At 65.0% G+C, this 57,925-nt stretch overlaps 4 protein-coding genes across 4 annotated transcripts; 3 read left to right on the forward strand and 1 right to left on the reverse strand.

Annotated features, from left to right (window-relative positions):
* Window positions 1–1,100: 1,100 nt before the first annotated feature.
* On the forward strand, window positions 1,101–5,365 carry TOP6BL (TOP6B like initiator of meiotic double strand breaks; the record flags this gene model as incomplete). The annotated part of the gene is made up of 6 exons (XM_065658119.1): window positions 1,101–1,201; window positions 1,635–1,718; window positions 2,651–2,706; window positions 3,031–3,093; window positions 3,779–3,968; window positions 5,207–5,365. Coding segments are annotated over 6 exons (653 nt in total), but the record flags the coding sequence as incomplete, so codon positions are not given.
* Window positions 5,366–12,626: 7,261 nt separating this feature from the next.
* Window positions 12,627–31,029, forward strand: RCE1 (Ras converting CAAX endopeptidase 1). The gene is made up of 8 exons (XM_065658122.1): window positions 12,627–12,842; window positions 14,578–14,680; window positions 14,756–14,839; window positions 18,881–18,959; window positions 26,487–26,654; window positions 28,182–28,253; window positions 29,868–29,930; window positions 30,742–31,029. Exons 1-8 carry the CDS (start codon window positions 12,649–12,651, stop codon window positions 30,954–30,956), a joined length of 978 nt encoding a protein of 325 aa, XP_065514194.1. The 5' UTR covers window positions 12,627–12,648; the 3' UTR covers window positions 30,957–31,029.
* Window positions 31,030–33,683: 2,654 nt separating this feature from the next.
* On the reverse strand, window positions 33,684–37,131 carry ZBTB3 (zinc finger and BTB domain containing 3). Its single transcript, XM_065658121.1, has 2 exons — window positions 37,094–37,131; window positions 33,684–34,962 (listed from the first exon to the last, which is right to left on the reverse strand). The coding sequence occupies exon 2, from the start codon at window positions 34,943–34,945 to the stop codon at window positions 33,761–33,763; it is 1,185 nt and encodes a 394-aa protein (XP_065514193.1). The 5' UTR covers window positions 34,946–34,962; window positions 37,094–37,131; the 3' UTR covers window positions 33,684–33,760.
* A 513-nt stretch (window positions 37,132–37,644) lies between these two features.
* Window positions 37,645–56,560, forward strand: GANAB (glucosidase II alpha subunit). Its single transcript, XM_065658120.1, has 25 exons — window positions 37,645–37,706; window positions 37,822–37,926; window positions 39,683–39,791; window positions 39,879–40,006; window positions 40,516–40,701; window positions 42,166–42,231; window positions 42,480–42,564; window positions 42,695–42,767; window positions 42,843–42,939; window positions 44,282–44,462; window positions 44,540–44,693; window positions 47,610–47,845; window positions 51,175–51,301; window positions 51,375–51,454; window positions 52,850–52,993; window positions 53,086–53,182; window positions 53,275–53,380; window positions 53,483–53,725; window positions 54,935–54,999; window positions 55,099–55,175; window positions 55,322–55,396; window positions 55,492–55,605; window positions 55,698–55,810; window positions 55,900–56,000; window positions 56,104–56,560. The coding sequence occupies exons 1-25, from the start codon at window positions 37,693–37,695 to the stop codon at window positions 56,205–56,207; spliced, it is 2,880 nt and encodes a 959-aa protein (XP_065514192.1). The 5' UTR covers window positions 37,645–37,692; the 3' UTR covers window positions 56,208–56,560.
* The last annotated feature ends 1,365 nt before the right edge of the window (window positions 56,561–57,925 follow it).

Consider the following 57,925-nt stretch of genomic DNA (forward strand, 5'->3'; position numbering starts at 1 on the left):
CCCAAACCCCCCTGGGGGTCCCCACTGTGCCCCCCCCAACCCCCATATCCCCCCCAAACCCCCCTGGGGGTCCCCACTGTGCCCCCCCCACCCCCATATCCCCCCCATACTCCCCTGGGCGTCCCCGCTGTGCCCCCCCCCAGCCCCTAAACCCTCCTGGGGGTCCCCACTGTGCCCCCCCCAACCCCCATATCCCCCCTAAACCCCCCTGGGGGTCCCCACTGTGCCCCCCCCAACCCCCATATCCCCCCCAAACCCCCCTGGGGGTCCCCACTGTGCCCCCCCCACCCCCATATCCCCCCCATACTCCCCTGGGCGTCCCCGCTGTGCCCCCCCCCAGCCCCTAAACCCTCCTGGGGGTCCCCACTGTGCCCCCCCAACCCCCATATCCCCCCAAACCCCCCTGGGGGGCCCCGCTGTGCCCCCCCCAACCCCCATATCCCCCCCAAACCCTCCTGGGGGTCCCCACTGTGCCCCCCCCCAACCCCCATATCCCCCCCAAACCCCCCTGGGGGTCCCCACTGTGCCCCCCCCACCCCCATATCCCCCCCATACTCCCCTGGGCGTCCCCGCTGTGCCCCCCCCCAGCCCCTAAACCCTCCTGGGGGTCCCCACTGTGCCCCCCCCAACCCCCATATCCCCCTAAACCCCCCTGGGGGTCCCCACTGTGCCCCCCCCAACCCCCATATCCCCCCCAAACCCTCCTGGGGGTCCCCACTGTGCCCCCCCCAACCCCCATATCCCCCCCAAACCCTCCTGGGGGTCCCCACTGTGCCCCCCCCAACCCCCATATCCCCCCCAAACCCCCCTGGGGGTCCCCACTGTGCCCCCCCCAACCCCCATACCCCCCCCAAACCCTCCTGGGGGTCCCCACTGTGCCCCCTCCCAACCCCCATATCCCCCCCAAACCCCTCCTGGGGGTCCCCACTGTGCCCCCCCCAACCCCCATATCCCCCCCAAACCCCCCTGGGGGTCCTCACTGTGCCCCCCCCCAACCCCCATATCCCCCCCAAACCCCCCTGGGGGTCCCCACTGTGCCCCCCCCAACCCCCATATCCCCCCCAAACCCCCCTGGGGGTCCCCGCTGTGCCCCCCCCCAGCCGCCCCGGGGGTGCAGGAGCTGCCGGGGGTCCCGTGTCCCCCCCCCGGCCGGTGCTGCCACCAGATCCTGAACCGCGCGCGGCTGCGCTGGAGCTGCCAGGTGAGGATGGGGGGGCCCCCTTGTCCCCCTCCTTTGTCCCCCCATTGTCCCCCCCTTGTGTGTGTGTCCCCCCCCATTGTCCCCCCCGTCCTCCTTCCCCACGGTGACCTTGGGGGGGGTGCAATTTGGGCCGGGGGCCCCAGGAGCCGCAGCCCCCAGCACAAGTAGGGCAGGTGGATAAAAATAACCGGGGCGGCCTCATTTCGGGGAGGGGGGGGGGCATGAAAATGGGGTCACTGAGGGGGGGGGGGGCTCCCCAAACCCCAGCGCACAGCTGGGGGGGACCCAAACTGGTCGCAGTCCCTCGGCAGGGCTGGGTTTGTGCCCCAAATCGGTGTCACCGAGCAGGACCCCCCGCCCTTGCTGGGGGGGGGGGGGCAGGTTTTGGGGGGGGGGGTCTGGGTGGCCCCCCCAGTGCTACCCCGCCCCCCAGCTCAGCCCCCCGCCCGGGACGGTGTCACCCGACTGTGTCACCCTGCGGCGGTTCCTGCACAGGACCTGCCTGGTGCACCCCGAGGTGCGGGGGACGTGGGGGCACAGGGGACATGGGGACATGGGGACATGAGGGGGACATGGGGGGACATGGGGGGACATGGGGGGACAGCGGACATGGGGACATGGGGGGGACGTGGGGGGGACGTGGGGGGACAGGGGACATGGGGACATGGGGGGGACATGGGGGGACAGGGGACATGGGGACATGGGGGGGACATGGGGACATGGGGACATGAGGGGGACATGGGGGCACAGGGGACATGGGGAGATGAGGGGGACATGGGGGGGACATGGGGGGGACATGGGACATGGGGAGATGAGGGGGACATGGCGGGGACATGGGGGGACAGGGGACATGGGGACATGGGGGGGACATGGGACATGGGGACATGGGGGGGACATGGGGGGACAGGGGACATGGGGACATGAGGGGGACATGGGGGGGACATGGGGGGACAGGGGACATGGGGACATGAGGGGGACATGGGGGGGACATGGGGGGACAGGGGACATGGGGACATGGGGGGGACATGGGGGCACAGGGGACATGGAGACATGGGGGGGACGTGGGGGGACAGGGGACATGGGGACATGGGGGGGACATGGGGGCACAGGGGACATGGGGACATGGGGGGGACATGGGGGGACATGGGGGGACAGGGGACATGGGGACATGGGGGGGACATGGGGACATGAGGGGGACATGGCGGGGACATGGGGGGACAGGGGACATGGGGACATGAGGGGACATAGGGGGGACACTGGGGGACAGGGGACATGGGGACATGGGGGGACAGGGGACATGGGTACATGGGGGGGACATGGCGGGGACAGGGGACATGGGGGCACAGGGGATGTGGCAGGGCAGGGAGACATGGGGACATCAGGTGACACGGAGGGGACATGGAGGGACAAGGGGACACCGGGGGGGTCCCCACACCGTTCCCCCCCCAGGTGGAATTTCATTTCTGCGTCAGCGTGGACGGGACCGTCACCTCCCGCACCTACGGGTGAGTCCCCGGGGACACCCGCTGTGGGGACACCCCCGGGGACACCCCCGGGGACACCCCCGGGGACACCCTCGGTCTGGGGACACCTGGGGACACCCCCCGGGGACACCCTCGGTCTGGGGACACCCCCACCCCGGGGACACCCCACGCCTGGTGGTTCATCCCTTGGGGACATGGGACAGGGTCACCGTGTCCTCGGTGCCAGCCCTGTCCCCGCCCCTGTCCCTGTCCCCATCCCTGTCCCCATCCCTGTCCCCACCGCATCCCCATCCCTGTCCCTGTCCCCATCCCTGCCCCTGTCCCCGTCCCTGTCCCCGTCCCCAGCCCGGAGGGTCCCGGGGCGCTGGCTGGAGCGCGGCTGCGGGTCCGGAGCTGCCACTTCACACCGTACGGATGGGATGGGGACAGGAGGGGACAGGAGGGGACAGGAGGGGACAGGGATGGGGACAGGGACAGGGACAGGGACGGGATGGGGACAGGGATGGGATGGGGACAGGGATGGGGACAGGGACAGGGACAGGGACGGGATGGGGACAGGGACGGGATGGGCTGGGGACAGGGATGGGGACAGGGACAGGGATGGCGTGGGGACAGGGATTGGGACAGGGACAGGGATGGGATGGGGACAGGGATGGGGACAGGGATGGGACAGGAGGGGGACAGGGATGGGATGGGGACAGGGATGGGGACAGGGATGGGATGGGGACAGGGATGGGGACAGGGATGGGGACAGGGACAGGGACAGGGACGGGATGGGGACAGGGATGGGATGGGGACAGGGATGGGGACAGGGATGGGATGGGGACAGGGATGGGGACAGGGACGGGGACAGGGACGGGATGGGGACAGGGATGGGGACAGGGACAGGGATGGGCTGGGGACAGGGACGGGGACAGGGACGGGATGGGGACAGGGATGGGGATGGGGACAGGGATGGGCTGGGGACAGGGACAGGGACAGGGATGGGCTGGGGACAGGGATGGGGACAGGGATGGCGTGGGGACAGGGCCGGGGCCATGGTGCTGGACCCCCCAGGGTGGGCACAGCCCCGTGTCCCCCCGTGTCCCCGCAGGCCCCCGTCCCCCGGGGGTGTCCCCTCCCCGTGCCCCAGGATCCACCCGCTGCCCGGGTCCCCCATCCCGCTGCGGGTGCCCCCCCCGGCGGCGGCCGCGGGGCTGGGGGGCGACCTGAGCGTCCTGCCCGTCACCGCCCTGTGTCCTTGTCACCGGGCTGTCCCCAACCTGCCCACCCGCCTGGCCGAGGTCGCCATATCCTGGGGGACGTGGGGGGGACACCGGTGTCCCTGTCACCTTATCCTGGGGGGGGACATGGGGGGACACCTGTGTCCTTGTGACCATACCCTGGGGGGACATGGGGAGACACCGGTGTCCCTGTCACCATGTCCTGGGGGGGGACATGGGGGGACACCGGTGTCCTTGTCACCATGTCCTGGGGGGGGACATGGGGGGACACCGGTGTCCTGTCACCTTATCCTGGGGGGACACGTGGGGACACTGGTGTTCCTGTCACCATGTTCTGGGGGGGACATGGGGAGACACCGGTGTCCCTGTCACCTTATCCTGGGGGGACACGTGGGGGATACCTGTGTCCTTGTGACCATATCCTGGGGGGACATGGGGGGACACTGGTGTCCCTGTCACCTTATCCTGGGGGGGGACACAGGGGGGCGCCAGTGTCCCTGTCACCATGTTCTGGGGGACATGGGGGGACACCGGTGTCCCTGTCACGTTATCCTGGGGGGACATGTCCTTGTGACCATATCCTGGGGGACATGGGGGGGACACCGGTGTCCCTGTCACCTTATCCTGGGGGGACATGGGGGGACACCTGTGTCCTTGTCACCATGTCCTGGGGGGACATGGGGGACACCTGTGTCCTTGTCACCATATTCTGGGGGGACATGGGGAGACACCAGTGTCCCTGTCACCATGTCCTGGGGGGACACCGGTGTCCTTGTCGCCATGTCCTGGGGGACATGGGGGGACACCTGTGTCCTTGTGACCATATTTTGGGGGGACATGGGGGGACACCGGTGTCCTTGTCACCATGTCCTGGGGGGGGGACATGGGGGGACACCGGTGTCCCTGTCACCATGTCCTGGGGGACGTGGGGGGACACCGGTGTCCCTGTCACCTTATCCTGGGGGACATGGGGGGACACCGGTGTCCCTGTCACCATGTCCTGGGGAGACACCAGTGTCCTTGTCGCCATGTCCTTGGGGACATGGGGGGACACCTGTGTCCTTGTGACCATATTTTGGGGGACATGGGGGGGACACTGGTGTTCCTGTCACCTTATCCTGGGGGGGGACATGGGGGGACACCTGTGTCCTTGTGACCATATCCTGGGGGACGTGGGGGGACACTGGTGTCCTTGTCACCATGTCCTGGGGGGGGACATGGGGGGACACCGGTGTCCCTGTCACCATATCCCGGGGGGGACATGGGGGGACACCGGTGTCCCTGTCACCATATCCCAGGGTGGGGACACCTGTGCTGTGTCCCCGTCCCCAACGTGTCCCCCCACCTCCCCACTGTCACTATATCCCCGGGGTGGGGGGGGCACTCGTGTCCCCATCCCCGTCCCCGCGTCCCGGGGTGGGGTGGGGGGGGGTCACACATCCCGCCGTTGTCCTTGACGCGTCTCACGTGTTCCTGTACGACCCGGGGGGGCTCCCGTGTCCCCGCGTCCCCCCCCAGCTGCTGGGGGACCCGTCGTGCGTGGCCGAGTGGCCGCGATTCGGCCTCTTCGCGTCCCCCCGCGTGGGACCCCGGGACGAGGAAGGTGAGCGGGGGGGTCCCAGGGAGGGGGGTCCTGCCATTGGGACCCCCGTCGGTGTCACCTCATGTGTCCGTCCCCCCCCGCCCTGCAGAGCTGGCGGCCCCCGATGTCACCTACGCGGTGCGGCCGGCGGGGGGGGACCCCGACCGGGACTGTCACCCCCAGACCTTGCTCCTCTTCCTCTTCCTCCGCCACCACGACCCCTTCCAGGCCTATGGACAGCGGTGAGGGGGGGGGCCCCATGGGCTGGGGGGGGGGGGGTCCCGGGGAGGGGATCCCCAAGGGCTGGGGGGTCCCCATGGGCTGGGGGGGTCCCAAGAGGTGTCCCCATGGGATGGGGGGGTCCCTGGGGGGGTCCCCATGGGCTGGGGGGGGTCCCTGGGGGGGGATCACCAAGGGCTGGGGGGGTCCCCATGGGCTGGGGGGGGTCCCTGGGGGGGGATCCCCAAGGGCTGAGGGGGTATCCAGGGGTGTCCCAAATGTCAGGGGGTGTCCCCAGGAGTGTCCCCAAGGTCAGGGGGTGTCCCCAAGTCTGGGGGTGTCCCTATGGGTTGAGGGTGTCCCCAAGGTCAGGGGGTGTCTCCAGGGGTGTCCCCAAGGTCAGGGGGTGTCCCTCTGAGTTGGGGGTTCCCCATGGTCAGGGTGTGTCCCCAAGGTCAGGGGTGTCTCCAGGGGTGTCCCCAAGGTCTGGGGGTGTCCCCAAGGTCAGGGGTGTTTCCAGGGGTGTCCCCAAGGTCTGGGGGTGTCCCTATGGTTTGGGGGTGTCCCCAAGGTCAGGGGGTGTCCCTATGAATTGGGGATTTCCTATGGTCAGGGGGTGTCTCCGGGAGTGTCCCCAAGGTCAGGGGGTGTCCCCAAGGTCGGGGGGTGTCTCCAGGGGTGTCCCCAAGGTCTGGGGGTGTCCCTATGGTTTGGGGGTGTCCCCAAGGTCAGGGGGTGTCCCTATGGTTTGGGGATTTCCTATGGTCAGGGGTGTCTCCGGGAGTGTCCCCAAGCTCAGGGGGTGTCTCCAGGGGTGTCCCCAAGGTCAGGGGGTGTCCCTATGAGTTGGGGGGTCCCCATGGTCAGGGGGTGTCCCCACGGTCAGGGGGTGTCCCCAAGGTCAGGGGGTGTCTCCAGGGGTGTTCCCAAGGTCTGGGTGTGTCCCCAAGGTCAGGGGTGTCTCCAGGGGTGTCCCCAAGGTCTGGGGGTGTCCCCAAGGTCAGGGGGTGTGCCTATGAGTTGGGGGTTCCCCATGGTCAGGGGGTGTCTCCAGGGGTGTCCCCAAGGTCTGGGGGTGTCCCCAACCTCAGGGGGTGTCTCCAGGGGGTGTTCCCAAGCTCAGGGGTTGTCTCCAAGGGTGTCCCCAAGGTCTGGGGGTGTCCCCAAGGTCAGGGGTGTTTCCAGGGGTGTCCCCAAGGTCTGGGGGTGTCCCCAAGGTCAGGGGTGTTTCCAGGGGTGTCCCCAAGGTCTGGGGGTGTCCCTATGGTTTGGGGGTGTCCCCAAGGTCAGGGGGTGTCCCTATGGTTTGGGGATTTCCTATGGTCAGGGGGTGTCTCCGGGAGTGTCCCCAAGGTCAGGGGGTGTCTCCAGGGGTGTCCCCAAGGTCAGGGGGTGTCCCTATGAGTTGGGGGGTCCCCATGGTCAGGGGGTGTCCCCACGGTCAGGGGGTGTCCCCAAGGTCGGGGGGTGTCTCCAGGGGTGTCCCCAAGGTCAGGGGGTGTCCCCAAGCTCAGGAGGTGTCTCCGGGAGTGTCCCCAAGGTCAGGGGGTGTCCCCAAGCTCCGGGCTGTCCCTGCACCCTGGGGTGTCCCCCCCCAGCCCGGGCTGTCCCCCCCTGTCCCCAGGCACCCGCCGGCTGCTGCTGCGGCACCTGGAGCCGACGCTGCGCGGCGGCCGCCCGGCGCTGGCGCGGGGGCTGCGCGGCCTCGTGCAGCCCGTGCTGGAGCAGCTGCGGCGCCGCCAGCGGGTGCGTCACGCCGGCCGGGGGGCACGGCACGGGAGCTCCCGGGACCCCGTTAACCCGGGAGCCCCGTTAACCCCGGGACCCCCCGTTAACCCCGTGACCCCGCATTAACCCCGTGACCCCCGTTAACCCGTGACCCCCGTTAACCCGGGACCCCCGTTAACCCGAGACCCCCCGTTAACCCGGGACCCCCCGTTAACCCGAGACCCCTCGTTAACCCCGGGACCCCCGTTAACCCCGAGACCCCCCGTTAACCCGGGACCCCCGTTAACCCGGGAGCCCCGTTAACCCCGGGACCCCCGTTAACCCCGGGACCCCCCGTTAACCCGGGACCCCCGTTAACCCGGGAGCCCCGTTAACCCCGGGACCCCCCGTTAACCCCGTGACCCCGCATTAACCCCGTGACCCCCGTTAACCCGAGACCCCCCGTTAACCCCGAGACCCCCCGTTAACCCATGACCCCCATTAATCTGTGACCCCCGTTAACCCATGACCCCCATTAACCCCTGACCCCCGTTAACCCGTGACGCCCGTTAACTCGTGACCCCCGTTAACCCCCATGACCCCTATTAACCCCCTGACCCCCGTTAACCCCGTGACCCCCTGTTAACCCGTGACCCCCGTTAACCCCGAGACCCCCGTTAACCCCATGACCCCCCGTTAACCCCGAGACCCCCGTTAACCCATGACCCCCATTAACCCCATGACCCCCATTAACCCTGTGCCACCCATTAAGCCGTGCCCCCCGTTAACCCCTGACCCCCGTTAAGCCCATGCCCCCTGTTGTCCCATGACCCCCATTAACCCATGCTCCCCGTTAACCCCCATGCCCCCCGTTAACCCGTGACCCCCATTAACTCCACGACCCCCATTAACCCCGTGACCCCCATTAACCCATGACCCCCATTAACCCCATGACCCCCATTAACCCGTGACCCCCATTAACCTCATGACCCCCATTAAGCCGTGCCCCCCGTTAACCCCTGACCCCCATTAACCCCATGCCCCCTGTTATCCCATGCCCCCCATTAACCCCTGACCCCCGTTATCCCGTGCCCCCCGTTATCCCATGACCCCCATTAACCCATGACCCCCATTAACCCTGTGCCCCCCATTAACCCGTGCCCCCCGTTAACCCCTGACCCCCGTTATCCCGTGCCCCCCGTTAACCCCTGACCCCCGTTAAGCCCATGCCCCCCGTTATCCCATGCCCCCCGTTATCCCATGACCCCCATTAACCCTGTGCCCCCCATTAACCCTGTGCCCCCCATTATCCCATGCCCCCCATTAACCTGTGCCCCCCGTTAACCCCATGCCCCCCGTTAACCCCATGCCCCCCGTTATCCCATGACCCCCGTTAACCCATGACCCCCATTAACTCCACGACCCCCATTAACCCCGTGACCCCCATTAACCCATTACCCCCATTAACCCGTGACCCCCATTAACCCCTGACCCCCATTAACCTCATGACCCCCATTAACCCGTGACCCCCATTAACCCCGTGACCCCCATTTACCCATGCCCCCCATTAACCCATGCCCCCCGTTAACCCGTGCCTCCCATTATCCCGTGCCCCCCGTTAACCCCATGCCCCCCGTTAACCCTGTGCCCCCCATTAACCCGTGCCCCCCGTTAACCCATGACCCCCGTTAACCCGTGCCCCCCGTTAACCCATGACCCCCATTAACCCACATGACCCCCATTAACCCGTGACCCCCATTAACCCCATGACCCCTGTTAATCCCGTGATCCCCCATTAACCCGTGCTCCCCGTTAACCCCATGCCCCCCGTTATCCCGTGCCCCCCGTTATCCCGTGCCCCCCGCAGGCCCAGCAGCGCCTGGCGCGATCGCTGCCCGTGGCGGCGGCCGCGCTCTCGGCCGTGGTGAGCGGCAGCACCAGCGCCCGCTTCCGCCGCACGTGTCTGGCCGCCATGCAGGTCTGCGGGGCCGGGGCTGGGGGGGGGGACACACACGACAACGGCGACACAGGGACCCCCGGTAGGGTTTGGGGGGGGGTCTCAACCCCCACCCCCCCACCCTGTTCGCCGCCTTCCCGCAGGTGCAGGACGCGGCGGCGCTGGCGGCGGCCGCGCGCCGGAGCTTGGCCCAGGTCTCGCGGCGGCGCCGGCTGCACCGCGGCTGCTGCGACACCCCCGGGGGCAGCGGGAGGGGTGAGGGACGGGGGATGGGGGACGGGGTGGGGGGGGGTCACACGGCCCCCCCCCCCGGGCCCTCACCCCCACCCCCACCCTGTGTGTCCCCCCCAGGGTCCCCAGCCCAGCGTCCCCGCGAGCGGAGGGGCCGGCGGGGGGAGGACGAGGAGGGGACGTGTCCCCAGGTGGGTCGTGACTGTCGGGGGGGGTTTCCCAGGGGTGACCCCCCCCCCATGACCTCCTCGTTAACACTCGTGACCCCCCCCCATTAACCCCCATGACCCCCCCATTAACCGCCATGGCCCCCCCATTAACCCCATGACCCCCATTAACCCCCATGACCCCCCCATTAACCCCCGTGACCCCCCCATTAACCCCCATGACCCCCCCGTTAACCCCTGTGACCCCCCCCATTAATCCCCTTGACCCCCCATTAATCCCCGTGACCCCCCCATTAACCCCCATGACCCCCCCATTAACCCCTGTGACCCCCATTAACCCCATGACTCCCCATTAACCCCTGTGACCCCCATTAACCCCCGTGACCCCCATTAACCCCATGACCCCCATTAACCCCTGTGACCCCCATTAACCCCCGTGACCCCCATTAACCCCATGACTCCCCATTAACCCCCGTGACCCCCATTAACCCCTGTGACCCCCATTAACCCCCGTGACCCCCATTAACCCCTGTGACCCCCATTAACCCCATGACCCCCATTAACCCACATGACCCCCATTAACCCCCGTGACCCCCATTAACCCCCATGACCCCCATTAACCCCTATGACCCCCATTAACCCCTGTGACCCCCATTAACCCCCATGACCCCCATTAACCCCTATGACCCCCATTAACCCCCGTGACCCCCCCATTAACCCCATCACCCCCCCCCATTCCACAGGCCTGAGGGACGGAGCCCCCCAGTTCTCCCAGTTCTCCCAGTTCTCCCAGTTCACCTCGTCCTGGCAGACCCCAGGAATGGCAGCCCCACCCCAGTTGCTCCCAGTCGGTCCCAGTTTGTCCCAGTTGCTCCCAGTTTCCCTCATTGGACCCAGTTCCCCCAGTTGATCCCAGTCCCCCACTTTGGCCCCAGTTCCACCAGTTCGTCCCAGTTCCACCAATTTGTCCCAGTTCCCAGTTTCCCTCATTGGACCCAGTTCCCCCAGTTGGTCCCAGTTTGACCAGTTGGACCCGGTTCCCGCAGAAGGTCCCAGTTCCACCAGTTCATCCCAGTTCCACCAATTTGTCCCAGTTCCCAGTTTCCCTCATCGGACCCAGTTCCCCCGGTTGGTCCCAGTTTGACCAGTTGCACCCAGTTCCTCCAGTTGATCCCAGTCCCCCCCTTTGGCCCCAGTTCCACCAGTTCGTCCCAGTTTGTCCCAGTTGATCCCAGTTTCCCTCATCGGACCCAGTTCCCCCGGTTGGTCCCAGTTTGACCAGTTGGCCCCAGTTCCACCAGTTTGTCCCAGTCACACCAGTTCATCCCAGTCCCTCCACTTGCTCCCAGTTTGTCCCAGTTGCTCCCAGTTTCCCTCATTGGACCCAGTTCCCCCAGTTGGTCCCAGTTTGACCAGTTGGACCCGGTTCCCGCAGAAGGTCCCGGTTCCACCAGTTCATCCCAGTTCCACCAATTTGTCCCAGTTCCCAGTTTCCCTCATTGGACCCAGTTCCCCCAGTTGGTCCCAGTTTGACCAGTTGCACCCAGTTCCCCCAGTTGATCCCAGTCCCCCCCCTTTGGCCCCAGTTCCACCAGTTCGTCCCAGTTTGTCCCAGTTGATCCCAGTTTCCCTCATCGGACCCAGTTCCCCCGGTTGGTCCCAGTTTGACCAGTTGGCCCCAGTTCCACCAGTTTGTCCCAGTTCCACCAGTTCATCCCAGTCCCTCCACTTGCTCCCAGTTTGTCCCAGTTGCTCCCAGTTTCCCTCATCGGACCCAGTTCCCCCAGTTGGTCCCAGTTTGACCAGTTGGACCCGGTTCCCGCAGAAGGTCCCAGTTCCACCAGTTCATCCCAGTTCCACCAATTTGTCCCAGTTCCCCGAGTTGGTCCCAGTTTGTCCCAGTTGCTCCCAGTTTCCCTCATCGGACCCAGGTCCCCCCTTTGGCCCCCGTTCCACCAGTTCGTCCCAGTTCCACCAGTTCATCCCAGCCCCTCCTCTTGCTCCCAGTTTGTCCCCGTTCCTCCCCGCTCCCCCAGTCCATCCCAGTTCCCCCACTTCACCCCAGTCCCCAAATCCCACTTCCCCCCCCTTCCCACCTCCTCTCCCTGGCCCCGCCCCTTGACACGCCCACCTCGGCGCCTGGCCACGCCCCTCCCCTCGTGGCCACGCCCCCTCATGGCCACGCCCCCATGCAACGGCCACGCCCCGCCGCGGCAGGCCACGCCCCTCGCTCCGCCCCCCAGGCGCTGTCCTCGCCCCCCGCCCCTGTCTCCGCCCCCCAGGCGTTGACTCCGCCCCCCAGGCGCTGTCTCCGCCCCCCCAGGCGCTGTCTCCGCCCCCCCGGCGCTGTCTCCGCCCCCCCAGGCGCTGTCTCCGCCCCCCAGGCGCTGTCTCCGCCCCCCCAGGCGCTGTCTCCGCCCCCCAGGCGCTGTCTCCGCCCCCCCGGCGCTGTCTCCGCCCCCCAGGCGCTGTCTCCGCCCCCCCGCCCCTGTCTCCGCCCCCCGCCCCTGTCTCCGCCCTCCCCGGCGCTGTCTCCGCCCCCCAGGCGCTGTCTCCGCCCCCCAGGCGCTGTCTCCGCCCCCCCCGGCGCTGTCTCCGCCCCCCAGGCGCTGTCTCCGCCCCCCCGCCCCTGTCTCCGCCCTCCCCGGCGCTGTCTCCGCCCCCCAGGCGCTGTCTCCGCCCCCCCGCCCCTGTCTCCGCCCTCCCCGGCGCTGTCTCCGCCCCCCAGGCGCTGTCTCCGCCCCCCCGCCCCTGTCTCCGCCCCCCCAGGCGCTGTCTCCGCCCCCGGCCCCGCCCCCTCGCTGGCCCCGCCCCCGGCTCCGCCCCCTCGCTGGCCCCGCCCCGGCTCCGCCCCCCGCTGGCCCCGCCCCCGGCGCCATGGCGGTGTCGGAAGCCGCGGGCCGGGCCTGGGCCGGGGCCTGGGCCTGGGCCTGGGCCGGGTCGGGGCCGGGGCCGGTACCGGGAGCCCCGGGTTGTGGCCCCGGGCCCTGCTGGGCCGCCGTGCTGGCCTGTCTGAGCCTGGCCTGCTCCTACGTGGGCAGCCTCTACGTGTGGGGCAGCCCCCTGCCGCGGTACGGGGCGGGTTGGGGGGAATGGGGGGCCTGTAGGGCCCTTGGGAGCGGGGTCTGGGGGGGTTCTGGGGGGATCTGGGGGGTATCTGGGGGATCTATGGGGTCTGGGGGGGTTCTGGGGGGGTTCTGGGGGGTCTATGGGGGATCTATGGGGTCTGGGGGGTGTCTGGGGGGGGTTCTGGGGGGATCTATGGGGTCTGGGGGGTGTCTGGGGGGGGTTCTGGGGTATCTGGGGGATCTATGGGGTCTGGGGGTGGGGTCTGGGGGGTCTGTGGGGTATCTGGGGGATCTATGGGGTCTGGGGGGTGTCTGGGGGGGATTCTGGGGGGATCTATGGGGTCTGGGGGGTGTCTGGGGGGGGTTCTGGGGGGATCTATGGGGTCTGGGGGGTGTCTGGGGGGGGTTCTGGGGGATCTGGGGGGTTCTGGGGGGATCTATGGGGTCTGGGGAGTGTCTGGGGGGGGATCTGGGGGCTATCGGGGGGATCTATGGGGTCTGGGGGGGTTCTGTGGGGTACCTGGGGGGTCTATGGGGGATCTATGGGGTCTGTGGGGTGGCTGAGGCGGTACCTGGGGGGTCTGGGGGGTACCTGGGGGGTCTCTGTGGTATCTGGGGAATCTGGGGGGTTTGTGGGGTCTGGGGGGTACCTGGGGGGCCTATGGGGGATCTATGGGGTCTGGGGGGTACCTGGGGGGTCTATGGGGTATCTGGGGGGTTTGTGGGGTCTGGGGGGTACCTGGAGGGCCTATGGGGGATCTATGGGGTCTGGGGGCTACCTGGGGGGTCTATGGCGTATCTAGGGGATCTATGGGGTCTGAGAGGTGTTTGGGGGGGGTTCTGGGGGGCCTGGGGGGTATCGGGGGGATCTATGGGGTCTGGGGGGTATCTGGGGGGGTTCTGGGGAGTCTATGGGGTCTCTGGGGTACCTGGGGGGATCTGTGGGGTCTGGGGGGTGGCTGAGGGGTCTGTGGGGTACGTGGGGGTCTGTGTGGTACCTGGGGGGTGTGGGGAGAATCTGGGGGGTCAATGGGGAATCTGGGGGATCTATGGGGTCTGGGGGGTACCTGGGGGGGTTCTGGGGGGTCTGGGGGGTACCTGGGGGTCTATGGGGTATCTGGGGGATCTATGGGGTCTGGGGAGTTCCTGGGGGGGTTCTGGGGCATCTGTGGGGTACCTGGGGGTCTGGGGGGTACCTGGGGGTCTGGGGGGTACCTGGGGGGTCTGTGGGGTACGTGGGGGTCTGTGTGGTACCTGGGGGGTGTGGGGAGAATCTGGGGGGTGAATGGGGAATCTGGGGGATCTATGGGGCCTGGAGGGGGGGTCTGTGGGGTCTGTGGGGTATCTGGGGGATCTATGGGATCTGGGGGGTACCTGGGGGTCTATGGGGTACGTGGGGGTCTGTGTGGTACTTGGGGGGTGTGGGGAGAATCTGGGGGGTCAATGGGGAATCTGGGGGATCTATGGGGTCTGGGGGGGGTCTGGGGGGGTTCTGGGGGGTCTGGGGGGTACCTGGGGGTCTATGGGGTATCTGGGGGATCTATGGGGTCTGGGGAGTTCCTGGGGGGGTTCTGGGGCATCTGTGGGGTACCTGGGGGTCTGGGGGGTACCTGGGGGGTCTGTGGGGTACGTGGGGGTCTCTGTGGTGCGTGGGGGGGGTGGAGGCCGCTGCGGTTTGTGGGGCCCGTGGGGTTTGGGGGTCCCGTGCCCATGGGCGCTGGCGCCTCTGCCCCCGCAGGGACCACCCGGCCGTCATCAAGCGCCGCTTCACCAGCGTGCTGGTGGTGTCGGGGCTGGCGCCCGCGCTCGTCTGGCTCTGGAAGGAGCTCACGGGGGTCAAGGTGAGCGCGGCGGGGGGGGGGACACGCGCCCCGGGGACCCCCCCCGGGCGGCGCCGACCCCCCAACTCCCCGCAGGCGGACACGGCGCTGCCGGCGCTGCTGGGGCTGCGGCTGGACGGGCTGCTGCCCGCGACCCTGCTGCCGCTGCTGCTCACCATGGTAGGGGTACGGCCCTGAGCCCCAAATCCTGAGCCCCCAAACCCTGAACCTCCTGAGCCCCCGAACCCCCAAACCCTGAACCTCCTGAGCCCCCAAACCGTGAACCCTCTGAGCCCCGAAACCCCGAACCCCCAAACTCTGAACCTCCCGAGCCCCCGAACCCTGAACCCCAAAACCCTGAACCTCCCGAGCCCCCGAACCCTGAACCCCAAAACCCTCAGCCCCCTGAGCCCCCAAACCCTGAACCCCTGAGCCCCCGAACCCTGAGCCCCCAAACCCTGAACCCCCTGAGCCCCCAAACCCTGAACCCTCTGAGCCCCCAAACCCCAAACCCCCAAACCCTGAACCCCCTGAGCCCCCAAACCCTGAACCCCTGAGCCCCCGAACCCTGAACCCCGAAACCCTCAGCCCCCTGAGCCCCCAAACCCTGAACCCCGAAACCCTCAGCCCCCTGAGCCCCCAAACCCTGAACCCCTGAGCCCCCGAACCCTGAACCTCCTGAGCCCCCGAACCCTGAACCCCTGAGCCCCCTGAGCCTCCAAACCCTGAACCCTCTGAGCCCCCAAACCCCAAACCCCCAAACCCTGAACCCCCTGAGCCCCCAAACCCTGAGTCCCCTGAGCCCCCAAACCCTGAACCCCCTGAGCCCCCAAACCCTGAGTCCCCTGAGCCCCCAAACCCTGAACCCCTGAGCTCCTGAACCCCCAAACCCTGAACCTCCTGAGCCCCCAAACCCTGAACCCTCTGAGCCCCCAAACCCCCAAACCCTGAACCCCCTGAGCCCCCAAACCCTGAGCCCCCTGAGCCCCCAAACCCCCAAACCCTGAACCCCCTGAGCCCCCAAACCCTGAACCCCTGAGCCCCCGAACCCCCAAACCCTGAACCCCCTGAGCCCCCAAACCCTGAACCCCTGAGCCCCCAAACCCTGAGCCCCCAAACTCTGAATCCCCTGAGCCCCCAAATCCTGAGTCCCCAAACCCTGAGCCCCCTGAGCCCCCAAACCCTGAGCCCCTGAACCCCTGAGCCCCCGAACCCCCAAACCCTGAACCCCCTGAGCCCCCAAACCCTGAACCCCTGAACCCCCTGAGCCCCCAAACCCTGAGTCCCCAAACCCTGAGTCCCCTGAGCCCCCAAACCCTGAGTCCCCAAACCCTGAGCCCCCTGAGCTCCCAAACCCTGAGCCCCCAAACCCTGAACCCCCTGAGCCCCCAAACCCTGAATCCCCCAGCGACCCTGCTGCCGCTGTTGCTCACCATGGTAGGGGTACGGCCCTGAGCCCCAAATCCTGAGCCCCCAAACCCTGAGCCCCCAAACCCTGAGCCCCTTGAGCCCCCAAACCCTGAGCCCCCAAACCCTGAACCCCCAAACCCTGAACCCCCTGAGCCCCCAAACCCCGAAAACCCAAACCCTGAACCTCCTGAGCCCCCGAACCCCCAAACCCTGAACCTCCTGAGCCCCCAAACCCCGAACCCCCAAACTCTGAGCCCCCTGAGCCCCCAAACCCTGAACCCCCAAACCCTGAACCCCCTGAGCCCCGAAACCCTGAACCCCCTGAGCCCCCAAATCCTGAACCCCCAAACCCTGAACCCCCTGAGCCCCCAAACCCCAAACCCCCAAACTCTGAGCCCCCTGAGCCCCCAAACCCCGAACCCCTGAGCCCCCAAACCCTGAGCCCCCAAACCCTGAACCCCCTGAGCCCCCAAACCCCGAAAACCCAAACCCTGAACCTCCTGAGCCCCCGAACCCCCAAACCCTGAACCTCCTGAGCCCCCAAACCCCGAACCCCCAAACTCTGAGCCCCCTGAGCCCCCAAACCCTGAACCCCCAAACCCTGAACCCCCTGAGCCCCGAAACCCTGAACCCCCTGAGCCCCCAAATCCTGAACCCCCAAACCCTGAACCCCCTGAGCCCCCAAACCCCAAACCCCCAAACTCTGAGCCCCCAAACCCCGAACCCCTGAGCCCCCAAACCCTGAGCCCCCAAACCCTGAACCCCCTGAGCCCCCAAACCCTGAACCCCCAAACCCTGAACCCCCTGAGCCCCCAAACCCCGAAAACCCAAACCCTGAACCTCCTGAGCCCCTAAACCCCGGACCCCCAAACCCTGAACCTCCTGAGCCCCCAAACCCCGAACCCCCAAACTCTGAGCCCCCTGAGCCCCCTGAGCCCCCAAACCCCGAACCCCCAAACCCTGAACCCCCTGAGCCCCGAAACCCTGAACCCCCTGAGCCCCCAAATCCTGAACCCCCAAACCCTGAACCCCCTGAGCCCCCAAACCCCGAACCCCCAAACTCTGAGCCCCCAAACCCCGAACCCCTGAGCCCCCTGAGCCCCCAAACCCTGAACCCCCTGAGCCCCCAAACCCTGAACCCCCAAACCCTGAATCCCCTGAGCCCCCAAACCCCGAAAACCCAAACCCTGAACCTCCTGAGCCCCCGAACCCCCAAACCCTGAACCTCCTGAGCCCCCAAACCCCGAACCCCCAAACTCTGAGCCCCCTGAGCCCCCAAACCCCGAACCCCCAAACCCTGAACCCCCTGAGCCCCGAAACCCTGAACCCCCTGAGCCCCCAAATCCTGAACCCCCAAACCCTGAACCCCCTGAGCCCCCAAACCCCGAACCCCCAAACTCTGAGCCCCCTGAGCCCCCAAACCCCGAACCCCTGAGCCCCCTGAGCCCCCAAACCCTGAACCCCCAAACCCTGAACCCCCTGAGCCCCCAAACCCCCAAACCCTGAACCCCCCAGCGACCCTGCTGCCGCTGCTGCTCACCATGGTAGGCGTACGGCCCTGACCCCCAAATTCTGAACCCCTTGAGCCCCTAAACCCTGAACCCCGAAACCCTGAATCCCCTGAGTCCCCAAACTCTGAACCCCCAAACCCTGAACCCCACAGCGAGCCGCTGCCGCTGCTGCTCACCACGGTAGGGGCACGGCCCTGACACCCCAAACCCCCTGACCCCCCTGAGCCCCCAAAACCCCCCCGACCCCCCCAAGCCTCATCAAACCCCCCTGAACCCCCAAACCCTCCTGACGCCCCCCCAACACCACTGAGCCCCCCCAAAGCCTCCTGAGCCCCCCATAACCCCCAAACCCCCCTGACCCCCCAGATCCTGTTCCTGAGCCCCCCTGACCCCCCCAAACCCCCCTGACCCCCCAGATCCTGTTCCTGGGCCCCCCTGAACCCCCAAACCCCCCTGACCCCCCAGATCCTGTTCCTGGGCCCCCCTGAACCCCCAAACCCCCCTGACCCCTCAGATCCTGTTCCTGGGCCCCCCTGAACCCCCAAACCCCCCTGACCCCCCAGATCCTGTTCCTGGGCCCCCCTGAACCCTCAAACCCCCCTGACCCCCCAGATCCTGTTCCTGGGCCCCCCTGAACCCCCCAACCCCCCTGACCCCCCAGATCCTGTTCCTGGGCCCCCCTGAACCCCCAAACCCCCCTGACCCCCCAGATCCTGTTCCTGGGCTCCCCTGAACCCCCAAACCCCCCTGACCCCCCAGATCCTGTTCCTGAGCCCCCCTGAACCCCCCAAACCCCCCTGACCCCCCAGATCCTGTTCCTGGGCCCCCCTGAACCCCCAAACCCCCCTGACCCCCCAGATCCTGTTCCTGGGCCCCCCTGAACCCCCCAACCCCCCTGACCCCCCAGATCCTGTTCCTGAGCCCCCCTGAACCCCCAAACCCCCCTGACCCCCCAGATCCTGTTCCTGAGCCCCCCTGAACCCCCAAACCCCCCTGACCCCCCAGATCCTGTTCCTGAGCCCCCCCTGAACCCCCAAATCCTCCTGACCCCCCAGATCCTGTTCCTGGGCCCCCCTGAACCCCCAAACCCCTCTGACCCCCCAGATCCTGTTCCTGAGCCCCCCTGAACCCCCCAACCCCCCTGACCCCCCAGATCCTGTTCCTGGGCCCCCCTGAACCCCCAAACCCCCCTGACCCCCCAGATCCTGTTCCTGAGCCCCCCTGAACCCCCAAACCCCCCTGACCCCCCAGATCCTGTTCCTGGGCCCCCCTGAACCCCCAAACCCCCCTGACCCCCCAGATCCTGTTCCTGGGCCCCCTGATCCAGCTCTCCATGGACTGTTCCTGGCGCTGGCTCGACGGCCTCAAGGCGGCTTTTGGTAAGGGGGGGTTTGGGGGGGTCAGTGGGTTTGGGGGTCACCAGTGGGTTTGGGGGGGGGTCAGTAGTGGCTTTGGGGTGCCCCAGCAGGTTTGGGGGGCCGTTACCCCCAGGCAGCTCCCCAGAGCGCTCACACTTAGCGCCACATGCTTGGGGTGTCCCCCCCGTCCCTGGGGTGACCGTGTTGGTTTGGGGGTGCCCCCCCCATCCCCAGGATGACTGTCTCAGTTTGGGGGTGTCCCCAGGGCCCCAGTGCTGGCTGTGGGTCCTGGGGGTCCTTGGAGTCCTTGTTTCAGTTTGGGGGTCCCTGTCTCAGTTTTGGGGTGTCCCCAGGGCCCCAATGCTGGCTGTGGGTGCTGGGGGTCCCTGGGGGTCCCTGGAGTCCCTGTCTCAGTTTGGGGGTCCCTGTCTCAGTTTGGGGGTGTCCCCAGGGCCCCAGTGCTGGCTGTGGGTGCTGGGGGTCTCTGGAGTCCCTGTCTCAGTTTGGGGGTCCCTGTCTCAGTTTGGGGGTGTCCCCAGGGCCCCAGTGCTGGCTGTGGGTGCTGGGGGTCCCTGGAGTCCCTGTCTCAGTTTGGGGGTCCCTGTCTCAGTTTGGGGGTGTCCCCAGGGCCCCAACGCTGGCTGTGGGTGCTGGGGGTCTCTGGAGTCCCTGTCTCAGTTTGGGGGTCCCTGTCTCAGTTTGGGGGTGTCCCCAGGCCCCCGGTGCTGGTTGCGGGTGCTGGGGGTCCCTGTCTCAGTTTTGGGGTCTCTCGGTTTTGGGGTCCCCAATGCCCCAGCGCTGGCTGTGGGTGCTGGGGGTCCCTGGGGATCCGTGTCTCAGTTTCGGGGTCTCACTGCCCGTTTCGGGGTCCGTGTCCCAGTTCTGGGGTCTCACTGCCCGTTTTGGGGTCCCTGTCCCAGTTTCGGGGTCTCATTCCCAGTTTCGGGGTCTCACTGCCGGTTTCGGGGTCCCTGTCTCAGTTTCGGGGTCCGTGTCCCACTTTGGGGGTCTCACTGCCGGTTTGGGGGTCTCACTTCCAGTTTGGGGGTCTCATTCCCAGTTTTGGGGTCTCATTCCCAGTGTCGGGGTCCCTGTCTCAGTTCTGGGGTCTCACTCCCAGTTTCAGGGTCTCACTCCCAGTTTTGGGGTCCCTGTCTCAGTTTTGGGGTCTCACTCCCAGTTTCGGGGTCTAACTGCCCATTTCGGGGTCCCTGTCCCAGTTTCGGGGTCTCACTCCCAGTTTCGGGGTCTCACTGCCAGTTTCGGGGTCCCTGTCCCAGTTTCGGGGTCTCACTCCCAGGTCTGGGGTCTCACTGCCAGTTTCGGGGTCCCTGTCTCAGTTTCGGGGTCCGTGTCCCAGTTTGGGGGTCTCACTGCCCATTTTGGGGTCTCACTGCCGGTTTCGGGGCCCCTGTCCCAGTTTGGGGGTCTCACTCCCAGTTTCGGGGTTTCACTCCCAGTTTCGGGGTCCGTGTCCCACTTTGGGGGTCTCACTGCCGGTTTGGGGGTCTCACTTCCAGTTTGGGGGTCTCATTCCCAGTTTTGGGGTCTCATTCCCAGTGTCGGGGTCCCTGTCTCAGTTCTGGGGTCTCACTCCCAGTTTCAGGGTCTCACTCCCAGTTTTGGGGTCCCTGTCTCAGTTTTGGGGTCTCACTCCCAGTTTCGGGGTCTAACTGCCCATTTCGGGGTCCTTGTCCCAGTTTCGGGGTCTCACTCCCAGTTTCGGGGTCTCACTGCCAGTTTCGGGGTTCGTGTCCCAGTTCTGGGGTCTCACTGCCAGTTTCGGGGTCCCTGTCTCAGTTTCGGGGTCCCTGTCCCAGTTTGGGGGTCTCACTGCCCATTTTGGGGTCTCACTGCCGGTTTCGGGGCCCCTGTCCCAGTTTGGGGGTCTCACTCCCAGTTTCGGGGTTTCACTCCCAGTTTCGGGGTCCCTGTCCCAGTCCTGGGGTCTCACTGCCCGTTTCGGGGTCCGTGTCCCAGTTCTGGGGTCTCACTGCCCGTTTTGGGGTCCCTGTCCCAGTTTCAGGGTCTCATTCCCAGTTTCGGGGTCTCACTGCCGGTTTCGGGGTCCCTGTCTCAGTTTCGGGGTCCGTGTCCCACTTTGGGGGTCTCACTGCCGGTTTGGGGGTCTCACTGCCAGTTTGGGGGTCTCATTCCCAGTTTTGGGGTCTCATTCCCAGTGTCGGGGTCCCTGTCTCAGTTCTGGGGTCTCACTCCCAGTTTCGGGGTCTAACTGCCCATTTCGGGGTCCCTGTCCCAGTTTCGGGGTCTCACTCCCAGTTTCGGGGTCTCACTGCCAGTTTCGGGGTCCGTGTCCCAGTTTTGGGGTCTCACTCCCAGTTTCAGGGTCTGTGTCCCAGTTCTGGGGTCTCACTGCCCGTTTCGGGGTCCCTGTCCCAGTTTCGGGGTCTCATTCCCAGTTTCGGGGTCTCACTGCCGGTTTCGGGGTCCCTGTCTCAGTTTTGGGGTGTCCCCGGAGCCCCAATGCTGGCTGTGGGTGCTGGGGGTCTCTGGAGTCCCTGGAGTCCCTGTCTCAGTTTGGGGGTCCCTGTCTCAGTTTGGGGGTGTCCCCAGGGCCCCAATGCTGGCTGTGGGTGCTGGGGGTCTCTGGAGTCCCTGTCTCAGTTTGGGGGTCCCTGTCTCAGTTTGGGGGTGTCCCCAGGCCCCCGGTGCTGGTTGCGGGTGCTGGGAGTCCCTGTCTCAGTTTTGGGGTCTCTCGGTTTTGGGGTCCCCAATGCCCCAGCGCTGGCTGTGGGTGCTGGGGGTCCCTGGGGATCCGTGTCTCAGTTTCGGGGTCTCACTGCCCGTTTCGGGGTCCGTGTCCCAGTTCTGGGGTCTCACTGCCCGTTTTGGGGTCCCTGTCCCAGTTTCGGGGTCTCATTCCCAGTTTCGGGGTCTCACTGCCGGTTTCGGGGTCCCTGTCTCAGTTTCGGGGTCCGTGTCCCACTTTGGGGGTCTCACTGCCGGTTTGGGGGTCTCACTTCCAGTTTGGGGGTCTCATTCCCAGTTTTGGGGTCTCATTCCCAGTGTCGGGGTCCCTGTCTCAGTTCTGGGGTCTCACTCCCAGTTTCAGGGTCTCACTCCCAGTTTTGGGGTCCCTGTCTCAGTTTTGGGGTCTCACTCCCAGTTTCGGGGTCTAACTGCCCATTTCGGGGTCCCTGTCCCAGTTTCGGGGTCTCACTCCCAGTTTCGGGGTCTCACTGCCAGTTTCGGGGTCCCTGTCCCAGTTTCGGGGTCTCACTCCCAGGTCTGGGGTCTCACTGCCAGTTTCGGGGTCCCTGTCTCAGTTTCGGGGTCCGTGTCCCAGTTTGGGGGTCTCACTGCCCATTTTGGGGTCTCACTGCCGGTTTCGGGGCCCCTGTCCCAGTTTGGGGGTCTCACTCCCAGTTTCGGGGTTTCACTCCCAGTTTCGGGGTCCGTGTCCCACTTTGGGGGTCTCACTGCCGGTTTGGGGGTCTCACTTCCAGTTTGGGGGTCTCATTCCCAGTTTTGGGGTCTCATTCCCAGTGTCGGGGTCCCTGTCTCAGTTCTGGGGTCTCACTCCCAGTTTCAGGGTCTCACTCCCAGTTTTGGGGTCCCTGTCTCAGTTTTGGGGTCTCACTCCCAGTTTCGGGGTCTAACTGCCCATTTCGGGGTCCTTGTCCCAGTTTCGGGGTCTCACTCCCAGTTTCGGGGTCTCACTGCCAGTTTCGGGGTTCGTGTCCCAGTTCTGGGGTCTCACTGCCAGTTTCGGGGTCCCTGTCTCAGTTTCGGGGTCCCTGTCCCAGTTTGGGGGTCTCACTGCCCATTTTGGGGTCTCACTGCCGGTTTCGGGGCCCCTGTCCCAGTTTGGGGGTCTCACTCCCAGTTTCGGGGTTTCACTCCCAGTTTCGGGGTCCCTGTCCCAGTCCTGGGGTCTCACTGCCCGTTTCGGGGTCCGTGTCCCAGTTCTGGGGTCTCACTGCCCGTTTCGGGGTCCCTGTCCCAGTTTCGGGGTCTCATTCCCAGTTTCGGGGTCTCACTGCCGGTTTCGGGGTCCCTGTCTCAGTTTCGGGGTCCGTGTCCCACTTTGGGGGTCTCACTGCCGGTTTGGGGGTCTCACTGCCAGTTTGGGGGTCTCATTCCCAGTTTTGGGGTCTCATTCCCAGTGTCGGGGTCCCTGTCTCAGTTCTGGGGTCTCACTCCCAGTTTTGGGGTCCTTGTCTCAGTTTTGGGGTCTCACTCCCAGTTTCGGGGTCTAACTGCCCATTTCGGGGTCCCTGTCCCAGTTTCGGGGTCTCACTCCCAGTTTCGGGGTCTCACTGCCAGTTTCGGGGTTCGTGTCCCAGTTCTGGGGTCTCACTGCCGGTTTTGGGGTCCCTGTCTCAGTTTCGGGGTCCCTGTCCCAGTTCTGGGGTCTCACTGCCGGTTTCGGGGCCCCTGTCCCAGTTTGGGGGTCTCACTCCCAGTTTCGGGGTTTCACTCCCAGTTTTGGGGTCCCTGTCCCAGTCCTGGGGTCTCACTGCCGGTTTTGGGGTCCCTGTCCCGGTTTGGGGGTCCCTGTCCTGTTCCGGGGTCTCACTGCCGGTTTTGGGGTCCCTGTCCCGGTTTGGGGGTCCCTGTCCCGTTCCGGGGTCTCACTGCCGGTTTTGGGGTCTCACTGCCGGTTTTGGGGTCCCTGTTCCGGTTTGGGAGTCCCTGTCCCGTTCCGGGGTCTCACTGCTGGTTTTGGGGTCCCTGTCCCGGTTGGGGTCTCACTGCCGGTTTGGGGTCTCACTGCTGGTTTTGGGGTCTCACTGCCGGTTTTGGGGTCCCTGTCCCGGTTGGGGTCTCACTGCCGGTTTGGGGTCTCACTGCCGGTTTGGGGTCCCAGGCCCGTGGCGCTGGCTGCGGGTGCTGGGGGTCCCTGTCCCGGTTCGGGGTCTCACTGCCCGTTTTGGGGTCCCTGTCCCGTTCCGGGGTCTCACTGCCGGTTTTGGGGTCTCACTGCCAGTTTTGGGGTCCCTGTCCTGGTTTCGGGGTCCCTGTCCCGGTTTTGGGGTCCCTGTCCCGTTCCGGGGTCTCACTGCTGGTTTTGGGGTCCCTGTCCCGGTTGGGGTCTCACTGCCGGTTTTGGGGTCCCTGTCCCGGTTTTGGGGTCCCTGTCCCGGTTGGGGTCTCACTGCCGGTTTTGGGGTCCCTGTCCCGGTTGGGGTCTCACTGCCGGTTTTGGGGTCCCTGTCCCGGTTTTGGGGTCCCTGTCCCGGTTTGGGGTCTCACTGCCGGTTTTGGGGTCCGTGTCCCAGTTTGGGGGTCTCACTGCTGGTTCGGGGTCTCACTGCTGGTTTGGGGTCTCACTGCCGGTTTGGGGTCCCAGGCCCGCGGCGCTGGCTGCGGGCACTGGGGGTCTCTGTCCCGGTTTGGGGTCTCACTGCCGGTTTTGGGGTCCCTGTCCCGGTTGGGGTCTCACTGCTGGTTTGGGGGTCCCTGTCCTGGTTTGGGGGTCCCTGTCCCGGTTGGGGTCTCACTGCCGGTTTTGGGGTCCCTGTCCCGGTTTGGGGGTCCCTGTCCCGGTTGGGGTCTCACTGCTGGTTTGGGGGTCCCTGTCCTGGTTCGGGGGTCCCTGTCCCAGTTTGGGGGTCCCTGTCCCGGTTTGGGGGTCCCTGTCCCGGTTGGGGTCTCACTGCCGGTTCGGGTCCCAGGCCCGCGGTGCTGGCTGCGGGTGCTGGGGGTCCCTGTCCCGTTCTGGGGTCTCACTGCCGGTTTTGGGGTCCCTGTCCCGGTTTCGGGGTCTCACTGCCGGTTTTGGGGTCCCTGTCCCGGTTTTGGGGTCCCTGTCCCGGTTTGGGGTCTCACTGCCGGTTTTGGGGTCCGTGTCCCAGTTTGGGGGTCTCACTGCTGGTTCGGGGTCTCACTGCTGGTTTGGGGTCTCACTGCCGGTTTGGGGTCCCAGGCCCGCGGCGCTGGCTGCGGGCACTGGGGGTCTCTGTCCCGGTTTGGGGTCTCACTGCCGGTTTTGGGGTCCCTGTCCCGGTTGGGGTCTCACTGCTGGTTTGGGGGTCCCTGTCCTGGTTTGGGGGTCCCTGTCCCGGTTGGGGTCTCACTGCCGGTTTTGGGGTCCCTGTCCCGGTTTGGGGGTCCCTGTCCCGGTTGGGGTCTCACTGCTGGTTTGGGGGTCCCTGTCCTGGTTCGGGGGTCCCTGTCCCAGTTTGGGGGTCCCTGTCCCGGTTTGGGGGTCCCTGTCCCGGTTGGGGTCTCACTGCCGGTTCGGGTCCCAGGCCCGCGGTGCTGGCTGCGGGTGCTGGGGGTCCCTGTCCCGTTCTGGGGTCTCACTGCCGGTTTTGGGGTCCCTGTCCCGGTTTCGGGGTCTCACTGCCGGTTTTGGGGTCCCTGTCCCGGTTTTGGGGTCCCTGTCCCGGTTTGGGGTCTCACTGCCGGTTTTGGGGTCCGTGTCCCAGTTTGGGGGTCTCACTGCTGGTTCGGGGTCTCACTGCTGGTTTGGGGTCTCACTGCCGGTTTGGGGTCCCAGGCCCGCGGCGCTGGCTGCGGGCACTGGGGGTCTCTGTCCCGGTTTGGGGTCTCACTGCCGGTTTTGGGGTCCCTGTCCCGGTTGGGGTCTCACTGCTGGTTTGGGGGTCCCTGTCCTGGTTTGGGGGTCCCTGTCCCGGTTGGGGTCTCACTGCCGGTTTTGGGGTCCCTGTCCCGGTTTGGGGGTCCCTGTCCCGGTTGGGGTCTCACTGCTGGTTTGGGGGTCCCTGTCCTGGTTCGGGGGTCCCTGTCCCAGTTTGGGGGTCCCTGTCCCGGTTTGGGGGTCCCTGTCCCGGTTGGGGTCTCACTGCCGGTTCGGGTCCCAGGCCCGCGGTGCTGGCTGCGGGTGCTGGGGGTCCCTGTCCCGTTCTGGGGTCTCACTGCCGGTTTTGGGGTCCCTGTCCCGGTTTCGGGGTCTCACTGCCGGTTTTGGGGTCCCTGTCCCATTCCGGGGTCTCACTGCTGGTTTGGGGTCTCATTGCCGGTTTTGGGGTCCCAGGCCCGCGGCGCTGGCTGCGGGCGCTGCGGGACGTGCGCTGGCTGTGGGTGCTGGGGGTCCCTGTCCCGGTTCGGGGGTCCCTGTCCCGGTTTTGGGGTCCCTGTCCTGGTTCAGGGGTCCCTGTCCCGGTTGGGGTCTCACTGCCGGTTTGGGGGTCCCTGTCCTGGTTTTGGGGTCCCTGTCCCGGTTGGGGTCTCACTGCCGGTTTTGGGGTCCCAGGCCTGCGGTGCTGGCTGCGGGTGCTGGGGGTCCCTGTCCCGGTTTGGGGTCCCTGTCCCGGTTTGGGGTCCCTGTCCCGGTTTGGGGTCCCTGTCCCGGTTTTGGGGTCCCTGTCCCGTTCCGGGGTCTCACTGCCGGTTTGGGGTCTCACTGCCGGTTTTGGGGTCTCACTGCCGGTTCGGGTCCCAGGCCCGCGGCGCTGGCTGCGGGCGCTGCGCGACGTGCGCTGGCTGCGGGTGCTGGGGGTCCCTGTCCCGGTTTGGGGGTCCCTGTCCCGGTTTGGGGGTCCTGTCCCGGTTGGGGTCTCACTGCCGGTTTGGGGTCTCACTGCCGGTTCGGGGTCTCACTGCCGGTTTTGCTCCCAGGCCCGCGCCGCTGGCTGCGGGCGCTGCGCGACGTGCGCTGGCTGCGGAACCAGGTGGTGGCCCCGCTGACGGAGGAGCTGGTGTTCCGCGCCTGCATGCTGCCCATGCTGCTGCCCTGCGCCGGGCCGCGGCGCGCCCTGCTCGCCTGCCCGCTCTTCTTCGCGCTGGGTGAGCCGCCCCGGACCCCCCCGGCCCACCCGGACCCCCCTGATCCACCCGGACCCCCCCTGATCCACCCAGACACCCCCAGACCCCCCAGACACCCCCCGATCCACCCGGACCCCCCAGACACCCCCGGCCCACCCGGACCCCCCTGATCCACCCAGACACCCCAGACCCCCCGGACACCCCCCGATCCACCCCGACACCCCCAGATCCACCCAGACCCCCCCTGATCCACCCGGACCCCCCAGACACCCCCTGATCCACCCGGACCCCCCCTGATCCACCCAGACACCCCCAGACACCCCCGGCCCACCCGGACCCCCCCTGATCCACCCGGACCCCCCAGACCCCCCCTGATCCACCCGGACCCCCCCTGATCCACCCAGACCCCCCAGACACCCCCCGATCCACCCGGACACCCCCAGATCCACCCGGACCCCCCAGACACCCCCCGATCCACCCGGACACCCCCAGATCCACCCGGACCCCCCAGACACCCCCCGATCCACCCGGACACCCCCAGACCCCCCCTGATCCACCCCGACACCCCCCGATCCACCCAGACACCCCCAGACACCCCCCAGACACCCCCAGACCCCCCAGATCCATCCAGACACCCCCTGACACCCCCCAATCAATCCAGACACCCCCAGATCCACCTGGACACCCCAGACACCCCCAGACCCCCCAGACACCCCCTGATCCACCCCGATCCCCCAGACCCCCCAGATCCATCCAGACACCCCCCGAGCCACCCGGACACCCCCAGACCCCGCAGACACCCCCAGACACCCCCCAACCCACCCAGACCCCCCGGACACCCACCGATCCATCCAGACACCCCCTGACACCCCCCAATCAATCCAGACACCCCCAGACCCCCCCTAGACCCAGGGACACCCCCTGACCCCCCCCGGACCCCTGGATTTGGGGGACCCCCCTAACCCCCCCCCAGACCCATGGGCACCCCCAGAAGCCCCTGCCCCCCCAGACCCAGGGACACCCCCTGGCCCCCTGGATTTGGGGGACACCCCTGACCCCCCCCCAGACCCAGGGCCCCCCCCGACCCCCCCAGACCCAGGACATCCCTGACCCCCTGGACCTGGGGGACACCCCCTGACCCCCCCTGACCCAGACCCAGGGGACACCCCCTGACCCCCCCTGACCCCCTGGATTTGGGGGACCCCCCTGACCCCCCCCCCAGACCCATGGGCCCCCCCAGACCCCCCTGTCCCCCCAGACCCAGGGACACCCCCTGACCCCCTGGACCTGGGGGACACCCCCTGACCCCCCCAGACCCAGACCCAGGGGACACCCCCTGACCCCCCCCGACCCCCTGGATTTGGGGGACACCCCTAACCCCCCCCCAGACCCCCCTGCCCCCCCAGACCCAGGGACACCCCCTGACCCCCTGGACCTGGGGGACACCCCCTGACCCCCCCAGACCCAGACCCAGGGGACACCCCCTGACCCCCCCCCCGACCCCCTGGATTTGGGGGACCCCCCCCCTGACCCCCCCTGCCCCCCCAGCCCATTTCCACCACGTCATCGAGCAGCTGCGGTTCCGCCAGGGGTCGCTCGGCAGCATCTTCGTGGCCGCCGGTACCGGGGGGTTCGGGGGTGTCTGGGGGTTCGGGGGGGTCCGGGGGGCTATTTGGGGCGCATCGGGGTTTTTTGGGGTGTCTCGGGGGAGGATTTGGGGTGCGAGGGGGACTTGGGTTATCTGGGGGGTTATTTGGGGTGCTGGGGGGGATATGGGGTGGCTGGGGGGTTGTTTGGGGCGCGTTGGGGTTTTTTGGGGTGTCTTAGGGATTCGGGGTGCCTGGGGGGGGGGGGGGGGAAGGGGGTGTCCTGGGGGGATTTGGGGTTCTCAGGGCAATTGGGATTTGGGGTGTCCTGGGGTATAATTTGGGGTGTCCTGGGGAGGATTTGGGGTGTCCTGAGCCATTATTTGGGGTGTTCTGGGCCATTATTTGGGGTGTCCCTGGGCCATTATTTGGGGTGTCCTGGGCCATTATTTGGGGTGTCCTGGGGAACTTGGGGTGTCCTGGGCCATTATTTGGGGTGTCCTGGGAGGGATTTGGGGTATCCTGGGACATTATTTGGGGTGTTTTTGGGAACCTAGGGGTGTCCTGGGCCGTTATTTGGGGTGTTTTGGGAGGAATTTGGGGTGTCCCTGAGCCATTATTTGGGGTGTCCCTGGGCCATTTTTTGGGGTGTTTTGGGAGGAATTTGGGGTGCTCTGGGCCGTTATTTGGGGTGTCCCTGGGCCATTATTTGGGGTGTCCTGGGACATTATTTGGGGTGTTTTGGGACATTATTTGGGGTGTTTTGGGAGGAATTTGGGGTGCTCTGGGCCATTATTTGGGGTGTCCTGAGCCATTATTTGGGGTGTCCCTGAGCCATTATTTGGGGTGCTCTGGGCCATTATTTGGGGTGTTCCAGGCCATTATTTGGGGTGTTTTGGGAGGAATTTGGGGTGCTCTGGGCCATTATTTGGGGTGTCCCTGGGCCATTATTTGGGGTGCTCCGGGCCATTATTTGGGGTGTTTTGGGAGGAATTTGGGGTGTCCTGGGCCATTATTTGGGGTGTCCTGACCCATTATTTGGGGTGTCCTGGGCCATTATTTGGGGTGTTCCTGAGCCATTATTTGGGGTGTCCTGGGCCATTATTTGGGGTGTTTTGGGCCATTATTTGGGGTGTCCCTGGGCCATTATTTGGGGTGTCCTGAGCCATTACTTGGGGTGTTCCAGGCCATTATTTGGGGTGTTTTGGGAGGAATTTGGGGTGTCCTGGGCCATTATTTGGGGTGTCCTGAGCCATTATTTGGGGTGTCCTGGGCCATTACTTGGGGTGTTCCAGGCCATTATTTGGGGTGTTTTGGGACATTATTTGGGGTGTCCTGGGGCATTATTTGGGGTGTTTTGGGAGGAATTTGGGGTGTCCCTGGGCCATTATTTGGGGTGTCCTGGGGCATTATTTGGGGTGTCCTGGGATATTACTTGGGGTGTCCCTGGGCCATTATTTGGGGTGTCCCTGGGCCATTATTTGGGGTGTCCTGAGCCATTATTTGGGGTGTCCTGGGCCATTATTTGGGGTGTCCTGGGGGGGGATTTGGGGTGTCCTGGGGTTCCTTGTGCTGGTGGGGGGGGTGGGTGCCCGGGAGGATTTGGGGTCCCCGCCCGGGGGTGCCCTGACCCCCCCGTCCCCCGCAGTGTTCCAGTTCTCCTACACCGCCGTGTTCGGCGCCTACACGGCCTTTATCTTCCTGCGCACAGGTGGGGGGACCCCAGGTTTGGGGGGGGTCGGGGGGGGTCTGGGGGGAATTGGGGGGTCAGGGGGTGTCTGGGGGGGTCAGGGGGGAATTGGGGGGTCAGGGGGTGTCCCCCAGGTCTAGGGGGGGTCAGGGGGTGTCTGGGGGGAATTGGGGGTTCAGGCGGTGTCCCCCAGATCTGGGGGGGTCAGGGGGTGCCTGGGGGGGTCTGGGGGTGACAGGGGGTGTCTGGGGGGAATTGGGGGTTCAGGGGGTGTCCCCCAGGTTGGGGGGGTCAGGGGGTGTCTGGGGGGGTCTGGGGGTGACAGGGGGGAATTGGGGGTTCAGGGGGTGTCCCCCAGGTTTGGGGGGGTCAGGGGGTGTCTGGGGGGGTCTGGGGGTGACAGGGGGGAATTGGGGGTTCAGGGGGTGTCCCCCAGGTTTGGGGGGGTCAGGGGGTGTCTGGGGGGGTCAGGGGGGAGTTGGGGGTTCAGGGGGTGTCCCCCAGGTTTGGGGGGGTCAGGGGGTGCCTGGGGGTGTCTGGGGGAATTGGGGGGTCAGGGGGTGTCCCCCAGGTCCGGGGGGGGTCAGGAGGTGTCTGGGGGGGTCAGGGGGGAATTGGGAGTTCAGGGGGTGTCCCCCAGGTTTGGGGGGGTCAGGGGGTGCCTGGGGGGGTCTAGGGGTGACAGGGGCTGTCTGGGGGGAATTGGGGGTTCAGGGGGTGTCCCCCAGGTCTGGGGGGGTCTGGAGGTGTCTGGGGGGCTCAGGGGGTGTCAGGGCTGACCCCGGCCCGTCCGTCGCTCCGTCCGTCCGTCCGTCCGTCCGTGCCGCCGCAGGTCACCTGGCCGGGCCGGTCGTCTGTCATTCCTTCTGCAACGCTCTGGGCTTCCCGGCGCTGGGGGCGGCTCTGGGGCACCCGCGGCGCCGGGCGCTGCTGCCCTGTTACCTGGGGGGGGTCGTGCTGTTCCTGCTGCTGCTGCGGCCGCTCACGCACCCGCCGCTCTTCGGGGGGGTCCCCCCCGCGCCCCCCGCGCCCCCCGCCTGCTCCTGACCCCGCGCGGGGTGGGGGGGCGGCCCCCACCCCCCCCCGCCCCGAACCCCCTTTTTGTAGGCGCCGCCGGGCAGAGCTCTATTTTTGTGATTAAAGCGCTGAAACGGTGCAGGGAGTGGACTGGGAGGGACTGGGGTGGGACTGGGATGGACTGGGGGCACTGGGATGGGACTGGGATGAGACTGGGGTGGGACTGGGATGGACTGGGAGGGACTGGGATGGACTGGGAGGGACTGGGGTGGGACTGGGGTGGGACTGGGATGGGACTGGGACGGACTGGGACGGACTGGGATGGACTGGGACGGACTGGGAGGGACTGGGATGGGACTGGGATGGACTGGGAGCGACTGGGATGGGACTGGGGTGGGACTGGGATGGGACTGGGACGGACTGGGACGGACTGGGATGGACTGGGACGGACTGGGAGGGACTGGGATGGGACTGGGATGGACTGGGAGCGACTGGGATGGGACTGGGGTGGGACTGGGACACACTGGGATGGGACTGGGGTGGGACTGGGATGGACTGGGGGCACTGGGATGGGACTGGGAGCGACTGGGATGGACTGGGAGGGGACTGGGGTGGGACTGGGACACACTGGGATGGGACTGGGGTGGGACTGGGACAGACTGGGATGGACTGGGAGCGACTGGGATGGACTGGGAGGGACTGGGGTGGGACTGGGAGGGACTGGGACAGACTGGGAGCGACTGGGATGGGACTGGGAGGCACTGAGTGGAAGACTGGAAGGGACTGGGACAGACTGGGATGGGACTGGGGGCACTGGGATGGGACTGGAATGGGACTGGGACAGACTGGGATGGGACTGGGGGCACTGGGATGGGACTGGGACAGACTGGGAGCGACTGGGATGGGACTGGGACGCGCTGGGATGGGACTGGGATGGACTGGGACGGACTGGGAGGGACCGGGGTGGGACTGGGATGGGACTGGGAGGGAACTGGGGGCACTGGGATGGGACTGGGAGGCACTGGGGTGGGACTGGGAGGGACTGGGATGGGACTGGGAGGGAACTGGGGGCACTGGGATGGGACTGGGATGGGACTGGGATGGACTGGGGGCACTGGGATGGGACTGGGATGGACTGGGAGGGACTGGGGTGGGACTGGGAGGGACTGGGATGGGACTGGGAGGGAACTGGGGGCACTGGGATGGCACTGGGATGGGACTGGGATGGACTGGGGGCACTGGGATGGGACTGGGATGGACTGGGATGGACTGGGAGGGACTGGGGTGGGACTGGGAGGGACTGGGATGGGACTGGGATGGACTGGGAGGGACTGGGATGGACTGGGAGGGACTGGGGTGGGACTGGGAGGGACTGGGATGGACTGGGAGGGACTGGGGTGGGACTGGGAGGGACTGGGATGGACTGGGACGGACTGGGAGGGACTGGGATGGGACTGGGATGGGACTGGGAGCGACTGGGATGGACTGGGAGGGGACTGGGATGGGACTGGGGTGGGACTGGGACACACTGGGATGGGACTGGAATGGGACTGGGACAGACTGGGATGGGACTGGGGGCACTGGGATGGGACTGGGATGGACTGGGAGGGACTGGGGTGGGACTGGGAGGCACTGGGGTGGGACTGGGAGGGACTGGGATGGGACTGGGAGGGAACTGGGGGCACTGGGATGGGACTGGGATGGGACTGGGATGGACTGGGGGCACTGGGATGGGACTGGGATGGACTGGGAGGGACTGGGGTGGGACGGGGAGGGACTGGGATGGGACTGGGAGGGAACTGGGGGCACTGGGATGGGACTGGGATGGGACTGGGATGGACTGGGGGCACTGGGATGGGACTGGGATGAGACTGGGGTGGGACTGGGATGGGACTGGGATGGACTGGGAGCGACTGGGATGGACTGGGAGGGACTGGGGTGGGACTGGGGTGGGACTGGGACACACTGGGATGGGACTGGGAGGGACTGGGACAGACTGGGATGGGACTGGGAGGGACTGGGACAGACTGGGATGGGACTGGGACAGACTGGGAGCGACTGGGACGCACTGGGATGGGACTGGGAGGGACTGAAATGGGACTGGGAGGCACTGAGTGGAAGACTGGAAGGGACTGGGACAGACTGGGATGGGACTGGGAGGGACTGGGAGGGACTGGGATGGGACTGGGACGGACTGGGAGGGACCGGGGTGGGACTGGGATGGGACTGGGAGGCACTGGGACAGACTGGAAGCCACTGAGTGGAAGACTGGAAGGGACTGGGACGGACTGGGAGGCACTGGGACAGACTGGGATGGGACTGGGACAGACTGGGATGGGACTGGGACAGGGCCGGGATGAACTGGGACAGGCTGGGAGGGAGTGGGGTGGAACCAGCTGGTGGGACTGGGGGCTGCCAGGGCCGGGACTGCGGGGAAGGGGCGTTGAACTGGGTTGAACTGGGTTGAACTGGGCTGGACTGGGTTGGACTGGGTTGGACTGGGTTGAACTGGGTTGAACTGGGTTGAACTGGGCTGGACTGGGTTGAACTGGGTTGAACTGGGCTGGACTGGGCGCTCAAGCCTCCTCCGCCAGGGGGCGCTGCAGCGACGGCGCCGCCGCTCGGCCATTGGTCCCCGCGCCAGCCAATGGCGGCGCGCCGCGTGGGCGTGGCCTCCAGGCCCCGCCCCATCCTCAGGCCCCGCCCACCGCCCGGGTCCAGCCGCGCTTTATTCCGTCACGTGACCGCCGTACACCCGCTCCGGCCACGCCCCCCCCCCCCCCCCAACCCACACCGGCTCCCCCGGGTCCCAAAGCCCGCCCGCCCCGTTCCCATCAGGGCGGGTTGTCGCAGTCCCGGTCGTGGTCGCCGCCGCCCCGGGCCGGGTGTCCGTGGCTGTGAGCCTTGCGGATGTGCCGGTACAGGTCCCCGGACTGCGTGTAGCTGCGCAGGCAGTGGCGGCACTCGTACGGGCGCTCCCGCGTGTGCACGGTGGCGTGGCGGCGCAGCGTGTAGGAGCAGGAGAACGTTTTCCCGCACGTCGGGCACGTCGGGGCCTCCTCGGCGAACAAACCGAACGCCCCGCGACCCTCGAGCGGCGTCAGGAACAACGGCTCCCGCAGCGCCGGCAGCCCGAACGGCAGCGGTTCCCCCGGCGCGGGTTGCGGCGCGGGGAACGGGCCGGCGGGGCGGCGGGTGCCGAGCTCGGGCTCTTCGTCCGAGATGACGATGGCCTCCACCTTGACGGCGGCGGGGAGCGGCGCCCCGGGGCCGGCGGGCGGCCAGAGCGCCCCCGGAGCGGGCAGCTCCCCACCGGGGAAAGCGGCGGATTGGGGGGCAGCGGGCTCCGTGGAGCTGCTGGGGAGCGGGAGCTCCGAGGGGGCTCCGCGGGGCCACTCGCCCTCCACGCCGGGCTGGGTGGTGTCGGCCACGTCCCCCCGCGGCAGCGGCGGCGGCTCGGCGGGGAGCGCGCCCGGCTCCTCCGTGCCCCCCAAGTGTGGGGCCGGGCCCGGCGGCGCCAGGATGGGTCCGGTGGGGCTGGGCGGGCGCTGCTGGGGGGCGGCGGGGGGCGGCGGGGGGCTGCCGGCGGCGTCCCGCTCCTCTTCTTCCTCCTCCTCCTCCTCCTCCTCCCGCTTGGTGCTGTCGGCCTCGGCCGGCGCCCGCGCCTGCAGCTTCTTCTTGCACAGCTTGACCACGTCGTTCATGTGCAGGTAACTGGCGGCCGCCAGCACGTCCTCCAGCGGCGTGGCCGCCAGCGCCAGCCGCCCCTCGTACATGAACTCCAGCAGCAGCCCGAAGGCCGGCGGCGTCACGATCTCGCTGTTGAGCCGCACCAGGTCGCCCTTGTCCAGCCGCTCGGCGTAGCACATGTGGAAGAAGGCGCTGCAGGCGGCCAGCACGGCGCGGTGCGCGGGGAACGGGGTGCTGCCCACCAGCACGGTGCAGTCGCACAGGAAGCCCTGGGCCCGCTGCTCCCGCAGGCCGCGCAGCAGCTGCCGGCTGTGCTCCGGGAACTCCATGGCGGCGGCGCCGGGACCTGCGGGACGCGGCGCTCACGAGGCCGCGGGGGCCGGGGGGAGCCCCGGGGGGGCCCGGTGGAGCCCAGACGGCCCTATCGGACCCGGGGGGCCTGGCCCGGTTCCGCCACCCCTGTCCCGGATCCGCTCCCCTTGGTCCCGGTTCCGCTGCCCCTGGTCCCGGTTCCGCTCCCCTGTCCCGGTTCCGCTCCCCTGTCCCGGTTCCGCTCCCCTGTCCCGGTTCCGCTCCCCTGTCCCGGTTCCGCTCCCCAGTCCCGGATCCGCTCCCCCTGTCCCGGTTCCGCTCCCCTGTCCCGGTTCCGCTCCCCTGTCCCGGTTCCGCTCCCCTGTCCCGGATCCGCTCCCCCTGGTCCCGGTTCCGCTCCCCTGTCCCGGATCCGCTGCCCCGGTCCCGGTTCCGCTCCCCTGTCCCGGTTCTGCTCCCCATCCCGGCTCCATCCCCTCTCATCCCGGTTCCGCTCCCTCTGTCCTGATTCCATCCCCCCCATCCCGGTTCTGTTTCCCCTGTCCCGGTTCCGTCCTCCCTCTCCCGGGTCCCCCATCCCGGCTCCATCCTCCCCTATCCCTGTCCTGGTTCCCCCGTCCCGGCTCCGTCCCCCCCCGTCCCAGTTCCCCCGTTACCGGTTCTCCCCCCTATCCCGGTTCCGTTCCCCCCGTCCCAGTTCCATCCTCCCCCGTCCCGGTTCCCCCGTCCCAGCTCAGTTCTCCCCTATCCCGGTTCCCCCGGTTTCCCCAGTTCCCTGGCTCCGTTCCCCCATCCCGGTTCCCCCGGTTCCCCCGTCCCGTCCCGGTTCCCCCGTCCCGGTCCCGGTTCCCCCGCCCCGGTTCCCCCGTCCCGTCCCGGTTCCCCCGTCCCGGTTCCCCCATCCCGCCCCGGTTCCCCCATCCCGTCCCGGTTCCCCCGGTTCCCCCGCCCCGGTTCCCCCGTCCCGCCCCGGTTCCCCCGTCCCGTCCCGGTTCCCCCGTCCCGGTCCCGGTTCCCCCGCCCCGGTTCCCCCATCCCGCCCCGGTTCCCCCATCCCGTCCCGGTTCCCCCGGTTCCCCCGCCCCGGTTCCCCCGTCCCGTCCCGGTTCCCCCGTCCCGGTTCCCCCATCCCGCCCCGGTTCCCCCATCCCGTCCCGGTTCCCCCGGTTCCCCCGCCCCGGTTCCCCCGTCCCGCCCCGGTTCCCCCGTCCCGTCCCGGTTCCCCCGTCCCGGTCCCGGTTCCCCCGCCCCGGTTCCCCCATCCCGCCCCGGTTCCCCCATCCCGTCCCGGTTCCCCCATCCCGTCCCGGTTCCCCCGGTTCCCCCGCCCCGGTTCCCCCGTCCCGCCCCGGTTCCCCCGGTTCCCCCGTCCCGCCCCGGTTCCCCCATCCCGTCCCGGTTCCCCCGGTTCCCCCGCCCCGGTTCCCCCGTCCCGTCCCGGTTCCCCCGCCCCATCCCGGTTCCCCCGGTTCCCCCGCCCCGGTTCCCCCGTCCCGTCCCGGTTCCCCCGCCCCGGTTCCCCCATCCCGGTCCCGGTTCCCCCGGTTCCCCCGTCCCGCCCCGGTTCCCCCGCCCCGGTTCCCCCGCCCCGGTTCCCCCGTCCCGCCCCGGTTCCCCCATCCCGGTCCCGGTTCCCCCGGTTCCCCCGTCCCGCCCCGGTTCCCCCGCCCCGGTTCCCCCGCCCCGGTTCCCCCGTCCCGCCCTGGTTCCCCCATCCCGTCCCGGTTCCCCCGGTTCCCCCGCCCCGGTTCCCCCGCCCCGTCCCGGTTCCCCCGGTTCCCCCGCCCCGGTTCCCCCGTCCCGTCCCGGTTCCCCCGGTTCCCCCGCCCCGGTTCCCCCATCCCGGTCCCGGTTCCCCCGGTTCCCCCGTCCCGCCCCGGTTCCCCCGCCCCGGTTCCCCCGCCCCGGTTCCCCCGTCCCGGTTCCCCCGTCCCGCCCCGGTTCCCCCGCCCCGGTTCCCCCGTCCCGCCCCGGTTCCCCCATCCCGGTCCCGGTTCCCCCGGTTCCCCCGTCCCGTCCCGGTTCCCCCATCCCGGTCCCGGTTCCCCCGGTTTCCCCGTCCCGTCCCGGTTCCCCCGCCCCGTCCCGGTTCCCCCGGTTCCCCCGGTTCCCCCGCCCCGGTTCCCCCGTCCCGCCCCGGTGCCCCCGGCTCCGTCCCCACTCACCACAAAGCAGCGGCCTAGCTGACGCCCCGCCCCTCCGCGCTGATTGCCAGCCAATCCCATTGGCCGGATGGCCCGTCGCTCAACGGGGTGGGGGGGGCCTGCGAGGCAGCGGCGCCTGGTGATTGGTCAGCGCCCCCTGCCACTCGCGGCGGGTGGCTGCTGATTGGCGCCGGCTGCCGCCCGAACCCGGAAGAGGCGGGGCGCCCTTGCGAGGGCCGTGGTTGCCATGACTGCGGGGGGGGTGGGGCGTTGCCGGGGGAGCCCTCAGCGGGATCTTCTGATTGGCCTCCCCGATGTGTCACTCAGCTTTTCCGCGTTTTCATTGGTCCCCTGTTCCCGCTTACGCCGTGCGTCCCCGTCTCCTCCCCAACTGGCGCTCTGATTGGCGCACGCTCCCGCCTCTCACCCCGCTCTGGCCAATGACGAGGCAGAGGAGGGGCGGGGCTGCGGTCTCCCCGGCAACCAGGTGGGGAGGGGCGGTGCCTCCTCCGGGAAGGGGCGTGGCCAAGGGGGCGCTCGGGGGGGCGGGGCTTCCCGCAGCCAATAGGACGCGGCGGCGTGGGGCCAGGGGCGGGGTGAAAGGTCAGTCTGGAGCCAAGATGGCGTCGGGGAGGTGAGGTGGTGCGGCGGCTCCGGGAACAACGGGGCCTAACGGGGCCTAACGGGGCCTAACGGGGCCCCCGGGGCTTCCTCGCGGTGACCCCGCTGTGCCCCGTTCCCCCCCGCAGGCGGCGGCCGGTGCTGCTGCTGCTCTGGGCGGCGCTTTGCGTGGGGCCCGGCCTGGCCGTGGACCGGAGCAACTTCAAGACGTGCGAGCAGAGCGGGTTCTGCAGGTGGGGGCACCGGGCGGGGGCGGGTTGGGGGGTGTTTCGGAGCCGCTCCTGGGGGGTGAAGGTCGGTTTTTGGGGGGTGTTTGTGGGGAGGGTCGTGGGAGGTGTTTTAGGTTGGTTTTTGGGGGTGTTTGGGGGCCAGTTTTGGGGGGTTGCGGGGCTGGTTTTGGGGGGTGTTTGGGTGCCAGTTTTTGGGGGTTGCAGGTCTGGTTTTGGGGGTGTTTGGGGGCTGGTTTTGGGGGGTTGCAGGTCTGGTTTTGGGGGCCGGTTTTGGGGGGTTGCAGGTCAGTTTTTTGGGGTGTTTGGGGGCCGGTTTTGGGGGGTTGCAGGTCAGAGTTTTGGGGGCGTTTGGGGGCTGGTTTTGGGGGGTTGCGGGTCAGTTTTTTGGGGTGTTTGGGGGCCGGTTTTAGGGGTTTTTGGGGGATGTTTGGGCAATGGTTTTGGGGGAAGTTTGGGGGGTTGGAGATCGATTTTGGGAAGTGTTTGAGGGCCGGTTTTGGGTGGTTGGAGGTCGGTTTTTGGGGGTGTGTGGAGGTTGATTTTAGGGGTTTTGGGGGCCAATTTGGGGGGATTGCAGGTCGGTTTGGGGGGGCCGGAGCTTGGTTTTCGGGGGTATTCGGGGAGTCGGAAGTTGCTTTTGGGGAGTGCGTGGGGGGTTGGAGGCTGGTTTTGGGGAGTGTCTGGGGTGTCATTTTAGGGGGTTTTGGGGGGTGTTTGGGGGCTGGTTTGGGGGGTTTGGAGGTTGGTTTTGGGGGGTGTTTGGGGGCCAGTTTTGGGGGGTTGCAGGTCAGTTTTTGGGGGTGTTTGGGGGCCGGTTTTGGGGGGTTGCAGGATGGTTTTGAGGGGTTGTAGGTCAGTTTTTGGGGGTGTTTGGGGCCCAGGTTTTGGGGGGTTGCAGGTCGGTTTTTGGGGGTGTTTGGGGGCCGGTTTTGGGGGGTTGCAGGTCTGGTTTTGGGGGTGTTTGGGGGCTGGTTTTGGGGGTTGCAGGTCTGGTTTATGGGGGTGTTTGGGGGCTGGTTTTGGGGGGTTGCAGGTCGGTTTTTGGGGATGTTTGGGGGCTGGTTTTTGGGGGTTGCAGGTCTGGTTTATGGGGGTGTTTGGGGGCTGGTTTTGGGGGGTTGCAGGTCGGTTTTTGGGGATGTTTGGGGGCCGGTTTTGGGGGGTTGCAGGTCTGGTTTATGGGGGTGTTTGGGGGCTGGTTTTGGGGGGTTGCAGGTCGGTTTTTAGGGATGTTTGGGGGCCGGTTTTTGGGGGTTGGGGGTCTGGTTTTAGGGGTGTTTGGGGGCCGGTTTTGGGGGGTTGCAGGTCTGGTTTTGGGGGTTGCAGGTCTGGTTTATGGGGGTGTTTGGGGGCCGGTTTTGGGGGGTTGCAGGTCGGTTTTTAGGGATGTTTGGGGGCCGGTTTTTGGGGGTTGCGGGTCTGGTTTTAGGGGTGTTTGGGGGCCGGTTTTGGGGGGTTGCAGGTCTGGTTTTAGGGGTGTTTGGGTGGTGGTTTTGGGGGGCTGCAGGTCTGGTTTTGGGGGGTTGCAGATTGGTTTTTTTGGGGTGTTTGGGGGCTGGTTTTTGGGGGTTGCGGGTCTGGTTTTGGGGGTGTTTGGGGGCTGGTTTTGGGGGTTGCAGGTCTGGTTTTTTAGGGGTGTTTGGGTGCCGGTTTTGGGGGGTTGCAGGTCAGTTTTTGGGGGTGTTTGGGGTCGGTTTTGGGGGGTTGCAAGTCTGTTTTTGGGTCGCGCGGGGTCCATTCCCGCCCCCTCGCCCCCCAGGCGGCAGCGCGCTCTGCAGCCGGGCCGCTCTCCGTACCGGGCGCTGCTGGAGTCGCTGCAGCTCGGGCCCGACGCCGCCCGGCTCCAGCTCGTCAACGAAGCCACCAAGGTCCGTCCGGGGACACGGGGAGGGACACGGCGGGGACGGCACCGTCTCCTGACCCCCCCCCCCACCCCGCCCCGGCCTGTCCCGCAGGTCCCGCTGCTGCTGGAGCTGCGGGGGCTGCGAGGAAACGTCACCCGCATCCGCATCACGGAGCTGAACCCGCCGCGGCCGCGCTTCGAGGTGCCCGACGTGCTGCTGGGGGACGCGCCGGCCGAGCGGTGAGTTACGCTCATGGTAGATAACTCCGTTTCGGACTCTTTTGGCGTTGCTACGCTTATATTTTCAAGTTTTGACACGTGATTATTGCATTTAACGTTGCTGGGTTTTCAAGCTGCGAAAGCTGGGCGTACGCGGAACGGTTTGAACGTGTGGTCGAATAAACGCGTTCGTGGAACTTGGTAAATTTTTTGTCGCTTTTAAAGGCGGTTGTGATTAAAATCGCACCCTCTGTATTAGCGTTTCTCGTAGAAAATAACACGGGTGTGGTTTCGTGGTTTGTAAGAGGTGGAACGGGGTGTTCAGTGCTAAAGTTTTCGTCTGCCGGGGATTAGGTGTAAATTACGAGTTTAGCTCAAAGGTTCCCTTAAACTTGGGCCGTTCGGGGTCGGGATTTACTGCATCGACTGGTCTTAAACTCCGCGATAAGGTGGGCGAGCAGATAGGCGGTTTGCTTTGCGGGGGGACGCGTGCGCGTGCGTGAAATTTAAACCCCCCCGGTTTGTGGCAGGCTGGAGGTGTCGGGGCGCGACGAGGGGAGCCTGGAGCTGGCGCTGGGCCCCGGCGGGACGCACCGGCTGCTGGTGACGGGGAAGCCGTTCCGCATGGACCTGCTGCGCGGCCGCGAGCTGCTCTGCAGCGTCAACGCCCGCGGGCTCCTCGTCTTCGAGCACCAGCGGCAGCGGCGCCAGCAGCCGTGAGTGGGGAGGGGGGTGGAACCGGCTTCCCGACGCCCGCGGACGGCACCGAGAAAGCTTTTGGGGCATCCGCACCCCCCGAAAAGGCACTGAGAAAGTTTTCGGGGCACCTACACCTTCCAAAAACCACTGAGAAACCCTTTAGGGCACCTACACCCCCCCCAAAAGGCACCCAGAGTCTGTTAGGGCACCTACACCCCCCCAAAAGGCACCCAGCGTCCGTTAGGGCACCTACACCCCCCCAAAAGGCACCCAGAGTCCGTTAGGGCACCTACACCCTCCAAAAACCAATGAGAAACCTTTTGGCGCACCTACACCCCCCAAAAGGTGCCCAGAACCCCTTTAGGGCACCTACACCCCCGAAAGCCACCCAGAGTCCCTTAGGACACCTACACCCCCCCAAAAGGCGCCCAGAACTCGTTTAGGGCACCCACACCCCCCAAAAGGCGCCCAGAACTCGTTTAGGGCACCTACACCCCCCCAAAAGGCGCCCAGAACTCGTTTAGGGCACCTACACCCCCCCAAAAGGCGCCCAGAACCCGTTTAGGGCACCTACACCCCCCAAAAACGCACCCAGAACCCCTTTAGGGCACCTACACCCCCCCAAAAGGCGCCCAGAACCCCTTTAGGGCACCTACACCCCCCCCAAAAGGCGCCCAGAACCCGTTTAGGGCACCTACACCCCCCCAAAAACGCACCCAGAACCCCTTGAGAGCACCTACACCCCTTAAAAGGCGTCCAGAACCACTTTGGGGCACCAACACCCTCCTAAAAAGCACTGGGAAACCTTTTGGGGCACCAACACCCCCCCCAAAAGCACCGAGAAACCTTTTGGGGCACGTACGCCCCCCAAAAAGCACCGAGAAACGTTTCGGGGTACCAACACCCCCCAAAAGGCGCGTAGAACCCCTGGGGGCACCTACACCCCCTAGAAGTCACCGAGAATCCCCTGGGGCACCAAGACCCCCCAAAAGGGCCCCAGAACTCCCTTGGGACACCGAACCCCCCCTAAAAGGCACCAAGAAACCCCTTGGGGCACTGAGACCCCCCCAAAAAGGCACCGAGGCCCCCCCAAAAAGGCACCTAGAACCCCCTGGGGGCACCAAACACCCTCCCGGGGCACCCAGAACCCCCCCCCCCCCCCCGCCCAGGACACACAAATTCTCCCCCCCAAGCACCCAGAGCACCCCAAACAGCCCCCCCAGGGCTCCCCAAGCCCCCCCCCCGGGATTTCGGGGTGTCCGTCTGTCCCTGCTGAGCATAAAACCCGGTGGGGGGGGGGACACACAAACACACACGCGGCGGCGCCGAGGGTGGGAAGCGGCGTGGGGGGGTGGGATCCAGGGCGCGTCCGTCTGTCCGTCCGGCGCGGCCCGGCGCTGACTCTCGCTGTGTTTCTTGTTTCTTGGCTGCGTTTTCCCCCCCCCCCCAAAACCGCGGGGCCCGCGACCCCCCCCCCCCAGTTTAACGGATAAACTTACTGGCTGGGTCGGGCGCGCGTGGGATAAGATCTCGGCCCTTTTCCATAGGTAAATGTGCCAGTTTTGCCCCCCCCGCCCCCGGCCCCCACAGGGAGCCCCGGCTGCCCCCGCCCCCCCCCAAAACAGCTGCCCCCCCCCCCCCCGCCCCCTATCCCAGCAAACTGGGGGGGGCGGTTTGACCCCGAGCGGGGTGTCCTGTGTCCGTGTGTCCTCCCCCCTGTATGTGGCTCCTCCCCGGGGCTCCCGACACCCCCAACCCCGCCCCCCCCAACACCCCAATAACCACCCCCCCCCAGGGACCCCCCCCAGGACGCCCCCACCGAGGAGGGGGCGGCCGCCGAGGACGGAGCTGCCGACACGACGGGGGACACGGATGAGAAGGTTTAACGAGGACAGGGGGGCTGCAGGGAGGCGGGGACCCCCCTTTTATTTTGAGGAGCTCCCCTTTTATTTTGGGGAGCCCCCCCGATGCTTTTTGCCCCCCGCCCCGATGATGTTTCCTGCCCCGCAGCCCCCCGAGAACGAGGAGGAACCGGGCGCCTGGGAGGAGACGTTCAAGACGCACACGGATTCCAAACCCTACGGTGGGTTTTGGGGGGGTCCGGGGGGGGCTGTGGGGATGGGGGGGGCCCCGTCTCACCCCCCCCTGCTCCCCGCAGGACCCACCTCGGTGGGGTTGGATTTTTCCCTCCCCGGCTTCGAGCACGTTTATGGCATTCCCGAACACGCCGAGAACCTCCGGCTGCACAGCACCGAGTGAGTCCCCAAAATCCCCAGTATCCCCCCCCCCAAAATCAATGTCATCCCCCCCCAAATCATCACTATGGGGGGCAGTACAGGATGCTCACTGGCACGGGGGTGGGATCCCTCCCATGGCCCCAAAAGGTCTCTGCTATCCCCCCTAAAAATCCCTGTTATCCCCGCCAAATTCCTCGCTATCCCCCCCAAAAATTCTCCTTATCCCCCCCAAAAATCAACATTATCCCCCCCCCCCCCCCCAAATCACCGCTATGGGGGGCAGTACGGGATGCTCACTGGTATGGGACAGGGGACATGGGGTGGCATCCCCCCCAAAATCCCCGTTATCCCCCCTAAATCAATCTATCTTTTCCCCCAAAAACCCCCGTTACCCGCCCCCCCCCAGGCACCCCCTGACCCCCCATTTTTCCCGGGGGGGGGCCCGTACCGCCTGTACAACCCGGACGTGTTCCAGCACCAGCTGCACCCCCAAACCTGATCCCCATTATCTCCCCAAGGACCAACCTGAACGTTATCCCCCTTAAATCCCCATTATCCCCCCCAAATCACCTTTTTTGCCCCCAAATCGCCGTCGGCCGCCCCCTGACCCCCGTTTTTGGCAGGGGGGGGGCCGTACCACCTGTATAACCTGGACGTGTTCCAGCACCAGCTGCACCCCCAAACCTGATCCCCATTATCTCCCCAAGGACCAACCTGAACGTTATCCCCCTTAAATCCCCGTTATCCCCCCCAAATCGCCTTTTTTGCCCCCAAATCCCCGTCGGCCGCCCCCTGACCCCCGTTTTTGGCAGGGGGGGGACCCGTACCGCCTGTACAACCCGGACATGTTCCAGCACCAGCTGCACCCCCAAACCTGATCCCCATTATCTCCCCAAGGACCACCCTGAACGTTATCCCCCTTAAATCCCCATTATCCCCCCCAAATCGTCTTTTTTGCCCCCAAATCCCCGTCGGCCGCCCCCTGACCCCCCATTTTTCCCGGGGGGGGCCCGTACCGCTTGTACAACCTGGACGGGTTCCAGCACCAGCTGCACCCCCAAACCTGATCCCCATTATCTCCCCAAGGACCAACCTGAACGTTATCCCCCTTAAATCCCCGTTATCCTCCCCAAATCGCCTTTTTTGCCCCCAAATCCCCGTCGGCCGCCCCCTGACCCCCATTTTTCCCGGGGGGGGGCCCGTACCGCCTGTACAACCCAGACGTGTTCCAGCACCAGCTGCACCCCCAAACCTGATCCCCATTATCTCCCCAAGGACCACCCTGAACGTTATCCCCCCCAAATCGCCTTTTTCGCCCCCAAATCCCCGTCGGCCGCCCCCTGACCCCCATTTTTGGCAGGGGGGGGGACCCGTACCGCCTGTACAACCTGGACGTGTTCCAGTACGAGCTGCACACCCCCATGGCGCTCTACGGCTCCGTCCCGCTGCTCTGGGCCCACGGCCCCCCCGGCTCGCTCGGCATCTTCTGGCTCAACGCGGCCGAGACCTGGGTGGACATCAGCTCCAACACGGCCGGCAAGGTGCGGGGGGCCCCGGGGGGGGCGCCCGGCGCGGGGGGGGCGGTTTTAGGGGGGCGCTGACCCCTCCCCGCCCGCAGACGCTGTTGGGGAAGCTGCTGGATTACATGCAGGGGGGGGGCGAGACGCCGCAGACCGACGTGCGCTGGATGTCGGAGAGCGGGGTGCTGGACGCCTTCCTGCTGCTCGGCCCCGCGCCCCACGACGTGGCGCGGCAGTACGGGATGCTCACCGGTACGGGGTGGGGGGCACGGGCTGGGGACCCCCCCCAAAATCCCCCTAAAATCCCCCTTATCCCCCCCAAAATCCAGTATCCCCCCCCAAAATCAATGTTGTCCCTCCCAAATCACCGTTATGGGGGGCAGTATGGGATGCTCACCAGTACGGGATGGGGGGCACAGGCTGGGGACCCCCCCAAAATCCCCCTTATTCCTCCCCAAAATCCAGTATCCCCCCCCCAAAACCCAGCATCCCCCCCAAAATCAATATTGTCCCCCCCAAATCACCGCTATGGGGGGCAGTATGGGATGCTCACCAGTACGGGATGGGGGGCACAGGCTGGGGACCCCCCGAAAATTCCCCCTTATCCCCCCCCAAAATCCAGTATCCCCCCCCAAAACCCAGCATCCCCCCCAAAATCCAGTATCCCCCCCAAAATCAATGTTGTCCCCCCCAAATCACCGCTATGGGGGGCAGTACGGGATGCTCATTGGTATGGGACGGGGGGCACGGGCTGGGGACCCCCCCAAAAATCCCCCCAAAATCCAGTATCCCCCCTAAAATCAATGTTGTCCCCCCCAAATCACCGCTATGGGGGGCATGGGCTGGGAACCCCCCCAAAATCCTCCTAAAATTCCCCTTATCCCCCCAAAAATCAATGTTGTCCCCCCCAAATCACCACTATGGGGGGCAGTACGGGATGCTCACCAGTACGGGACGGGGGGCACGGGCTGGGGACCCCCCCAGAAATCCCCATTATCCCCCCCACAATCCACATTATCCCCTCAAAAATCCCCGCTTCCCCCCCTAAAACTGCAGTTATCCCTCCCCAAATTGCCATTATTTCCCCCAAATCGTAGTTTAGTCCCTGCAAAGTCACAGCTGTACCCCCCAAATCACTGTTATCCCCCCAAATTACCATTGTCCCCCCCAAACTCTCTGGTTTTGCCCCCCCCAAAGTCACTATTTCCACCCAAACTCACTGTTTTCACCCCCAAAATCCCCATTTCCCCCCACAAACCTCCAATTTTCCCCACTCTAAGTCACTATTGTCGCCCCCCCAAAGTCACTATTTTCACCCCCCCCAAACTCACTGTTTTCCCCCCAAAGTCACTATTTCCCCCCCAAACTCACCATTTTCGCCCCCCCCAAAGTCACTATTTTCTTCCCCCCGAAGTCACTATTCCCCCCCCGATCTCGCTATTTTTGTCCCCCCAAAGTCACTATTTTCATTCCCCTGAACTCACCGTTTTCCCCCCAAACTCACTATTTTCTTCCCCCGAAGTCACTATTCCCCCCCCAAACTCGCTATTTTCGTCCCCCCCAAACTCGCTATTTTCGTCCCCCCGAACTCACTATTTCTGTCCCCCCAAAGTCGCTGTTTTCGCCCCCCCAAACTCACCGTTTTCCCCCAAAGTCACTATTTCCGTCCCCCCAAAGTCACTATTTTCATCCCCCAGAACTCACTATTTTCGTCCCCCCAAACTCAAAGTTTTCCCCCCCAAACTCACTGTTTCTGCCCCCCCAAAGTCACTATTTTCTTCCCCCTAAAGTCACTATTTCCCCCCAACGTCACTATTTTCTTCCCCCCAAAGTCACTATTTTCCCCCTGAACTCGCTATTTTCGTCCCCCCAAAGTCACCATTTCCCTCCCCCCAAATTCACTATTTCCCCCCTAAAGTCACTATTTTCTTCCCCCCAATCTCGCTATTTCCGTCCCCCCAAAGTCGCTATTTCCCCCCAAACTCACTATTTCCTTCCCCCCAAATTCACTATTTCCCCCCCAAACTCACTATTTTCTTCCCCCCAAAGTCACTGTTTCTGCCCCCCCAAAGTCACTATTTTCTTCCCCCTAAAGTCACTATTTCCCCCCAAAGTCACTATTTTCATCCCCCCAAAGTCACTATTTTCATCCCCCAGAACTCAAAGTTTTCCCCCCTGAACTCGCTATTTCCGTCCCCCCAAAGTCACTATTTTCTTCCCCCCAATCTCGCTATTTCCGTCTCCCCAAAGTCGCTATTTCCCCCCAAAGTCACTATTTTCATCCCCCCAAAGTCACTATTTTCATCCCCCAGAACTCAAAGTTTTCCCCCCGAACTCGCTATTTCCGTCCCCCCAAAGTCGCTATTTCCGCCCCCCCAAAGTCACTATTTCCCCCCCTCAAAGTCACTATTTCCCCCCAATCTTGCTATTTTCTTCCCCCCAATCTCGCTATTTTCATCCCTCCAAACTCACTATTTCCTTCCCCCCAAAGTCACTATTTCCTTCCCCCAAACTCACTATTTCCCCCCCCCAAACTCACTATTTTCTTCCCCCCAAACTCACTATTTTCTGCCCCCCCCAGTCACTATTTTCTTCCCCCTAAAGTCACTATTTCCCCCCCCAACATCACTGTTTCCCCCCAATCTCGCTATTTTCGTCCCCCCAAAGTCACTATTTCCTTCCCCCCAAATTCACTATTTCCCCCCCAAAGTCGCCCTTTCCGCCCCCCCAAAGTCACTATTTCCGTCCCCCCAAACTCACTGTTTCTGCCCCCCCAAAGTCACTATTTTCTTCCCCCTAAAGTCACTATTTTCATCCCCCAAAACTCAAAGTTTTCCCCCCCGAACTCGCTATTTCCGTCCCCCCAAACTCACTATTTCCGTCCCCCCAAAGTCACTATTTCCTTCCCCCCAAATTCACTATTTCCCCCCCAAAGTCACTATTTTCCCCCCAATCTCGCTATTTTCTTCCCCCCAAAGTCACTATTTTCTTCCCCCTAAAGTCACTATTTCCCCCCCCAACGTCACTATTTCCCCCCAATCTCGCTATTTCCGTCCCCCCAAAGTCGCTCTTTTCTTCCCCCCAAAGTCGCCCTTTCCCCCCCCGCAAAGTCGCTCTTTTCTTCCCCCCGCCCTCACCGCTCTCCCCCGGCGCCCGCGCCCCCCGCAGGCACGCAGGCGCTGCCCCCGCTCTTCGCCCTGGGCTACCACCAGAGCCGCTGGAACTACCAGGACGAGGAGGACGTGGCGGCGGTGGAGCGCGGCTTCGACGCGGCCGCGCTGCCGCTGGACGTGCTGTGGCTGGACATCGAGCACGCCGACGGCAAGCGCTACTTCACCTGGGACCCGGCTCGCTTCCCCCGGCCCCGCGACATGCTGCGCCGCCTCGCCGCCAAGAAACGCAAGGTCTCGCTTCCCCCCCCTGCCCCTTCCTCGGCACAGAACCGCTTAGATAGGCGATGGGGTCTTAGATAGGCGATGGGGTCTTAGGCAGGCGATGGGGTCTTAGGTAGGCGATGGGGTCTTAGATAGGCGATGGGGTCTTAGATAGGCGATGGGGTCTTAGATAGGCGATGGGGTCGCGTGGCGCTTTACCCGCAGGTAACCGCGTGTGTTGACGATGTGGTCGTCAAGGGGTTGATTGCACGGCGACAATAATTAAGCCCATCAATACAACGGGTTGTTGTCCAGCTTTGATTGCTGATCGACAATAATTAACCCCATCAATACAACAGGTTGTTGTCCAGGGTTGATTGCTGATCGATAATAATTAACCCCATCAATACAACGGGTTGTTGTCCAGGGTTGATTGCTGATCGATAATAATTAACCCCATCAATACAACAGGTTCTTGTCCAGGTTCGATTGCTGGTCAACAATAATTAACCCCATTAATACAACGGGTTGTTGTCCAGGTTTCATTGCACAGTGACAATAATTAACCCCATCAATACAACAGGTTGTTGTCCAGGTTGATTGCAGGGTGACAATAATTAACCCCATCAATACAACGGGTTGTTGTCCAGGGTTGATTGCTGATCAACAATAATTAACCCCATCAATACAACAGGTTGTTGTCCAGGGTTGATTGCTGATCGATACTAATTAACCCCATCAATACAACAGGTCGTTGTCCAGGGTTGATTGCAGGGCGACCATAATTAAGCCCATCAATACAACGGGTTGTTGTCCAGGGTTGATTGCAGGGCGACAGTAATTAACCCCCCAGCTCCACACTAAGGTCATAGGAGGACTTGCAAGTTGGAAAAAGTTAAAAGCGTTTATCAGCAGATCACATCATCAATACAACGGGTTGTTGTCCAGCTTTGATTGCTGATCGATAATAATTAACCCCATCAATACAACAGGTTCTTGTCCAGGTTTGATTGCTGGTTGATAATAATTAACCCCATCAATACAACGGGTTGTTGTCCAGGGTTGATTGCAGGGCGACAATAATTAACCCCATCAATACAACGGGTGGTTGTCCAGGGTTGATTGCAGGGTGACAATAATTAACCCCATCAATACAACGGGTTGTTGTCCAGGTTTCATTGCACGGCGACAATAATTAACCCCATCAATACAACGGGTTGTTGTCCAGGGTTGATTGCTGATCGATAATAATTAACCCCATCAATACAACGGGTTCTTGTCCAGGTTTGATTGCTGGTCAACAATAATTAACCCCATCAATACAACGGGTTGTTGTCCAGCTTTGATTGCTGATCGATACTAATTAACCCCATCAATAGAACAGGTGGTTGTCCAGGGTTGATTGCTGATCGATACTAATTAACCCCATCAATACAACAGGTGGTTGTCCAGGTTTGATTGCAGGGCGACAATAATTAACCCCATCAATACAACAGGTGGTTGTCCAGGGTTGATTGCAGGGCGACAATAATTAACCCCATCAATACAACGGGTTGTTGTCCAGGGTTGATTGCAGGGCGACCATAATTAACCCCCCAGCTCCACACTAAGGTCATAGGAGGACTTGCAAGTTGGAAAAAGTTAAAAGCGTTTATCAGCAGATCACATCATCAATACAACGGGTTGTTGTCCAGGGTTGATTGCTAGTTGACAATAATTAACCCCATCAATACAACGGGTTGTTGTCCAGGGTTGATTGCTGGGCAACGATAATTAACCCCATCAATACAACAGGTCGTTGTCCAGGGTTGATTGCTGATCGATAATAATTAACCCCATCAATAGAACGGGTTGTTGTCCAGGGTTGATTGCTGAGCGACAATAATTAACCCCATCAATACGACAGGTTCTTGTCCAGGGTTGATTGCTGATCGATAATAATTAACCCCATCAATACAACGGGTTCTTGTCCAGGTTTGATTGCTGATCGATAATAATTAACCCCATCAATACAACGGGTTCTTGTCCAGGTTCGATTGCTGGTCAACAATAATTAACCCCATCAATACAACAGGTTGTTGTCCAGGGTTGATTGCTGATCGACAATAATTAACCCCATCAATAGAACGGGTTGTTGTCCAGGTTTGATTGCACGGCGACAATAATTAACCCCATCAATACAACAGGTTCTTGTCCAGGTTTGATTGCTGGTCGATAATAATTAACCCCATCAATACAACGGGTTGTTGTCCAGGTTTGATTGCTGGTCGATACTAATTAACCCCATCAATACAACGGGTTGTTGTCCAGGGTTGATTGCTGATCGATAATGATTAACCCCATCAATACAACGGGTTGTTGTCCAGGGTTGATTGCTGATGGACAATAATTAACCCCATCAATACAACAGGTTCTTGTCCAGGGTTGATTGCTGGTCGACGATAATTAACCCCATCAATACAACGGGTTGTTGTCCAGGGTTGATTGCTGATCGATAATAATTAACCCCATCAATACAACGGGTTCTTGTCCAGGGTTGATTGCTAGTCAACGATAATTAACCCCCCAGCTCCACACTAAGGAAAAGCGATCGGAGCACTTGCAAGTCGGAAAAAACTAAGGTTTTACTCATGCGAGTAATATAGAAAAGAAAGTAACAAATAACTGATGATGATAGTTATAATTGTCCAGTTTCTTGCATCTATTAATTAGTGGACGCTCTTGCGTTGCTTATATTCATATATTTATTACGCATTACGGTTTTTGAAAATTTCGGCGTACAGTGTATCTGTACTAAGAAATAATTGATGGTGATAGTTATAATTGTCCAGTTTTTTGCATCTATTAATTAGTGGACGCTCTTGCGTTGCTTATATTCATATATTTATTACATATGCATTACGGTTTTTGAAAATTTCGGCGTACAGTGTATCTGTACTAAGAAATAACTGATGATAATAGTTATAATTGTCCAGTTTCTTGCATCTATTAATTAGGGGACGCTCTTGTGTTGCTTATATTCATATAGTTATTATGCATGCAAATTTCGAAAGTCTCAACGTACAATGCATCTATACTAAAATAATTGATGGTGGTAGTTACGATTTCTTAGTTTCTTCCTTACAACCCATCTATTAATTACCGGCTAAATACAAACTAAGCGCTCTGCTTCTACGCAACGCGTTGCTTCACCTTCTCCCTCCCTCTCGTCGCGCAGAAGGGTCTAAAACTTGGGAGGGATCCCCCGGTTTTGCGGGTTGACGCCGGGTCTCGCGTCAGTCGGCCGCGTGAATTTGGCAGCGCGGGGTGGCGGGGCGTCCCCGGGTGACCGCTGTGTGTGTCCCCCCCACTCCCCGCAGATGGTGAGCATCGTGGACCCCCACATCAAGGTGGACCCCGGGTACCGCGTCCACGCCGAGCTGAGCGCCCGCGGCTTCTACGTCAAGACCAAGGACGGCGGTGACTACGAGGGGTGGTGTTGGCCGGGTGAGTTTGGGGTGGTTTTTTTTTTTTTGGGGGGGGTTTTTTGGGGGGTTTTTGACCCCCGCGCTATGCCCAGGCTCGGCCGCGTACCCCGACTTCACCAACCCCGAGATGCGCGCGTGGTGGGCGTCCATGTTCGCCTATGACCAGTACGAGGTGAGGAGACCCCCCCCTCCCCGGGTCGCTGTCACCCCCCCCCAGGTCACTGTCACCCCCCGGGTTGCTGTCACCCCCCTGTTGCTCCCAAACCACCATCGTCCCCTCTCGCTCCTGTTCCCCCTTATTGTTCCTGGGACCCCCCCTACTGGGTGAATGGCCCCCCCCAGGTCGCTGTCACCCCCCCCCGGGTCGCTGTCACCCCCCCCCGGGTTGCTGTCACCCCCCCAGGTCGCTGTCACCCCCCTGTTGCTCCCAAACCACCATCGTCCCCTCTCGCTCCTGTTCCCCCCTCATTGCTCCTGGGACCCCCGCACTGGGTACATGGCCCCCCCCCAGGTCGCTGTCACCCCCCCCCCAGGTCGCTGTCACCCCCCGCCCAGGTCGCTGTCACCCCCCTGTTGCTCCCAAACCACCATCGTCCCTTCTCATTCCTGTCCCCTCCCTATTGCTCATGGGACCCCCCACTAGTTGAATGGCCCCCCCCGGTCGCTGTCACCCCCCCCCAGGTCGCTGTCACCCCCCCCCGGGTTGCTGTCACCCCCCTGTTGCTCCCAAACCACCATCGTCCCCTCTTGCTCCTGTTCCCCCCTCATTGCTCCTGGGACCCCCCCACTGGGTACATGCCCCCCCCCACATCACTGTCAGGCCCCCCAGGTCGCTGTCACCCCCCCCCAGGTCGCTGTCACCCCCCTATTGCTCCCAAACCACCATCGTCCCTTCTCACTCCTGTCCCCTCCCTATTGCTCATGGGACCCCCCACTAGTTGAATGGCCCCCCCAGGTCACTGTCACCCCCCCCCAGGTCACTGTGGCCCCCCCAGGTCACCATCACCCCCCCAGGTCGCTGTCACCCCCCCAAATCCTTGTCACCCCCCTATTGCTCCCAAACCACCATTTTTCCCTCTCACTCCTGTCCCCTCCCCATTGCTCATGGGACCCCCCCCACTAGTTGAATGCCCTCCCCCCCATCAATATGAGGCCCCCCAGCAGGCGTGTGCCTCCCCCAGGTCGCTGTCACCCCCCCCCCAGGTCGCTGTCACCCCCCCAGGGCACTGTCACCCCCCTGTTGCTCCCAAACCACCATCGTCCCTTCTCACTCCTGTCCCCTCCCTATTGCTCATGGGACCCCCCACTAGTTGAATGGCCCCCCCAGGTCACTGTCACCCCCCCCCGGGCACTGTCACCCCCCCCCAGGTCACTGTGGCCCCCCCAGGTCACTGTGGCCCCCCCAGGTCGCCATCACCCCCCCCAGGTCGCTGTCACCCCCCCCAAATCCTTGTCACCCCCCTATTGCTCCCAAACCACCATGGTCCCCTCTCCTGTCCCCACCTCACCCCCCTGCCCCAAATCTCCCCCCCCCAATTTGCCCCCCACCCCCGTGTCCCCCCCCCAGGGCTCCACCGAGACCCTGTTCACCTGGAACGACATGAACGAGCCCTCGGTGTTCAGCGGCCCCGAGGTGACGATGCACAAGGACGCGCGGCACCACGGCGGCTGGGAGCACCGCGACCTGCACAACCTCTACGGGCTCTACGTGGTGAGGACCCCCCCCCCCTCCCCAGAACCGCCCCCCCAACCCCAAACACCCAGTTTTCACTTTTTTTCCGCCCCCCACCCCGTTTTTGGCAGCAAATGGCGACGGCCGAGGGGCAGATCCAGCGCTCGGGCGGACGGCACCGGCCCTTCGTGCTGAGCCGCGCGTTCTTCGCCGGCTCCCAGCGCTATGGTGAGGGGTGGGGGGGCTCATTTCGGTGACCCCCCCCCCCCGCTCCCCCCAATCTATCGGCGCCCCCCACCCTCACCTCCCACCCCCCCCAGGCGCGGTGTGGACGGGCGACAACACGGCCGAGTGGGGGCACCTCAAGATCTCCATCCCCATGTGCCTGAGCTTCGGGCTGGCCGCGCTCTCCTTCTGCGGCGGTGAGCGGCGTTTCGGGCCGGGGGGGGCAGGATTTAACGGGGTTTTTTTGGGGTGTCCGGGGGGGTCCCTGAGCCCCCTGTCGTCCCCCGTCCCCCCTCCCCGCAGCCGACGTGGGGGGTTTTTCAAGAACCCGGACGCGGAGCTGCTGGTGCGGTGGTACCAGGCGGGCGCGTTCCAGCCGTTCTTCCGCGCCCACGCGCACCTGGACACGGCGCGGCGGGAGCCCTGGCTGTTCGGCGAGGAGAACGCCGCCCTGATCCGCGCCGCCGTGCGCCGGCGCTACGCGCTGCTGCCCTTCTGGTACACGGCGTTCTACCGCAGCCACCGCCACGGGCTGCCCGTCATGAGGTGAGCGGGACGGGGGCCCCCCCCCCAGCCCCGAGACCCCCGAAAGGGTCCCTGTGGCTCTGCCTCCCTCTCGCCACCGCCTCTGCCCTTTAAATCCCCCCATAAACCTCCCCAAATCCCCTAAATACCCCCTAAATACCTCCCTAAATACCCCCTAAATACCCCCCAAATCCCCCTAAATACCCCCCGAAAACCTCCCCAAATCCCCCTAAATACCCCCCAAATACCTCCCCAAATCCCGCTAAATACCCCCTAAATATCCCCCTAAGTACCTCCCCAAATCCCCCTAAGTACCCCCCTAAATACCCCCCAAAACCTCCCCAAGAACCCCTTAAATCCCCCCATAAACCTCCCCAAATCCCCCCAAATACCCCCCAAATACCTCCCCAAATCCCCTTAAATACCTCCCTAAATACCCCCTAAATACCCCCCGAAAACCTCCCCAAATCCCCCTAAATACCCCAAATACCTCCCCAAATCCCCCTAAATACCCCTAAATATCCCCTAAATACCTCCCCAAATCCCCCTAAGTACCTCTCCAAATCCCCCTAAGTACCCCCCTAAATACCCCCCAAAACCTCCCCAAGAACCCCTTAAATCCCCCCCAAAAACCTCCCCAAATCTCCCTAAATACCTCCCTAAATACCCCCCAAATACCCCCTAAATACCCCCCAAAACCTCCCCAAGAACCCCTTAAATCCCCCCAAAAACCTCCCCAAATCCCCCTAAATACCCCCCAAATACCTCCCCAAATCCCCCTAAATACCCCCAAATACCTCCCCAAATCCCGCTAAATACCCCCTAAATATCCCCCTAAGTACCCCCTAAATACCCCCAAAACCTCCCCAAGAACCCCTTAAATCCCCCCAAATCCCCCTAAATACCCCCTAAATACCTCCCTAAATACCCCCCAAAACCTCCCCAAATCCCCCTAAATACCCCCCAAAACCTCCCCAAGAACCCCTTAAATCCCCCCCAAAAACCTCCCCAAATCCCCCTAAATACTCCCCAAAACCTCCCCAAGAACCCCTTAAATCCCCCCCCAGAACCCCTTATAAATCCCCTCAAAACCCCTTAAATCCCCCCAAAAACCTTTTAAACCTCACCTTAAATCCCCCCCAAAACCCCTTAAATCCCCCCCCAAAAAACCCTCAAATCGCCCCCCAAATTGCTGTCCCCCCCCACCTTGACACCCCCTTTGTCCCCCAGACCCCTCTGGATGGAGTTCCCTGAGGACTCGGCCACTTTCGCCATCGACGACCAGTATATGATCGGTGAGGTTTTGGGGGGGCTTGGGACCCCCGATAACCCCGCGTGCCCCCCGATAACCCCGCGTGCCCCCCGATAACCCCGCGTGCCCCCCGATTCCGCAGACAGGGCGCTGCTGGTGCACCCGGTGACGGAGCAGGGCGCCCGCGGCGTACAGGTCTACCTGCCCGGGAAGGGCGAGGTGAGGGGCTTTCAGGTTATTTTGGGGGGGTCTGCAGGCTTTTTGGGGGCGGGAGGGGTCATGGGGGTGCAGCCAACCCCCCAAATCTTTGTCCCCCCCCCCCAAATCTCTTTGTCCCCCCCCCAATCTCTTTGTCCCCCCCCCAGGTCTGGTACGACACCGACTCCCACCAGCAGCACCCGGCGCCGCAGACGCTCTACGTGCCGGTGACCATGAGCAGCGTGGGTGACACGGGGGTTTGGGGGGGTTTGGGGGGGGGGGGCCAGACCCCCCCCCCCCTGTGTGTACCCCTCACCGCCCCCCCCCTCCCCTCCAGGTGCCGGTTTTCCAGCGGGGGGGGACGGTGGTGCCGCGGCAGGAGCGGCCGCGGCGCTCCACCGAGTGCATGCAGGGGGATCCCTACACCCTCCACGTGGCCCTGAGCCCCCAGGTGAGTCTGTGACCCCCCCCCGCACCCCGGGACCCCTCAAACCCCCCCCACCCTGGGACACCCCCCCCCAAACCCCCCCGACCCCCCCCCAGGGCACGGCCGAGGGCGATTTGTTCCTGGACGACGGCGAGAGCTTCGCCTACCACACCGACTCGCGTTACCTGCACCGCCGCTTCTCCTTCGCCAACAACACGCTGACCGCCAGGTGCCCCCCCGGGACCCCCCCAAAACCCCTCAGGGGACCCCCCCAAAACCCCCTCCCACCCCCCTGACCCCCCATTTTTCCCCCCGCAGCTCCGCCGACCCCCGCGGCTCCTTCCCCAGCCCTGCCTGGCTGGAGCGCGTGGTGATCCTGGGGGCGCCCAAACCGGCCGCCGTCGTCCTGCGACCCGCGGGTGAGTCGGGGGGGGGGTCCCGATGTGGCGGGGGGGATTATTATTTTGGGGTGTTTCCCCCCCCCCCTTCACAGAACCCCTATTTTCCGCCCCCCCCCCCCAGGCGGCCCCGAGACCCCCCTGCATTTCCAGCACGAGGGTCCCGTCCTCACGCTGCGCAAGCCGGGGGTCCCGATCGGCGCCGATTGGGAGATCGTCCTGCGATAATGGCGGGGGGGGGGGGGCTCCTCCTGCCCCCCCCACCCCGGGGAACCCCCCCCAAAACCCCCCATGCGGGGGTGGGGAGCTCCCGCCGCCCCCCCCCCACCTTGGCTGCTGGGACGGGGGTTTGGCCCCCGGATGGTTTGGGGGGGGCTGGGGACCAAGGCTCTGTGTGCCCCCCCCCGCCCCCCCTTTTCTCCCCCAACCTGAGGGGGGGGGTCAGCTGGGGTTTGGGGAGCCCCCCCCCCCCCCCCCCATTTTCCCCTTATTCCCTCCCTGGGGCACTTGGGGTCTGGGGGGGGTGGGGAGGGGCAGATCCAGGCCCCCATCCCGCGGAGTTTTGATAAAAGACAAATAAAATCAGGAGAAAAACGGTTGGTTTGGTTTATTTTGGGGGGGGGGGGGGGGGGGGCAGTTGGGGCAGCCCGGAACCATCCGGCTGGGGCGTCGCTTCCGGCTAGACTCCGGAAGTTGACGGGCGGAGCGTTAATAGCGGCGGACCGGAAGTTCCGGCCTGGCGGCTCCGAAGCGGCTCCAAAGCGGCTCCGAATCCGCTCCGAAGCGGCTCCGAAGCGGCCGCGGGGGTCCCGACCAGGCCCCCGGCCCGACCCGCCCGGCGGAGGCTCCGAAGCGGCTCCGGCCGCGGCCCGACCAGAGCCCGGCCCGTCGCGGTGAGGCCCGGGCCCGGTCGCCATGGCAACAGCGCCACGTCCGCGCCGCTTCGGGGGGAACTGGGATGTACTGGGAGAACTGGGAGGTGCTGGGAGGTGCTGGGGGAACTGGGAGGTGCTGGGAGATGCTGGGAGGTACTGGGAGGTGCTGGGGGAACTGGGAGGTGCTGGGAGGTGCTGGGAGATACTGGGAGGTGCTGGGAGGTACTGGGAGGTGCTGGGGGAACTGGGAGGTACTGGGAGGTGCTGGGGGAACTGGGAGGTGCTGGAGGTGCTGGGAGGTGCTGGGAGATACTGGGAGGTGCTGGGAGGTGCTGGGGGAACTGGGAGATACTGGGGGAACTGGGAGGTGCTGGGGGAACTGGGAGATACTGGGAGGTGCTGGGAGATACTGGGAGGTGCTGGGGGAACTGGGAGGTGCTGGGAGATGCTGGGGGAACTGGGAATGGTGGGGGGGGGCACTGGGGGCGTTTTGGGCATTGGGGGCATTGGGGGAACTGGTTTGTACTGGGAGAGACTGGAAAAGAACGGGGTGGGGGGGGGCGGGGAAAGGCACCGGGGGGAGCGAGTGGGGCGGGGGGACCCCCCCGGATCCCTCTGTGTCCCCCTGGGGGCCCCCGGACCCCCCTGATCCCCCTGGGCCCCCCAGAACCCCCCCCAGGACCCCCCTGATCCCCCTGGACCCCCCAAGACCCCCTGATCCCTCTGTACCCCCCCAGGACCCCCCTGATCCCCTTGGACCCCCAAGACCCCCCCGATCCCTCTGTACCCCCCCAGGAATCCCCTGGACCCCCAGGCCCCTCCATGATCCTGCCGTACCCCCAGGACCCCCCCAGGACACCCTCCAGGCCCCCCCTGATCCCTCTGTCCCCCCCCAGGACCCCCCCAGGACACCCCCCCAGGACCCCCCTGATCCCTCTGTCCCCCCCAGGACCCCCCCAGGACCCCCCCAGGACCCCTCCAATCCCTCTGTCCCCCCCAGGACCCCCCCAGGCCCCCCTGATCCCTCTGTCCCCCCCAGGACCCCCCAAGGACATCCCCCCAGGACCCCTC

Source organism: Caloenas nicobarica, unplaced genomic scaffold, assembly GCF_036013445.1.
Source record: "Caloenas nicobarica isolate bCalNic1 unplaced genomic scaffold, bCalNic1.hap1 Scaffold_596, whole genome shotgun sequence".
NCBI lineage: Eukaryota > Metazoa > Chordata > Aves > Columbiformes > Columbidae > Caloenas > Caloenas nicobarica.

Coding starts and splice junctions, on each gene's coding strand:
- ZBTB3 (XM_065658121.1), bottom strand. CDS start 34,945: ATGGAGTTCCCGGAGCACAGCCGGCAGCTGCTGCGCGGCCTGCGGGAG.
- RCE1 (XM_065658122.1), top strand. CDS start 12,649: ATGGCGGTGTCGGAAGCCGCGGGCCGGGCCTGGGCCGGGGCCTGGGCC. Junction 28,254..29,867: donor CAGCATCTTCGTGGCCGCCG/GTACCGGGGGGT, acceptor CGTCCCCCGCAG/TGTTCCAGTTCTCCTACACC. Junction 29,931..30,741: donor CTTTATCTTCCTGCGCACAG/GTGGGGGGACCC, acceptor GTGCCGCCGCAG/GTCACCTGGCCGGGCCGGTC.
- GANAB (XM_065658120.1), top strand. Junction 44,463..44,539: donor GCTCCAACACGGCCGGCAAG/GTGCGGGGGGCC, acceptor CCCCGCCCGCAG/ACGCTGTTGGGGAAGCTGCT. Junction 55,811..55,899: donor AACAACACGCTGACCGCCAG/GTGCCCCCCCGG, acceptor TTCCCCCCGCAG/CTCCGCCGACCCCCGCGGCT.